The sequence below is a fragment of the Prosopis cineraria genome, unplaced genomic scaffold (assembly GCF_029017545.1).
Source record: "Prosopis cineraria cultivar Desert tree isolate PC_DT_omini unplaced genomic scaffold, ASM2901754v1 PC258, whole genome shotgun sequence".
In the NCBI taxonomy this organism is placed as follows: Eukaryota; Viridiplantae; Streptophyta; class Magnoliopsida; order Fabales; family Fabaceae; genus Prosopis; species Prosopis cineraria.
The window spans coordinates 1-58565 of record NW_026555585.1 but is presented as its reverse complement, the minus strand read 5'-3'; the positions used below and the strand labels follow the sequence as shown (position 1 = coordinate 58565).

At 34.8% G+C, this 58565-nt stretch overlaps 1 protein-coding gene, 1 long non-coding RNA gene and 1 pseudogene across 2 annotated transcripts; 2 read left to right on the top strand and 1 right to left on the bottom strand.

The window, feature by feature from the left end:
* Window positions 1-7220: 7220 nt before the first annotated feature.
* Window positions 7221-10972, top strand: LOC129296108 (myrcene synthase, chloroplastic-like; annotated as a pseudogene).
* A 12247-nt stretch (window positions 10973-23219) lies between these two features.
* Window positions 23220-37457, bottom strand: LOC129296109 (uncharacterized). The gene is made up of 3 exons (XR_008589694.1): window positions 37366-37457; window positions 25248-25563; window positions 23220-23589 (listed from the first exon to the last, which is right to left on the bottom strand). It is a non-coding gene; the product is annotated as an uncharacterized LOC129296109 (long non-coding RNA).
* A 670-nt stretch (window positions 37458-38127) lies between these two features.
* Window positions 38128-46151, top strand: LOC129296107 (uncharacterized). Its single transcript, XM_054934706.1, has 4 exons — window positions 38128-38214; window positions 40673-40736; window positions 42269-44308; window positions 46126-46151. Exons 3-4 carry the CDS (start codon window positions 42433-42435, stop codon window positions 46149-46151), a joined length of 1902 nt encoding a protein of 633 aa, XP_054790681.1. The 5' UTR covers window positions 38128-38214; window positions 40673-40736; window positions 42269-42432.
* Window positions 46152-58565: the final 12414 nt, after the last annotated feature.

The window sequence follows — 58565 nt, the reverse complement described above, 5'->3', positions numbered from 1 at the left end:
TTTCCCTCACTAATTAGTGAGGGATTTAGCGATGAACTGAATTCCTCGCTAATCCCTCGCTAAATATGTTTATATTTAAAAATAATTATGTCATATCACCCCCATGTGTGATGTCAACTTGTGACATGTCATTAACAACCTCATGCTTTGTCAACCACCATGTCACCTACCATCTCATGCCCTATCACCCACTACATGTGCGATAACTCATGACACATCATTGTCTACCTTGCGCCATGTCACTTGTTCTTTACCATATCATATATTCATCATGTTTATGCCAAAGCCAAAGTTTGAACCCTTGACCTCATACCTTTCAAGCTTTATGCTTTCCTTCTTTACCAGTTGAACTGAAAGGCACCTGCAAGCATTATATGATAAATTAAAAAAAATATTATATAATATATATATATTATTTAACTACATAAATATATCAAATAATATATTATAAAAATACACACATATACATATTAAATTTTATTTTCAATTATTAATATGTTAAAAATATTTATATTTTATTTAAATTATTCTTTATATTATATTTTTAATAAAATATTATTTTATTAATGAAAATCAACTTAAAATAAATAAAATATTAAATAATTTTATTATGGATATTTTAGTTAATTTTTAAATTTAATTATTATTTTTAAATGAAATAATTAAATATATAATTAAAAGTCATTATCAAAAGATAATTTTTTTTGTAGTAATTAGGTAGGGATAGAATCCCTCACTAATTATCTTATTTTAAAAAAGGATTGACAGTTTCTCATTATTTTCCTTGCTAATTCTCTTATTTTAGAGAGGGATTGACAGTCCATTGCTAATTTCCTCGCTAATTTTAAATCAAGCTATGAAATCAACATCCCTCACTAAATTCCTTGCTAACTTGATATTTTAGAGAAGAATAGATGATCCCTCACTACATTTCCTCGCTAATTTACATTTTTCTAGTAGTGTATTAACTTTTTCAAAATAGAACACTTTTAAAATTTATAGAAAAATTGATTTAATATTTTTACGCGGAAAAAGCAGAAAAAAACTTGATTTAATACAATGTTTAAAATTTATTAATTTTTTATGAAAATTATTTAGAAAACATAATCTAATTATATGAATTTTGAGTAATACAAATTATGTAACCAAAGTTATGTAATATTTCATAAAAACATATAAGTTTTAATTTTATTTTTCAAAAGAAAAAATCCAAGGATTTTAACCTTGAGGGTAAAACAAAAAAAAACTATAGGGACTAAATTGAGGGAAATTAGAAGGACCGGTAGGTTAATTCTCGCTTTGAAAACCAAGATTTTCATGAAATATGGTACTAATTTTCATTATCTTAAATTCTTCTTCTCAGAGTGAAAAGGAGACGGTGATGCCCCAAAATCAATAGAGTATGTTACATGAATGAAACTGAAAATTCTGAAGCTCAAGCACGTAGGCACTTAAATTTATTGATATATGAAACTTTGGAAGAAGATGAATACAAGCAATTCTTCACACCCAAAGAGTTTCATTGACATTGCTATGATCCTCTCAGGGATGTCACTTTGCATGTACCAGCATGGAGATGGTCATACCTTCCAAGATCTTGATACTAAAAATCATGTAATAATATAATGTCATTACTTTTCCAACTACTATCATCAGAGTGGGTATATGAATTTGCGATCACCATTGCCTTTTATAGGAAGAAAATCTGAAGTAGAACGTTGGACACCATTATCACAATTAACTCACCGGTTTTCCAAAAATAATACCCTCATTTTGGGAAAAATTACAAATGGGGCATGTAAATTCTGCAACTGTGCACCCCCTACTTTTTATATTTTGCATCCTCTAAAATAAATAAAAAATATTTGAGCTCAAAAAATTATTAGATATATAATATTTTAATGATTTAAATTATATATGAAGAGCATATTTACAATAAAGGTCCCTATCAACATGTTCAATATAATTTCTTTTTAAAATGAAAATGATGATTTATCTATTTATGTTATTACAAATTTAGTCCTAACATAAGTATTATTTAAAAATATTAATTTTTTATTAAATTATTTTGCAGCTTCTAGCTCTGGGTCCTGACTTTGCCACTGGTACTGCATTTAACTCGCACAGAGAGAATCGGCTATTTTTAACATTCTCCTTGTGTTGGCTTGTTTATGCATGAGTCACTTTTCCTCCAAGCTCTTCTACTAGTCCAAGACCTCTCATTATTTAGACACTTGGAGCTTCTCTCACTTGGTCAGCGTAGGACTTTCTTTTGACACAAGACAGAACTAGAACAATAATTAGATACGTGAAATCAACAATCAACACTTCCATTTGGTAGAGACTTTCAGCCATATTTACACTTAATTTTTCATTGATTCTTTGCATATGTATTTGGTGACTAATAACCTTATAGCTTTCTTTGATGTAACCTTTCTCGCCCTTTTGTGTGTGGTGGTGAAACCTCCAACTCAGCTTTGGTACCACCGGTCATGCATTTAGCGGTAACTATTCTCAAATTGACTTTAATTTCAATCCTATTTGTAACATCGTTACCAAAGGTAACCTTGACACTAAATCCTCTTCTCTAAATCTAATGATACTTGTTGATTTAAGTGTCAGAGAGCTGGGCATATCTCTATGTCAATACAAGAAGACTATGATTTCTCGAGTAAGGTAGGGATATAAAAGTAAGAGCTTGAATGAATGTGATGATGATGACATCCCACCATTGGAAGATTGTTTTGATGAGATGTTATAATGGCACCTGAGCACTGTGAGCTGCGAGTGGCAAGGCGTGCTCTAAATCTGCAACTAAAAGATCATTACTGCACAAAGAAGGGAAAAAAAAAAAAAAAGAAAGAAATTTTTTACACTGATTCCATAACTGATGTAAAAAGAGAGAGTGTAGCCAGGTTTTTGAACCAATGTGAAAAGCCATCTTTTAACCTCAGTTGAAAAACCAATGTAAAAGCCCATTCAAGAGTTGACAAGTAAAAGGAAGCTAGGGAAGCATTTTCTACACCAGTTGTCCCAAAAACCAGTGGAAAAAGTTACACTTCCTATACCAATTAGTGTTAAAACTAGTGTAAAATTAATGAATTGAATTGAAGCATAATTAATTGCTTTATGTTAGGTAATAATAAAATGAATCGTAGTTACATAAAATGTTAAAAGAATAAGTGATGAACATGAAAAAAAGGTTGAATTTTAGAATCTTAAGTTCTTGAAAGTTTTAATGAATAATTTGAAGTGTTTCAACATATATTTTAACAATAAGATTGTTTAATTTTTTTTATATAATAAGATTGTTTAATTTTAATCACAACAATATGAATTTCATATTAAATAGATATACTTCGTCCACCTACCCTAGCCTCACCTAACAGAAAAAACACCTGAGATTGTGGATGGATCGCGTACTTGAGATAAGCAATCAAGTGGGACCATTGCAACACCTTCGCATTGTCATGTCTCATAAACTTAATATATCTCAAAGGAGATCGCGGCCTCCATTTTATGGTGTGGGGAGACCTAAGGAGCGATACAATGTTACCATGATAGTTAAGGCTAATATCTCTAATTAATCATTATCACAGTAGAATATGTTTAATCATGGTTACAAGAGAAAAGATAGCTCTTTAAAAACGGGATCTCATTCAAAACAAGAAGATCAGAGTGATCAAACAAATGAAAGCAAAAACAAGTAATCTCATTAATGATTATTAGCCAATAACACTGGGACACAATAATCACTTCTATGACCTAGGTATTTTACCACGCTTGACCTCCCATAGCCACAATTCAGCATAACCAATTTTGGGAGTCAATAGCATGTCAAACCATAAACTACACAGGTGGATAACAACATTCAAGTCCACATAAAAATATCACCTACCATATTACTAGCTATATCACCAGTCTCACAAAGTTAAGAGTAACAAAAATGGCTAGACATCCTACAACAATCAACAATATCTCCACACATTAATAAATTCACAATAATATCACTAACCCCAATAATAACACTACCCAAACACAATAATGAATCTAACAATAAAACCACATCATCCATATGATCATTCACTATATATGTTCTAATTCAGAAGCTTTTTGTGAAGCTTTGGTTTGCTAGGGCTTGAATTTTTGTGAAGATTGGGCTAGGATTTAAATATTGGAAGAGATTTTAGCTTCATACTAAGTTTTCCTTCTCCACTTCTTTTCCTCTTGTTCAATGTTTGTGCTGATAGATTTTCTCAATGGGTTTATAAACATTTTGTAGCTAAACCCTTAATTCTAGAATTATTTTGAATCCTTGCATGGATTAAATACTCATTTACCCTTTATGTTTGTGATTAATAATGTGATTATGTTGATTTAATTTTACTTTATGCTTAATGCTTCCAGTTAATTGATCACCAATTAGATTGTTGGATTCACTTAATTGATATTTGAGAGAATTAAGTTAAGTGTAGAATTTAAGTTAGATTGTGTGAAAACTTGAAGTTTGCAAGTTGAATGGTTGGTTGTGTTAATGAGGTAGAAGTGCATTCATTAGCCTCACATAGTCAAATGATTTGCAAAGAAAAGTAATGTTTAATTAGTTAATTAAGATAATAAGAGATTAATCAAACTAAACACTTATTTTGAGACTTGAGAGAGCACTTGTGAGTAATTTAGTATCCTTGATTAGAATAATTCATCATTAAAAGGAAAATATATTGGGGGTTGAATGAGCATTATTGAAGTACAAAGGGCATAAATAATCTTAGGTCAAATTATCTTCAAAAAGTCCCAAATCAATTTCTTTTCAATGTTTTCATATTTTTTTTCACACATTTAATTTATATTTTAAATGCCAATCATACTTTGGATTTTCTTAACTTAATTAAATTTGCAATATTTTTTATTTGACCAAATTTTTAATACAAATATCTAGGAAAATAATACTTTGCTTATTTTGTATTACCGTACACTTGCAAAGTGCAACAATATACTAGGCAGTCCATAGCCTCATCCAACTCACACAGAACTCCCAAAGTTGTACCCACCCACAAATGCTCTTACCTAACAATTTAGATATATGACATAAAATAGCTACATACTTTGAAAACTTTGTAAACTACACTACTAAATTTGCATATACACCTCATAAACAGTAAGTACCGCTAAAAAGAAATAGAATTAACGTCGCCTACCTACATCAGTTGGGCTAAAACCGATGTAGAATAAAAAGGCCGTGACACATACTTAGATAATTTGAACTTTAATTAAGGATTATACGTTTTTTTAGTAGAAAACCAACATACACAGTTGAACTTTAATGTATGTCGGCTACCCATAAAATCTAATGTAGATATTCACTTAAGCCACCCACGTCGTTTAGCTCCAAAATGACATGGATAACACTTTCTTTGTCGGTTTTGGCGAAAACCAATGTAGAAAGTTTGTCTTTTTCATTTTCTCACCCGTTGGCTCGCTCATTTTACTGTTGAAAACACAATATGTGCCCCAATAGCCCCCATTTTTCTCCATTCCCAGCATCAAAATTTATTGGGCAAGTGGGTTTTCTTCCACTTTCCTTTTTTTGGCCCCATCATTGTCGTACTTTGTGGTCTCCATCACTGTTTTCCTCTTGAACATCTCCAGTAAGGTATGATATTCGTCTTCTCTCTTCTTCTTCTTCATTCATGCTCTCTTATCGTTTTATTGCCCCTATTAAAATGTGCTTCCTATTCATTTTCTAATAGTTTAGTTGTTAATTATGCATTTGATTAAAAAAAAATGTTCTGTTACATTGACATAGAATGAATATTTGAAATTTTTGGGCCGTCAATTAGTTTATTGTTGTTGAAATGATTATAATATTGGTTGTTGGCTATTATATTCTGTGTTTAATGTTGTCAAAATTTTGTGAAGTCTCGATTTTAAGTAGAGATTCTGCCAATTAAAAAAATAGTGAAAAATATTGATTTAGGTCGTGCTTCTTTAATTTAAACTTTTTTAGTTACTTAGATTTTTTTAATGACTTCTGTTTTTATTACTTAAAGTTGTTTGAAATTTTGGAATTTAATAAGGCAGCACTTTGATTTTTTTAACCTTCACAGAAATTGAATTGAAGTATAATTGATTGCTTCATGTTACGAAATAATAAATTAAAATGGATAATAGTTAGATAAAATACTAAAAGAACAAGTGAGGAATATGAGAATGAGATTGAGTTTTTAGAATCTTAACTTCTTGAAAGTCTTAATAAATAATTTGAAGTGTTTCTGCATATATTTTAACAATGTGACTGTTAATTTTAATCACAATTTGAATTTAATAGTAAATAGATATACTACGTCCACCTACCATAGCCTCACCTAACAGACAAAACACCTGAAGGTTCACCCATTCAAACATGCATGTTTTCCCTCCCCCTTCGTCAAGAATAACCCCCCAGGTGTTCCTGGCGGGGCAGAAAGTGGACTCTCTCAAGCCCATATACTCAAGTGGGGGTTTGCTATAATAAGCCTTCCCCATATCTTCCCAATGATCGAATTCCAAAGGGTTTGATATATCGCACACCCTTGGGATTCGATCCTATAACTTCTCCTACTTAACAAAGAAGTGGGCAACATTTGTACCACTAAGTTGATTAGCTAATGGAGGGGATTTTTGCTCCTCAAGAAATGAAGTGGCAACATTTGTATCACTGAGCTAATCAGTTAATGGAGGGGGATTTTTGCTCCTCAAGAAATGGTTTAGGGGAAAAAATGCCACATTTATTAATACAGGATGCCCAGTTTTTCTCAAAGAAACATATAAAGACAAAAATGCACTTTAACTCTCTTTCATTACAATTATCAATTATCATATACAATCATGTCATTGATATATAAATAAAATTTTGTTTAGATTTTGTTTCATAACAAAATGCCAAAAAAAAATCTTGTGAAAATGTCGGTAAGCAGAAATCAATAATTAGTTGCTTCGATTATTGGGTTTAATTGTGCTTAACATGATGTGCACAAAATCACAACCACAAATATCCATACAATAATCCATTAATTCAAGAGAACCTATGTGTGGTTTTTTAACAAGGATAGATATCAAGCTAATGCCCACCATTATCAAAACACACCCCCCAATATATGTTCCTATATATAAAAGTCCCAATTTGGTTCCAAAAAGCACAGATAGCCCTATAAACAAACTAGAACTCAAGCATTACCCTCATGGCTCTCCCCCTACTTGCTTTGCTTCCAAATGGTACTGTCTTCAAGAGCAAAACTCTTTCTTCAAAGCAAAAAAATCTCTTTCAACAATCATGAGCTCTTCTGTTCCTTGTACTATCCAATGTAAGCTTCGGCTGTTACTAAGTCAGATCAAACAATGTTCTCGTCGATCTATAAGTTACTTCAAACCTTCCATATGGCATTCTGAGTATATCCATCATTAAGAAGTGATTTTGTGGTATGGTATATATTTTTCAACTTTAATTGCATATCATGTTTATTTGCTTTTCTAGGTACCATATTTGAAGACTCAATTATTATAATTAATGATAAAATTTGAAATAATTGCAGGAAGAATCACATAGAGAAGAAACCAATCGACTGAAGGGAAAAGTCAGAGAGGTTCTCTTAAAATTGATGCATCCTGTGGATCAACTAGAACTCATTGATGCCTTGCAAAGACTAGGCGTGGCTGCTCATTTTAGCCATGAAATAAGGAACATAATTGAAAAGGTTTACAGCAATACAGACGCATCAGAGAGGAACAAAGATTTATATGCCACGGCTCTTGAATTCAGACTCTTAGACAACATGGTTATAATATCTCATCAGGTATTTATTTGATTGTCAAATTATTAAGTTGGCTTATTAAAAAAAGGGGTAAAAGAGAATTGGCCCCCAAACTATATATCCATAGAAGCATTTGAGACCCTGAATTTATTTTTTTTATAATATTTCCCTTCAACTTTTAACCATTAGTTGATAAGAAAATGACAGAAAATGATTTCAAAAATTACAAAAAAAAGGGTTGTAATTTTTTGGGTCCTTGTCTTTAATTAACTTTAATTTCTGGGTCATTTTATACAATTTTTTATGTTCTTTTCTGTTATTTTCTAGTTACCTAATGGTCAAAGTTAATTTTTGTCAATGATATGGGTTAGAACATTGCTCCATTTTCAAAATTTGAAGAGAAATATTATACAAAGAAAAGTTTAGAATCTCATATGCTTCTGGACCAATAATTTAGGGGACAATTGCTCATTCACTCTCTTCTAACAATAAAACAATATGTCAACATTTTATGGTTTTGATTGCAGATGTGTTTAACGAGTTTCTAGATAACAAGGGCAATTTCCATTCTGACCTTTCGATTGATATCAAGGGGATGCTCTCATTGTATGAAGCTTCATTTTACTCATGGAAGGTGAAACATATTGGACGCAGCCAAGGATTTCAGCTCAAAATGTCTTAAAGAATTTGTGATGGACAAAAACAACGTGGACAATGAAATATCACTCTTAGTTAATCATGCCCTAGAGCTTCCACTGCATTGGAGGATAACGAGATTGGAAAACCATTGGTTCATAAATGTTTATGAAAGAAGACCAAATATGATCCCTACTTTGCTCAAGCTTGCTAAATTGGATTTCAACATGGTACAAGCCATCCACCAATTAGATTTGAAACATGCATCAAGGTGAAACTTATCCTGCATATTAATTCTAATATTTCTACAGAGCTTGTGAATTTTTTTTAGCTAATCTTATCCTATCATATTTATTTTTTTAAAAAAATTATTTTGTGCAATTCAACCTAACAAGATTGTGCCTTTTAACAAATTTTCTTAAGATATGAGTCCTGGAACATCATTGTATTAGAGACCCTAAACTTATTTTTAGTTTAATTATCCCCTTCAACTTTTTAAAAACAGTACAATGTTGTCCCTACTATTATTAAAAGTTAAATTTAACTATTAGCTGACTAGAAAATTACAAACAAGAACCTCAAAAATTAAAAAAAAAAACCAAAAAGATTTTCTTAGTTCTTTTCTATAATTTTTTGTCAATTAACAATCAAAATTATATTTGTTAAGGTAGGGGTGACATTATGCCATTTTGAAAAGTTAAAAAAAAATTGCACCAAAAACAAGTTTAAAGATCCATACACTTCTAGACCTTTAGTTTAAGGGTTGTATTTATCATTTAGCCCTGAATGAAACCACGTAGTAACTTCCCCCACACAACTTAGTCATAGAACAAATAAATGCCCAAATCAAACCCGATAATATAATGCCAGCATATATATATATATATATATATAAAAGATAACATATATATATAGACACATATAAAAGCTAAACGTAATATGTACATGTTTGGGATTTCTTATGTAAAGATGGTGGGAAAGAATTGGATTCCGAGAAAGGCTGAGTTTCGCGAGGGATAGGTTGGTGGAAAACTTCTTTTGGACCATAGGTTTTTGCTCATGAACCACAGCTTGGATATTTTCGAAGAGTGATGACGAAGATTAATGCACTCATAACAACAATCGATGATGTTTATGATGTTTATGGCACTTTGGAAGAGCTGAGACGTTTCACAGAAGTGGTTGACAGGTCAGCAATTTGTGTTTAATTATAGTAATTAATTGTTCTCTAATTATTCTAATATAAACATTTTTGTACCTTTTCTACTACAGATGGGATATAAATGCTATGGATAATCTTCCAGACTACATGAAAATATGCTTCCTTGGACTCTATAACACGGTCAATGAAGTTGCTTTTGACTTCCTTAAAGAGAATGAGCGCAACATTATTCCACATTTTAAGAAAGGGGTATGCATTGATGTAGTTTTAGTTAGTTTTTGAGTTTTTTAATTAATAATAATGGATTAAATAGTAATTTGACCCCTAAACTATATGTCCAAGAGCATTTAGGACTCTAGTTTATTTTTTGTGTAATGTTGTCTGTTAACAAAAATTAACTTCAACTATTAGTTGATTAGAAAATAACAGAAAAGGATATCAAAAATTATGAAAATGGATTGAGAAAATTTTCGTGGTCCATTTTTATAATTCTTAGTTTTTTTTATAATTTTCTTGGTCCATTGCCAGCATTTTTTTGTTAGCTAATAGTCAAAATTAACTTTTGTTAATGATAAGAGTTGCACTACATATTATTTTTCAAAGGTTGAGAGGGAATATTATAGAAAAACTCGAACCTATAGTTTATGAGACAAATTATCTTTTAACCTTATATTAAAACCTTTAACCTGATCCATGTGTCTTTTATTCTATGGACTAATTGTGGGACTTAATTTTTTTTTTTCAGTGGGCTGATCTTTGTAAATCCTATCTGGTTGAGGCAAAATGGAAGTATAGTGGGTATCAACCAAGCTTTGATGAGTACCTAGAAAATGCAAGGGTTTCAATAAGTGGATCAATCCTACTTGTTCATGCATATTTTTCACTTCCTAATTCAAAAAATAAAGATGACATGGTTTGCTTAGAAGAATATGCTAAAATTATTCATTCTTCCTCAATTATTTCACGCCTTGTCGATGACTTGGAAATCTAAGGTATCATAACAATATACATCCAATTATTTAATTAAGCATTAATTAATTCATGAAATATAAGTTCATTACTTTTTTTTTTTTATAATCTTTCACTTTTTTTTCAGCGTGAAAAGGAGACTGGGGATATTCCTAAATCAATTGAGTGTTATATGAATGAAACTGGATCTTCTGAAGCAGATGCTCGTAAGTATATAAATTCCATTATTTTTGAAACTTGGAAGAAGATGAATAAGGAAGCCAGCAATTCTTCTTATTCGAATAGTTTCATTCAAGTTGCCATGAACTTTGGAAGAATGCCGTTGTGCATGTACCAGCATGGAGATGGCCATACTATTCAAGATCCAGAAACCATGAGTCGTATAATTTCTTTACTTTTCCAGCCTGTCATGTGAATTTAATTTATGGTTAAGAGCTTTTTTTCCCCCCATAAATTGTTTCATGAGAAGCATCAGGTATTTTAAACTATTTATTGAAGCAATTTTAACTTTTAAGTTTCAAAACTGTTACAACATTGTCCCTTCACTAATGAACGTTGACCTTGACCAGTAAACTTCAGCTTAAATTTAGGTTAAGGAGCATTTTGCCTTAAGTATTCATAGAAGAGTAATTGACATCTAAAGTTCAATAATATGGAGCAGTTAACATTCCTACATTGTTGTTATTGACATATGTCAAAATCAAGTTTAAGGTGTCATATGGCTTGTCAACTAGACATTTATCATTAAAAAAAAATAGAATGTACAATGATCAACTATACGTAACAGTGTTGTCACATGACATATTTGTTTATATTATCATAAGTATATATAGGTATTCATCAATCAATCTCACAGCTAGCCAAGATACTACATATTAGTGAACAAGTTTTTATATTTTTCACCCCTTCTACATTACTATAAAAAACACTTTTTACACCACCTTTTTACACCGGTTTAAAAGTAACCGGTGTAAAAAGTGTGAGTGGTAGCATTTTTGTAAATAAAATGACTATATATGACACTTTCTACACCAGTTCCACATATAACCAGTGTAAAAAGTATTTTTGACACCGGTTTCACATACAACTAGTGTAGAAAGTAATTAAAATTTTATTTCTTAAAAAAAGAAGTTTAGTTTCTAGACCTGGTGGAACTCACCCAGTGTAGAAAGTGCTTTCAATTTTTTTTATAAAATAAATAAAAAAATTTAGAAAAATTTTCTACACCAGGTGGAGTTTATCTGGTGTAGAAATTAACTAAAATTTTTTTATAAAATAAATAAATAATTAATTTTTTTACACCAAGTGGAGTTTCCTCGGTGTAAAAAGTGTTTGAAAATTTTTTGAAAATTTAGCTTCTACACCTCTTTGAGGTTATTAAAGTGCCTGAAATTTTTTTATAACATAAATAAAAGAAATTAAATTTTTTTCTACACCATGTAGAGAATATATGATGTAAAAAGTATTTGAAATTTTTTTCCCAAACAATCAGTTTTTATAGTCTTAGTTTTTTTTAAAAAAAATAAAAATATTTCAATTTCAAACAATTTCTTCAACCCTTCCTCTTCCTCAGTGTAGCTCTCCCTCATCCCTCAGCTCTCCCTTTTCCCTCTCACTACAAGCATAACCCTCCCTCCCCCACAGCTCCCCTCACCGCACCCCATAACCCACACATCGGCCCCACTTTCCTCATTTCCAACCTCACCTCAAAACCCCACCACCTTTCTTGTTCGCTTTCCTAAAATCCCCCCTAACCCACGCACCTCGTTCCCTTTTCCAAAATCACCCCACCCCACCCCACCCCACCCCCACACCCCTCCAATTGCCCAACCCCACACCCCCAGCGTCCTACCTCAAGTCCTTAACCCCCGATCTAAAACAAAACAAAACAAAAATCTTAACCCCGTAACTTTATTTATTTATTTATTTTTAAAAAATTAGATTTGTGCTTGGGTGTTTTCTCTGAAAGATTTTTTATCAAGCCTCATTAAAAGTAAGCTTTCTAACTTTTTATCTTCATCTATTTTCTTCATTTATCTATATTTAAATTATTTTTTGTTTGAAATGGCTGCTGAAAATTTTAGGTTATACATAATTCTTGTACATTAGTTCATTAAAATTGTTGTTGCTGTCACCAGATCATTACTCCCCCCTCTAATGTTGTTTCCTTGTTTTTAGCTGATTGTAATAATCCCACCCTCACTTAATCTGGCTGGGCCTCTTTTTTATCCAAAAAAAAATTGTTGCTGCTGTTAAAATCACTACATTATACGCTTTATGTGATTATTTAAGTAAAATAAAATTTGGGAGGTTCAATTTTTAGAGGAGACTCTGCCAAAATATTTTTAAATTTCATTTTGCATTTATTTGTCAATTTTTCATTGTGAAAATATTGAATTGGTAGTGTTATTTTATTATTGATATAATGTGAAAACTATTGGTGGGTGTTGTTCATTTTTAAAAATTATTTTTTAATTGTACAAATATCATATCTTTAAAAGTTAATAACTAGTTCAAATTGAATAACCAATTTTTTAATATAGTTTTTGAAATATAAAATTTTCTTCATATATTTTGTTGCCAAGCTCAATAAAATTTTAAGTTAAATTAGATAGATTGATAGTGATAGATAGATAAATGATTTGTATTTGGGCATATAAACCTTTAAGTTAACCCAAGTAGATTTTCCAAGGTCTAAAATGGGGGGCCTAATGTGGCATTTTCTAGCAGGCTGAGCTATTAGCCAATAATTCTAAAAAGAATTTGTGTGTCTAAATAGCTCATTCTAATTGAAAGTTTAAAATGGACCTACTTTTTTATTGGTACATTTAACCCCCCCAAATATAAATAGATTTATTAAGATGATATTTTCATTGAGAGGTTAAAAAAAATTAATGTGTTCATTTTTGTGCTTGTGAAATAATGTCATCATAAATAGTGTCCACATCTTGTTGAGTTGCCTTCTCACGTTAAGGGGAGATTCCATAAATTGGAAGATGAGATAAATGTATATGCCCCTTTATAAATGACTTGTGCCTCCCATAAATGCCATTCATATTATTATTATTATTGTTTGCTATTTATGATGTCATTTTTTCATTCTATTTTATAGTTAAATCACATCCCAGTGTACTTGTTTATATAGATGAAGGGCATAGTGCCAACCAATTCTTTAAGCAACCACAAAAGATTTCTTATCATAATTAAATCCATGCCCATGTCATGCTTGTGAATCAAAATGAGCTAACTAGATTGTGTAATAGGGACCAATTTTTCTTTGAAAACATGCATTAAAATCATTAACTTCATATTCTCAAATCATCAATTTTACCTTAGTTAACTAGATTGTGTAATAAGGACCAGTTTTTTAATGTATCAAGAGCTCCTAGCTGAGGTGAAAGTGATGATTTGAGAATATGAAATTAACGAAATTGTGCGAAGTGGATATGAATCTCAAGCAATCAGAGTGAAAATTTTTGTTATGTAGAAATGAAAGCTACCAAGAAAACTTTTAAAGGCCTTTATTTTTAATGCAATATGCTATATTCAACACTATTCTAATCAAACTGAAAAAAATTAGTGAATTGGCCATATATTAAACTAATTTATTTGATTGAACAAACAGAGCAATAAGAAGAATAAGACAAGAGCTGCATAATTGGTAAAATAAACTAATAAATATACTAGTGAACTTAGCATTGAATTGACCAATGATCATTTCTTATGTTTATTAAAAGTAGAGTTGTTTTATTTTGTGATAAGGATTTATATATTTTACAATCTCTCTACTCAATTAATTATTTGTCATAGGTTTGTTGTTGTTACTTTTTATGTTTTTAAATTTAAATGTTGTGATTGTCAATATAAAATTATGGAAAGGTCCAACTATTAGGGGATAGTCTATCAAATTTTTGTGCTATTCCTTAATGTGAATTTTTTTTCATACCTTCCCTCTTAGGCAATTTATAAATGATGAATCATAATTGGATAAATGCTAAAAAATTGAGTGATGAATATGATAATGGGGTGAATGAGTTTTTAGAATTTGCTCAAATAAATTCTCCTAAAAGTATTACACATCATTGCCCTTGCGTAAATTGTCTAAATCTGAGGCGACTAAGTGCTCCATAAATAAAGGAGAATCTTATTTGTGATGGGATCTGCAAGAGTTACACTCATTGGATATACCATGGTGAAGTGTTAGGAAAGTCAAATGCATCCCAACAAGAGAAAGTGAATGAAGTTCATGATGATGTGGATATGAGTAATCATATAGAGCACCTGATTTGTGACATTGGAGTAGAGACATTTGAACAATCACATGTGATTGAAGCATTGTATAGTGATGCAGAGAAGCCTCTATATCAGGGGTGCCTGAAATATACATTATTGTTAGCAGTGGTTATATTGGTCCACTTTAAAGCACAAAGTGGATTGACTGACAAGAATTTCACTGACTTGCTTCAGTTGTTGAAGGATGTGCTTCCAGAAGGTAATAAACTATTGGATCATAATTATGATGTAAAAAATATTATGTCTAATAGGCATGGAGTACGAGAAGATACATGCTTGCCCCAATGATTACATATTATACAAAAGAGAGTTTGAAGGAGAGGACAAATGTCCTAAATGTGCGGCACCACGATACAATAAGAAGGGGTCTCCGACAAAGGTATTAAGGTATCTTCCCATTATAATAAGGTTTAAGTACTTGTTTGCTAATGCAAAGGATGCGAAGAACTTGAGGTGGCATACGGATGAAAGGATCTTTGATAATAAGCTTCATCATTCAGCTGATTCTCTACAATGGAAGAAGATTGATAAATTATTCTTGATTTTGGCAATGAACCAAGAAACCTCAGGCTTGGACTTTCAATTGATAGAATGAATCCCTATGCTAGTCTCAACAATACATATAGTTCATGGCCTGTGCTCTTAGTGATTTACAACCTATCCCCTCATTTTTGTATGAAATGCAAGTATATGATGTTATCTATATTAATTTCAAGCCCAAAACAGTCGAGAAATGACATTGATATTTGCCTAGCACCTTTGATTGAAGACCTGAAAAAGTTGTGGGAGGTAGGAGTAGAAGTGTATGATACAAATCGAAAGAAACTTTTTAAAATGCATGCAATGCTCTTTTACACCATAAATAACTTTCCTGCATATGAAAACTTATCTGCATATAGTATTAATGGACATAAAGCATGTCCTATTTGTGAAGAAGCCACGTGTCATTATCAACTTCAACATAGGAGGAAGACAGTTTATATAGGCCATTGAAGATTTCTTGAACAGAATCACCCTTATTGTAGATTAAAAAAGCTTTCATTGGCCAACAGGAGTATGGAAATTCTCTAAAGGCATTGACTGGAGACTAAGTATATCAACGGATGAAAGATATTAATGTTCTCTTTAGTAAAACTCAAAAGAGTACAAGAGGAAAAAATATATGGAAAAAGAGGTCTATCTTCTTTAATCTTCCATATTGGCACAATCTTAATATGAGACACTGTATTGATGTCATACATGTGGAGAAAAATGTGTGTGATAGCATTACTGGAACTCTTCTTAACATACAAGGCAAGACTAAGGATGGTGTTAATGTAAGATTAGATTTAGTTGAATTAGGAATACTTTATGCATTACACCCAAGGTCAGAAGGTAAACAAACTTATTGTCTCCCAACCTCTCATACATTATTGAGGAATGGAAAAAAAAGGAGTTTTTGTGAATGTTTGAATGGTGTGAAAGTGCCTCAAGGGTATTCTTCAAATGTTAGAAGACTTATTTCAATGAAAGATTTGAAATTAATAAGCTTAAAGTCCTATAACTATCATACCTTAATGCAACAACTTCTACCACTTGCAATTCGAGGCATAATGAAAGATGATATGAGACAAACTATAACTAGATTGTGCTTCTTTTTTAATGCTATATATGTAGCAAAGTCATTGACCCTAAAAAATTAGATGAATTGGAAAAAGAGGCATACATTATCTTGTCCCAACTAGAGATGCAATTTGTTCTTTTTTTTTTTGATATCATAGTACATCTTATTGTTCATTTAGTGAGAGAGATAAGGTTGTGTGATCCTGTTTACTTACATTAGATGTTCCCATTTGAGAGATACATGAAAATCTTAAAAGGATATGTGAAGAATCCAAGTTGACCTGAAGCATTGATTGTTAAAAAATATGTTATTGAAGAAGCTATAAAGTTTTGTTCATACTACTTGCCAAAAGCAGAAGCCATTGGGCTTCTTAAATCTCATCATGAAGGGAGGCTTTTCGATAAGGCTACATGTGGGATAAATGTAGGAAGCATGGGTCATGATGAAGTGCTACAAGCACATTTGTATATCTTGAATAATATTGATGAAGTTCAAAATTACATACTTGAGCATAAAGAAATTGTAAGGGCAAAATATGGTCGATTGAGTGAACAAAGGTTATTAGTCAAGCATAACAAGACTTTCTTAGTATGGTTCAAAAGAAAGGCAGAGCATGATGGTAATGTGTCTAAGACAATTAAGTGGATTTTACATGAGCCTAATTTTGATGTCATATGTTGGAGTGGATATGATATTAATGGTTTTTCCTTCTATACAAAGTTCCTTGATGATAAGAGTACTGTGTAAAATAGTAGGGTCATGATGGTAACTGAATCTATGCACTTTACAAGTTCAAAAGATCAAAAAGCCTAAGTTGGCAACCATTCCTTATTATGGGATCATTAAAGAGATTTGGGAGGTTGACTTTACTAAGTTTAAAGTGCTTATTTTCAAATGCAAATGGATTGAAAATAGTAATGTTGTTCAAGCAGATAAGTTAGGATTTACACTGGTTAATCTTAACAAATTAAGTTATGGGGAGGAGCCCTTTATTATGGCATGCCATGCGAAATAAGTTTTTTATGTCACTGATCCTGCAAGTAAAGATTTGTTCATGGTTTTACAAGGCAAAAAAGCAATTGATGGTGATAAAAGTCAAGAAGTAAAATTGGATATTTCTGAGACTCCTTTCTCAGTAAGGCTACTTAAATTAAATGAAGAAGATTAAGTTGATAATGTGCATGCCACAAGACATGATCATCATGAGGGGATATGGGAGGATGTTCCTATATAAATCTATTGCAAAAGTTAGTTATTTTTTGAGTTATTATTATAATTGTTTATGTTCAATTTATGTACACTTACATTATTTATTGACTTCATTATGTAGGAATATGGCTCAGGATCCTGCCCAATCCATATAAGATCCTACCCAATCCATACAAGATCCTTCCCAGTGCACACAAGATGATCAATCTATTCACAACAATCCTAGCAACAAGAGTCAATCTTCAAAGAAGGGTAGATGTGGCACACGAATGAAGGGGTTGACCTTGCGCAGGAGTAATGAGCAGAGGGTGCCTATTTAGTTTAAGGGAAATTGGAGAGCAACTGGACCTAATAAAAGCAAGTATAATAGTTATCTGGCTCTCCTTCCATGTAGCATGCCAAGCATCACTATAAAGGATTAGTATGATGTACCTGAAACGGTGAAGGAGCAGATATGGGACAGTATATCAGTATGTACATTACAATAAACTTATTGACTTATGAAACTTTTTAAATTATATTGTGCATATCACTAATGCATTAGGATTACAACTTATATTTAATGTTCCTCCTAGTGCTGCACTGAGAAGGACTGTAATTCAATATTATGAGGGACGCTAGAAGCAGTTCAAAACTAGTCTAGCCAATAGATATATTCATGTTAAGTTAAAAGAGGGGGAGACTCCTCCTAATCCTCTTACTGATTACCCGTTCCTTAATGAGGAGACTTAAAGGGAATTCTATAGAATGCAAACAACTCCAGAAGCTCTAGTTAGTCTATTGTTTTTTAGTATTCACTATAGTTCTTTTGAATTGTACAAGAATGCCAATTGTTATTGTTTTTATCAACAGGAAAGAAGGGAAAAGGCACAAGAGCTAGCTAAGAAGAATGATTGTCCACACACATTGTCTCGTAGGGGTTATGACAAGCGAGAGGAAGAGATGATGAAAGAAAAGAAGAGAAAGCTTGAAGAACTAGCTCAGTCCGATCCTTCTATCATTACAAGGCCACTTTTTCCCATCTTTCGTGAAGATAAATGGAGGGATGCACATCAATCATGCAAAAAGCAAGGAGCCTACACAAGTGAAAAGGCACGTATAGTTGCCGAGAAGATTGTAAGTAATTTTAAATTTTATTTTCATAAATTATAGTATAAATTATTTTAATTATTAATCATGTTTATTATTTGTATGTTATAAGATTCTCTTAAAGAACAACAAGCCCAAGGCACCTTCATTCCAGAAGGAAGGAATGATATACTCATTGTTACTACTAGAAAAGGGGAGCATCCACGGCGTGCTAGAGGACTTGGATGGGGAGTGGGCATTAGGGACTACTTTGGAGCGCCTTCACATATCCCACCTGGAATGTACACCAAAAATGTGGTGCAAGACTTGCTGGAGTAGATAAAAGCTACATTTCATGTAAAAATCACAGCACTAAAAGAGGAGATGATGACTATGATGAGCTCTTTATGACAAAACATTAGCACTCAAGCAACCCAAGAATCTCCTACATGTGGCCAAAGTACAAAAGGGAGTTGTGTTGTGCCAAATGTATCAAACAATTCTGAAATCGAAGCGAATAAGCCTTGTAAATTATATTAAGGATCCTCATTGGTGATTGGTAACATATGGTAGACTTTACAATTTAGGGCCAACCATCCACCACCAACCAATAAAAGATGATCAAGTGAGAGTCACAATTGAAGAATCGAAAGATGATGGTGCCTTTTCCCATTCCCTACCGACGAGGTCAAAACTGTGGGTGAAGCCCTCAAAAATTTTGTTTTATGGCCAAAAAAGCTCATTAATCTTTTTAATGTTGATGAGGTATAACAAATTCTTATTATTCTTATTTGTTACTTGTATTTTTATTAATTCTTATACTATTTTAAACTATTTTTTTATTATTTAGCATAGTGGTCTATCAAAAGATGTTGCTATGGCCACCACATCCTAAAAGTCACATGCCTCCTTTACAACATTTATCTTTACTAGCATATGTTGAAAACTTTAATAATTTGACATTGCCGATTGATCCAATAGTTTTAGGTAAGGAAAAGTTGAATGTCTATATTGAAAGGGAAGATTTAGTGCGATTATTGATGAGATAGAGTTACCTGTCAAATGATGCATGTGTTTCTCATGTAAGTATTTTTTATTAATATCTAATTATTAATTTCAACTCTTGATATTGATATGATAATTGATTGTTACAGGTATCTTTATCACCTTTGCACCTCATTGGGCAAAAGCCATAAATTTGGCTTTGTTTGCCCCCAACATATCCAAAATGTTGGGAATGATGATGAAATCAAAGCTGAGTATCTTCGGATAAGATTGAGTGAAGGCAATTAGGAATGCTACTTGGCACCACATGTTGACTTGTAAGAAACAATTTTAAATTATTGATTTATAAGCTTTTCTTGTTGTTGGATAATCAATTCATTTTATATTTTATAGGGATCATTGGCAATTGATCATTCTTTGTCCGAAGTTGAACCATATTTTGTTTTTGTACTCTACCCATAGCAAGCCAGGAAAGGAGATAAAAAAAACAATGAACACATAAGTTACTTTTGTTTTTGTAATGTTTACATTACTATCAAACCATATAAGATAATAACTCCTATTGTATATTTTTTTTTAACTAGAGCGATGATGACTTATCAAACCATGAAAGAAGAAAGAAACCATTCCAATTGAAGGAACCTGCATGGATAATGCCGAAGGTAGTTTTGATTTATCAAGTTGAACGAACCTATTATCATATATAAGACTAATTATATGTTCTTCCATACAGAATCAAAGGCAACCCAAGCTCAGTGTTGAATGCAATTACTACATGATGTCACACTTGATCAATATCATCACTCTTAGGACTACTAAGTTTTCTAAAGAGGTAATCATGTTTTTACCCATTATTTTTTATATATATACTTACATGTAACCAATTATGATTTTTTGGTTTTGAATACAGATGTTTGACAATACTGATCCTTTATCGTTCGATGAAATAAAGGAGATTTGCACTTGTTGGGCGGAAGGATTTTTAAAACTCACAAACTTGTGAGTTCAAGAGTTATCATGTTTTAGATTCAATTAATGGTTTGTTGATATGGAACAATTTGTAATTTAATTGTTACTGGTTTGTTTGAAATGGCTTTTACATACATAAATATTATAGGGGATTAAATTATAAATATATGATGTTTTGTTACAATTGTAGATTATCTTGTACTAGTGATTTTCATGTTTATAGGGAGGTTGGGAAAGAAAATGAATGGAATATTAAAAAAAAATACTTTCTACACCGGTTGTTGCATTAACCAGTGTAGAAAGTGATACTTTCTACACCAGTTGTTGCAACAATTGATGTAGAAAGTATCACTTTCCACATCGATTTTTCATGCAACTAGTGTAGAAAGAGAAATTTCTACACCGATTGTTGGTGTAAGCAATATAAAAAGTGTAACTTTCTACACCGATTTTCATGTAACCGGTGTAGAAAGTTCCCCTCACAGCTTTTTTTTTAGGGTTCTCATCTCTTAAATGACTTAATGGTGTTTTAAGCGGTGTAAAAACAAACATTTTTACACTAGTTCAATAACCGGTGTAGAAAGTCAAGACATTTTACACTGGTTGTGGAACTGGTGTAAAAAGCCTTTTTTAATCGGTGTAAAAGGCCTTTTTTTATAGTAGTGTCTTTCTCATATTTTGCACCCCCATGTCTTGATATTTTAAATTTTAATCTTATTTGAGTCTTAAATGACAATGAACTAATTATTCAAGGACCCAAAACATGCATGAAACTATCATAGAGAAAATTTATAAGGCATGAATTATTAATTTATTTTTAATCATTAAATTAATTTTTCAATTATTAATATATATTTAAATAAATTTACCTCTTCTAACCTACGATTCTAACTTTGCCACTAAGACACACACACACATACACACACACACACATATCATCTACAGCGGCAATACCATCAATTTAAAGTTAGTGGGTTGGAAAATGTTTTTTTTTTTTTTTGTTTTTGTTTTATCACGATGAATGACATCCACTTCATCCTCATTTTCTTAACCAAAACTTATATGGAAATAACATCAAGTCATGGTATATATATATATATATATAAATGGTGACAATGATTGGTAATTTGGGTTGATAGATTTTTTTTTACTATTAAATACCTAGTTAGCAAAACATGTAATACCTTAAACACGATGTCTCTAGTTTCGTTGAGAAAAAAGTAGCAATAACAATTGCTCCACCTTAAAGTGCTAGTCACTATTTTATGAATACTTTAGTAATAAAAATAATTTATTTCAACCTAAAGTTAAATTATAGTTAATGACTAGTGTTAATGTCCATTAGACATTAGCTGAGGGGTAATATTACAATGAGCTATTTTAATGCTTGAGAGCCAATATTTGCAACAAATAGTTTCTCGTGAAATTGTTGGGTTTAATCCTTTAATTCAACCCAATAAATCCTTTTTGCTTAAGAATACGTATAAGAGCTTGTCAAAGAAGTTCAATTACTTTAACTTTTTTAAAATATATTAATATTCTAAAGATAAAAGATAAAAATATGTGTGACCAGTGGATAATTTTTAGGAAACAATATATATCACCTTAATATTTATGTTTTTGTAAATAATTAGTAAGATTTCTAGAAGAGAGAATAAGAATGGAAGGATCTTATGATGACACTACTACCAAGAAAGAAAAAAAATCTATGGGAGCATTTATTATTCGACCTATAGAAGGGTTACCAAGATTCTTCATATGTAGCTGCTTTCAAGTAGGTATGAGAATGCTTTAGGTGTGTTTGGTTCGAGGGAAAGGGAGAGGAGGTGATGGAGGAGATGTAATATTCTCCTTCTTCTAATCCCATAATTACTCCAACTCTCAAGTAAATAGGAAATAGGATTATAATGATTAACATAATACCAAGTTTCATAGTTAACAAAATGTAGATACTAATTTTACAAAACTAAAATCATTTTCAAAGTCATACAATTAGATAAATAAGAGTTTCATAAATATGCAGAAGCATGGCATTATTATATAAATGAGTGCATTTATTTAAGAATTTGAAATAAGAAAATTTCTGAAAAATTTTGAGGTGTGCGCCATGGCTCATGGAACATGCGCCACAGCATGTTTGCCTTTATGACACACACCGTGGTTCATAGTACCATGCATCGCGGCACAATTGCACGAATTTTGATAATAAATTCTACTGTTAACTTGACAGCATTAGGGGTAACTTCTAACATGCCCCAAATCTTTGTCTAACGTTCGATTGACACTAACTAGGTATCTACAGAAAGCTCTTTCTAAGCTATAATTAATGGTATTGGTTATAGACTCAAATTCTTTCTAAATTAAAAATTGGACACACTTTTCAAAACTTATACTTTTTGAACAATTTTCACAAAATCAAATATCCAAACCATTTGCCAAAATACCAATAGCCATGGACACCAATTTGATCACATACAAATTATTAAGACTAACTCATGCAATGCACCATATCACATGAAATACTCACAGATCAAATTTCACTACTCAATCCCTTAATCTCAAAAGCATACAAGGGAGAGTTTACCACAATTTTCATCAAGTCACTTTATAATTATCTCATAATATGCTCTGCTCTTACTTGCATTAGTATGTTGGCCCTATCACAAATAACATATATCATCAACTCACTCCCTAGGGCCTAAAATACACTTACAATTTACAATTTACATAATGCAAGTAAGGATTAAATGAGAATTACTAATTGACAATTGAAATTGACATACACATACACATATAAATACTCAAAATAAAGAGGCCTACTATAATAGGATCGCAGTCCTAAGCCTTTGGATGTTATCCTCTGTCCACACTTCTTGAGCTATTTCCTATCATATTGAAGATAATGGAGTGAGTACAAACACTCAGTAACCAAGGCTCGACTGACCTATACTAATGCATGTTAATTAGTTTAAAATGCAAGTGGCATATAAATAATTCTTCAGACCAGGTAAAACATTTAAGAATATACATCCACATTTTCAAGTAGCAAATTGGGAAAATAATGCTTATAAAAATTTCCATATTAAGAGAGTTGGTCATACAAGTCATTGACAGGTAATCAGAAGTAATTAAGACTCACTCACGATTATCATTATCAGGGTCACAATGCAGATAACCATGTGCCCTTACTCACTACATGCATAACCACACCTCCCTTATTTGTGAACGATAATATAATGGGATAGTCTATATTCCATGACTTCCCTAACCTAAACACTTGTGAGGGGATTAGCTAGCTAAGGCACACCTAACTCACTTATAGAATATGTTTTCCCCCTTTTCTCACACTATAGGGTGTCATACACCTTAAACTAGCTTTCTCGTTGAACCAGTGGACAGCTAACTAAGTTTGAGTTTCTCATTAAACGAATGGGACAGTCCCTCATTGAACAAGTGGGACAATATAGATATAATCAATCTGGACAAACCATCATATAGATGGGGCCTTACCACGTGGATTTTATCATCTACTCCTCTTTCTAGGCGAACTCTCGCCTCTCAAGATCATGCAATGCATATTCATCCCATAATTTACACTTTATACAATTCATAAAACTTCACATTATCCATTTGATTAAACTTCATCATTACACAAATCATTAGACTTCTTAAACACATTTTCATGGAACTTCAAATCAAATAAGTCATTGAACTCTAATTTCACAATCACTGTACCTCACACTTTCAAAGTCATTAAACTCCACTAGTTTAAACGTCATTGAACTTCTTATAAAAAAAGATTCATGTTACTTCTCAAATCACAAATTCATTGAAATCCTAATAAACACAATATGAAAATCCACCGATATTATTCTTAAAGAATTTCACATCACAAGGCATAAAACTCACAAAATCAATTTAGTGGATTTTCTAACAAATCAAGCCATACTTGCATTTCATTTTAATTTACACATTTCAATCAATTATAAATCCATAAACTAATAAACACACAAAAGCATAAGATAGAATTTCCCCTATTACCTCAAACCTTTGAGAGGTCAAAGGTTTCACCCCCTCAATTACTCCTAAAACTTTCAAGAAGCTTAAATGGTGTCAAAGGTAGTTACTCTATAAGCATTTACCATGAAAAACATCAATATCCATATTTAAGCTATTTTTCACTAACACTTCAACATTTCTTAATACTCAAGATTTATTCTTGACTCATGTAAAAGTACCCATAAGGCTTCTTAGCTTCCTTTAACCCTCATTAATAATATTAAGCTCTTAAATGGTCATTAATGAAACCACATTATTCCCAACTACCATATTTATGAGAATTTTGAATATTTAATGTCCTCCAACTAACAATTATCATAAATACCAAATTTACTTAGCTTAATCAACTCCCATTAACTTTATTTAAGTAAATGGGTTTGGACTCATAGCCTCTATGGATCGAAAATCACCATTATCAATCAACCCTAACTTTTACCATCAAGAAAATGGAAGAAGAGATAAATATTTAAGTAAGGAAGCTTACCTTTAGTGTTTATGAGTTTTAAATTACTCTTATAAGTCAGTTTCTTCAAGCCCAAGCTTAGCTCTTTCGTCTCTCTCAATTCCCTTCGTTTTTCTCCTCTCTTTTGCTTCAGTTTTGCAACTTAATACAGTAAAAATCTGACCATATGTCATGGGTGAATGCACAATGAGTCAAGGTGCATGGCACAGAGAGCCTCTCCCAAGCGTGTGTGTTGTCACACATGCACTACGGTATGTGGCATAGAATCACTTTCTTCATAAATTCTTTCTCTTACATTCTTGGGTAACTTGATTCTCCTTTGGACCAGCATTTAAAGCTGAAATAGAAACCAAATACACCCGTTAGACCTCTCTAGCCACACACCTGACCAATACACTTAATTAGTCTATTTAAGCTTAATTAATTTGATTTAAAATTGAGGATGTTATAGGGGAGGGTTTTAATATTACCTTGTTTGGTTTTATTATAGGGGAGGGGAGGAGTTTTTAATAATCCTTTAGTTGATTTAGGAGGAAAGGTAATAACCAATTTACTATTATATCCATATACATTAGTTTAAATTTTTTTTTAATTGTTCCTTGTAGAAAATAATTTTACACCTCAATTTAAATTGCATGATTTTTTAAAAATTCACTCTCATCTCATCACATTATCAACATGTGAATAAAAAAAATTAAACCAATAATTATAATGATAATAATTTTTTATAAAAATAAATAACTCCCATAAATATATAATAAAATATGAAGAACTATAATTTTTTTAAAAAATTAATGAGATCAGTTGAGGATTGGGAGTGCCTGTAATTGATAATTGAGTAGGTGACCATTTCATAGCAAGTGCTATATTTATTTTTATTAAATGTTTTGTAGCAATGGTTCATTTATTTTTAAAAATTAGCATGTGACAATCCACATAAAGTGTTGTTTAATTTAAATGTTGTATGGAAAAGCTGACTTCTAGGGATAATTTGCAAGTGATTATGCTATTTTTACATGCAAGTTGTTTATGATTCTAGACCAATTTGGGTTAAACCTTCATAATCTCCAAGTATTTAAAAGTAATGGCAATTACAAGTGAAATATTTCCGACTTCTAAGTCAAAATTAGTAACTTAACAGTCTTTTTATGTAGTTTACATGTTAAACTGTTGGATTTGAACACATGGTTTGTGCATATGAAAATAGTTTTCTTTACTATTTTTCACCTTATAAACCTCTTGGAACAAGAAGTCAACTTAAAGCATTTATAAGTGAGATCTCTAAGTTACAAGTCCAAATATGGGATTTACAAGTTATCTTCTGTACCTAAAATGTGATATAGTTTGATCTGAACATAGGATTTATGCTGGTGAAAACAAGGATAAGGGAAGAGGAAAGCAAAAGGTAGTAAGAAAACATGGAAAATGACAAACCAAAGAGGAAGAAGGCTTATTGACATTGTTTATACCTTATGTTGTTACTAGTGTTCTGGATTTATGATTCCCTACTTTTGTAATTGTTCTAGATATGGTATTTAATTAGTTTTTTTTAAGACTATTTTGACAAATATAGAGATTAAAACAACTCCATCACATATTTGTATTTGTATTTTCATATTCGTTCCCTTTTTTTTGTTGTGCATAATTGAGAGTTCCCCTTCGTTCATCTTCCTCCACCTTCGTGTTCATCATCAGTGACCATGGGCATGTCAGAATCTTCTTCCTCCTTTGTCTGTGCCACTGCCGTGGGTGTGACACACTCTTTTTCTCCCTTTCTTGTCATGTTTCGTCCTTCTCTTCTTTTTGCTTGTTCCATTGACACTTCAGTGACAGTGAGTGCATAGAGCTTCAATCCTTCTTTCTTTACATCGTTGGAATCTTCCTCACTTGATCTTGATGCTGCTGTGCAGGTGTGGTGTGTGAGCTTGTTTCGCACTTCTTCCTCTTGCACAATCTTGTGTCCGAGTATGCTATAAACTCTCTTTCTTTGCTGCTATGTTCTTGTGTGTTAGTAGCATGTTTGGTTTCCCATGTCTAGTCTATTTGTTTTGGTGCATGAAGGATTTAGGTTGTGTCGTATTGGATTTAAATTTATAAAGATGTTTGGAAGCTGGGGTCTGAGAATTTAAGAGTAAGAAGTGTGATGATTTTTTTTTGGGTATTCATTGGTGCATTCATTGTTGCACATAAGGTGTTTGATATGAAGTTTTAGTGTAAATTTATTGGATTTACATGTTATAATTAGCAGGTGAAGTTTGTCCCTTTTGTAACTTCAAGGAACTATAATTAAGAGTTAAAAATAAGGAAATTTAGTTGTGTTTGTATAAAAAAACTGAATGCAAGCTTTTGAGAGTGAGGAGAGAGAGAGAGAGAGAGAGAAGGGGGAGAGAGCGATGGAAACATAAGTTTAAGTATGATTATGGCATTAGTTGAAAAGTATTTATATAACTAGCGATAGAATTGGAGATAAGCCTTGAGAAACACCAATTTTAAGCTATTATATTAACCTTTGCGTAGAAAAAATCAACCTAATTAACAACAACAACTAAAATAAATAAATAACTAGTGCAAAATCAATCTCCCTCACAAATTAAACTTAAATAGAATGTGAAGATAGTGGAACTAATTACCTCCTACTTCAATTTAAAAGTAATTAAACTAAGAATCAATCAGCTTGGTATTGTTGTAGATAATTTCAAATATTTAGACAATTTTTTTTTATATGGACAACTTATGACTCACTTGTAATGACCCAAAAAAAATTTCTCCTAATTTATATTTTCTTTAAATTAGTTTTATCGAAAATGGAGAGGGGTAAGTTAATAGAACTTATGCTAATAGCTTATTTGAAGGTCCAAAGTTTTAATTTTAATATTTTAGTAATAAATTAATTTTATTTAGTTTAAAATTATGGAAAAATTACCAAAGTACCCATGTCTATTATGTTATTAGAAGAAATTTTGGGCTCTCTCTTGTAATTGTTGCAATTTCATAAAGTTTAGAATTATGTTCTCTCTTAGTCAGATACGCATGCACCGCGTCTTTTTTTTTCTTCTCCTTTAAAAGATCCAAAACCATCACCTCTGCTCTTCTTCAATTCTAGCATGTCCATGACATTCTCCATCCTTCCTCTTCAGTCTTCAAGGTTGCCGATGTAGGTGTTCAGATCATCAGAGTTTGCTGCTGCAAGAAATCTATTCAAGTCGATCTACTTGCTCTTTGTTTAGGTTTCACCATCGGTTCCTTCTTCTCCCTCCTTCAGCATCATCTAGGTGATGATGAGTAGAGCTCATCCTTCTTCCCCTCCGTTGGTCTGCTGCTGTTACGAGTACTATTATGGGTTTGAGATCTTCTTCCTCCTTTGCTCGTCTTTGACCATGTGATGGCTTCCCTTGTTTCTTCTTGGTTTGATGTCACCACTGTGTTCAAGTGTGGGTAGCTATGGCTATGTCAGTTTGATCCTCTATTTTTGCTTAGTTAATTTCCTCACCCTGCTGCTAACTTTGCTGATTGAGATGGGTGTTTGGGGTCTTATTTTTCTCATTGAATATGTGAGTGTGTTATATGGCTAAGTTGTGGCTTATTTTTTCTTGTTGCTATGCATAAATAGGAGGAGTAATAGGACCTAAACAAGCTGAAAATTTAGTTCTAGGAGTGTGATTTTTGGTAGATAAATGCACTTGTGCTTATGTTAAAGAAGAGGAATAAGATTTAATTTTCTTTAAGGTCCAATTGAATTTTTTTTCCTGTTAAGGAATTAGAATTGGGTTGGTTGATTGAGTTCAATATCAATTTTGTGATTTGTATGAGATGAAATTTAAAGGTAAGAGGTTTGGTGTTAGTTTAAGAATTAATGGATGATAAGTGTTCAATGAAATGCCTCTAGGAGAGTTTTGCTTGAATATCTTAGATTTATAAAATTTTATTAGTTATTGTGACAAATACATTAGTTTAAGTGTTATTGATCCATAAATTTAGCTCGTAGGTTACAAATTAAAGGAATTTGATTATTATAAATTTGTATGTAACTTTAAATTCTTGGGGATAGAATGGTTATTAATAAAGTGTTGGATAAAATATGGTAGGTTAGAAAATTCTAATTGTATGGTTGAAAACAATGTACTGAAGAGAAAATGTTATATCACGTAAACAGGTTGATATGGCTAAATCATTAAGGTGGAAATTAGTGACATAAATGATATTGCTTAAACATTATTATCTATAAATCTAAATTGGACTTTTGCAAAGGAGTTCGTTAAAGGAATTATTGAGATCTTAACTAAGTTCTAAAATTATTGAGAATTATAAGGTTGAAGAGTGTATAAGGTATATTATCAATTTAGAAGTCATACTTGGATGTTTGGAAATGGTTGGTCAAGAAAATTAAAGGTTATATATTTATTCAATGGTTTGGAATGTCATACATTAGATGTCGTGTAAAAAGCCTAAGGAAAAACTTTTATGTTGTTGTTAAAATTTCAAAGTTTTTTTTTATAAATTTTGTTGAATGGATTCTCTTAAAAGAGACTTATTGATTCAAAAGTAAAGTGCATTAAAATCTTATTATACTTTATATTGTAAGGAAGGTAGCTCGATTGGAGTTGTAAAAATGAATTTTGAGCTTTGAAGATATTACAAGTAAGTGAATAGCATCCCAACTAATATTTTAATAAAATTTTCTTTATTAAAATATTACATTTTTATGCAAATTTTTTTTACAACAACAATGTGATTATTAGATATTTTGTTAATTAAATTACTTTATTTCATGAAATTATTTTACTAGAATTGATTATTTTAGTTAATCAGTAAATACAAGTTTGGATTCTAATTATGAAATTTCATTCTAAAAATTATTGAATTGCTACGAAAAAAATGATTCATGCAAATTTGATATTAAAAATAAAAAATTTATTTTGAAAGTGATGATTTTCTCACATGTTTGAAAATAAATTTAAAAGAGACTTATTACAAAGCACTAGTTGCTAATGTCAGTTCCGTTAACCCTTAGTGTGTCATGGTCAATGACTAGCTAGTTTGATTTTCATGAACTTTGTTCTCATATTTGTTATTCGTGGGCCTCGTACTCGTGTTGGCTTTCGTGGCTTCAAGTTGCGTTTGGTTAGCATTACCCTCATGGACTATGTGTCCACATTTGTTTCATAGCTCAAACTGCGTTTGGTTACTTACCCTTATGAACTGTGTGTCCATGTTTGTTTTTGTGACATAAGCTACGTTTGATTATTTACCCTCACGGACTGTGTGTCCACATTTATTAATTGTTCTGGTAAGTCCCTATAATCATGAATCTAATCATTTGATAATTTTATATTCCATTAGTTTTTATTTAGTAATTTGTTTATAAATATTTATTTTATTTATGTGCTTTCTTGAAATCAAGTGATATTATCATTTGCTATGATAGTTCAATGATTTGAAATTTTATTTAAAATTTTATAGAGCCATTTTATTATGAAATTTATTAAATTTTTACAAAAATTTTGTCTCTTTAACTTACATAGCTATTTCAAACTTTCCATTTTATTTATGTTCTATTATTTATTGTTAAAATGTTATTCACTGAAAAATTATTTTTGGTCTCATATATCTTTGCTAACATTGATCTTGCCAATCCTTGAGCATTTATAGATAGGTGGAGGATTGATTGAAATTTTTCTTTTAATGTAATTATAAATGTTTATGTATCTTATTTTATTTTATTTTTTGAATCCACATAAGCTATAACTAGGACTTTTATTTTTATATATATGCTGTCTGTCGCCTAGAAGGAGCTAAACGCTTGATTTATTTGATATTTTGATTGCATCAATGTATTGTAAAAATTTTGAGAGATCTTATTTACAGGGAAGGTTTTGTCAAAATTTTTATGAACATGTTGAAACTTTATTATAATTGTTAGTGTCAAAAAGTATTATAATTTCTATATAAATTTGATCTAATTTTAGAAATGGAATGACTTTACCATTTAAGGCTTATGGGAATGTGTGAAATAGTTCACATCTCATGCCGGTCACTCTCAAATTTTGGGGTGTGACATCACTAAATATTTTTCTATCTTTACCATATTTATTAAATAAAGGCATCATGGATAATGAGTGGATGTCTGTCAATCGTTTATCTAAAGAATATTGGGATTGAGTGGCAGACTTCGTTAAATTTGCAATAAATAATGTAAAAGATCGTGACTAAATTATTTACCCTTGTTTAAGCTATGGTAATGTGAAGTCAGTTTCTCTTGAAACATGTGAACTCCACTTGTTTAAGTATGAAATTGATTACAGTTACAAATGTTGGGTAAAGCATGGAGAGATACCTGATTATGTGAACAATAAAAGCTAAGGGCATGTGAAAAGTTGTTCATTATCACTAGACTCCAACACAAGTGTATATGAGACCAACCACTATCTCGAAGAATTAGCCAATGAGATGGAAGGGAAACTCGAGAATTTTCTAGAGAAGTTGGAAAGGTTGAAAACTGATGCGGAGACACCATTGTACAAAAGGTGTATTGAGTTCACTCTATTGTTTACTGTGCTGAAATTATACAACTTGAAAGTTACAAGTGGGTGGAGTGATATGAGCTTCTCAAGCTTGCTTTCTTTAATGAAACTAATGCTATCAAAGAATAATAAGCTCCCAAGCCGGCTATATGATGTCAAAAAGGTATTACGCACAATTGGCCTGAGTTATAAGAAGATACATACTTGCGATAACGATTGCATATAGTTTAGGAATGAAGATGAAAAGCTAAGCCATTATCTTAAGTGTAAGGCATCATGCTATAAGCAGAATGGGAAGAGTGTAGAGAAGGCAATGTGATATTTTTCTATTATTCTAAGATTTAGGCGCTTGTATAGCATATGCGAAGAGACAAATAATTTAACATGGCATGCAAGTAGGAAGATTAAAGATGACAAGGTTTGCCATCTAACTGATTCTCCTAAATGAACAAGGTTCGATCATAAGTACCTTGAGTTTAAAAAAGAAGATAGGAACTTATACCTCGCATTATCTACTGATAGGATGAACCCACATGGGATGCTAAGTAGTACTTACAGTACATGGCCTATGATGATGGTTATTTATAACCTTCCGGCCTAGCTTTGCATGAAGTGAAAGTATATCATATTATCATTGCTAATCTCGAGACCTAAGCAACCCGGGAATGACATAGATGTTTTGGAACCACTACTTAAAGACTTGAAGCTATTGTGGGAGATGGGTGTGGAGATATATGATGCCCACAAAGAAGAGATATTTAATTTGAAGCTATGCTTTTCAATATAATCAATGACTTTTCAATATATGGAAATCTATCAGGTTATAGCATCAAAGGACAATTTGGATACTTTATTTATAAGAAGACACATTCTGTGAGGTTGCAACATGTTATGAAGAATGTGTACCTTAGACATCACAGATGGTTGACATCATAGATAGTTATCAAGGTATACATATTTAATTATCATTAATTATGTTAGTAACATAATTATAAGTCATGTTATGTCATTGATTAGTTTTTTTTATCCATTGTGTGATTGTAATGCCCAAAACAACATGACAAAGCCAAGGATTGTGGGTATGCTGTCATGAAGTTTATGAAGTATATAATCCAACATCCTCCTGCAAGAACTCTTTCAGACAATGTATGTATATTGTTAATATTATAATCATTATATTATTTTTATTAATTAACATGAATTTAATTTGTTGTTGTTTTTGCATTGATTAGTACTACGAGGACACTTACTGTGACATATATACTAAGGCTTAAATGAAAGAAGTCCTTGAAGAGTTAGCACGCAGTATTTTTCAAACATGGTTTAGCTATAACAACCAGTAATAGTGAAGAAATACATCATATAAGTATATATTTAAAGTTGACATAGATATAGGTATACTTTACTAACTTTTTGGGATTTAGAGCTTTATTTTGGCCATTAATTGTTTTAAGTTACAAACAACATCAAATTTTATATAATTTGTGTAAGAATTCATAATGTAAATTTCATGTATAGAATTATTGTTAGATGTTGAAATTTTGTTTTGGGTGCTGGAATTGTATTTTATAAATGTTCAATGCAAGAGGGCTAATAAAAACGTAAAAAGAATAGGAAAAAAAATTGATCACAATATTATACAGTTATTTTGGAAAACCATTTAATATTGTGTCACATTCCAAAACTAAGGGTATGGCTGTAATAGTCACACCCCCCCGAGCCCACTGCTGCGAGTGGTGGACTGGGCCGTAACCACCTCGCGGCAACCCAGCCGGCTTTCCTCCTGATAGTTCAGGAGTTATTCCCCGCACCCACTGCGCTAAGGGAGCCTTCTCAGGTTCGATCCTCCAACCTCTCCTACATAGCGAAGTTGAGGCTGAACCTGGTACCATTGAGTCAGAGAATGTAACATCCTAAAAATTTTAAGACTCAAATTTATTTTAAAAATAAAATAAAATATCTATAATTAAATTAAAATTTAGAATAATTTAATAGAGGCTCAAAGTTTGAATTTTACTAAGCAAAAGTTTAGTTTTATTTGATTTTTAACTATGGAAAAAATTACCAAAGTTGACTCGGGCTTTTGTGCAATAATAAAAAATGTTGGGTCCTTTCTTGTAATTTGCCCCAAAATGTTTTAGCATCAATTTTAAACAGCAAAACAGACTAGAAACGTAGAGAAAATGAGCAAGGAAAGAAACGCACAAACGGGAGAGAGAGAGAGAGGAAAAAGAGAAGAGAAAGGGAGGGAATTAGGCTTGGATCTAGGAGTCTTTGCGACCGTTGCGAGCTCGGCTAAATGATAGGTAAACTCCCTACTTCAATCCTCTTCCCTTTCTCTTGATTTTCTTCAATTTTTGGAAGAGGAGATTTTTAGATTTTGATCCTAAAGGCTTTATTCTTGTAAGCTTTTGTTTCTTTGGATCCTAGGGAGCATGTTTTGAGTTTCTATATAGTGATATAATATTTTGAGTGAATAATTGGATGAAAAGAGGTGTTTTGGGCACAAAATAAACCTTGAGAAATTGGGTTCTTCCTCCTCAATGATTTAAGCCTATTGATTTAGTTATAATTTTGCTATTTGAGCCCAATAAGATTTAAATTAAGGTTTGGTTTTCATTATAAGGGCTAATGGTGAAAGTTGGTGGCACTAAGTAAAGGTTTTTAATTGATTAAAAAATTATATAAATTGAAAATTAGCCTAGTGATGGCTAATAAATGGTTTTGGTGATTAAGTGATACTATGTGAATGGTTGGTTTAATATATGGACCATTAGGGTGGATTATGACTCATTGACCTAAATTGTGTGGTATGAGTTATAGTCTTCATTAATACTATTTGTCATGATAAGTGATGTGGATCACTTATATGTTGTAGAAAATTGTTGGTGGAACTTATTGAGAAGTAAGGAACAAGCTGAGCCCTATTTTGTACAAGGGGAACCCTTTTGGTACCAAAGGGTTGAGGTAACAGGGGAATTTATATTTCTTATTACTTTGTTTTAGCTATTTTTGAATAAATATTACTAGTTATCATGCATTACATGTTTTAAAAGAATAAATGTGCTTTATAAGGGGTTATGGGGTACTACTTTGATTATAGTGCAAATATGTTTTCTAATTGTTTAATAACAATGTTTTTATGGAAATGAGATTTATAAATATTATACTACTTTAGAGTGTTGAATGGTCAATACTCAGGAAAGGTAGACAAGAGTAAAAGGCATGATCTCGGTGGGAGTTCACCAATGAGAAGGTGTGGATTTTTGATATTCTATGGCACACTGTCAGTACTCAGTGTTGTCTTACGTATTGTGGGCTCAGTGCACTAAAGTGGTTAGTGTATTGAGTGTTCGACACCTCTCAGTGGGGGAGGGAATCCGACATATGAAGTGTGAGGTTGAGTGCCTAGGCCAAGGTAGCCCTCACATGGAGAGTAAGTCGGGCTGGCTCTGGGAGGGAGTTAGCTTTGACTGCTCAGGATTCACGTCGAAGGGGCATAGGCGGTTCGGTGGATTAGATCATGCCTTAGATTATGTTTTATGCCTGTGGAGGTACAAGTAGGTATAAGATTTACCTGCAAGTTAAAGAGTGCTAGGAGGCATTCTGTTGGTCATGAAAGGCCATACCGGCCTAGGTCATGCATTCATGCATTTTAAATGGCTAAATTATATACTATGTTGAATTTATTATTCGTTTATTTGATTATGGCTTACTTTGTAATAATCAATGTAGATTTCACTGTTACTGAGACTGTGGTTGTCTCACCCCTTTCTTTTCAATATTCTAGGTCCAGGCGAAGGATCCAGTGGTGGACGGGGAAAGAAACAAAGCTAGGGGTTTGCTTGTGATTTGTAAAGAACTGCAACCCCTTTCTTTTGAGCAAATATATTGTAATGTATTTAAGATTAGGGTGCCAGTAGGATATGATTATGTATATGTGTGTGAATATGTGTGGATTGTGTGCTTGTGTATGAATTTTTGTCTGTTTGCAGACTTGTGGCTAGGAAACTTGGTTATGGTGTGTAGTTTTGATGGATTTAATTAGTAGACCAAGTTTCTATTATAATCAGATATTTATTTTGATATATATGTGATTTTATAAGCAAATGCAAAGTGGTTGCATTGTAAATGGTGTCCTATGGGCAAACATACACCTTGGATAGAGAGAGTGGATGCGTGGGCCCCACAAGGAGCTCTGAGCCAAGTGAAAATGTTTAGCATATGTATTTATATAAATACATGGTATTTAGATTGATTTGTGACCACTCTTGTATGATTTGTGCATTTTGGGGGTTTAGGGTCCATTTTGGGAAATGGCACCCGGGTGGTCAAATTTTGATATATGGGATTTTTCCATCATTTGAATATTCTATCAGGTGTTTTTAGTCTTATTTGATGTGTCCAAAGTGTTCCCACAGGTTTGTGACCATTAGGATGAGATTTGGACAATTTTGAAAATGGTTTTTACCAAAAAACTGCACTTTTGCATCCGGGTGTCCAAATCTTAATCCGACCGTTGGATTTCTCTAAAATTTGGGTCACAAGTAAAACCTTTTATAAGCTTCGTGTGGGATTTAGAATCACATCGATCGGATATCGAACGGAGAAACGATGCACTCCGGAATTTGGTCTGGAGGTGCTATCATGACAGCATTAAATTGCTGTCATGATAGCTACAGTGTTGATGTTATAACCTGCATAAAATTCAATCCGTCCGTTGGATCTTTTCAAAATTTAGTATACTAATAGTATTCTTTAAAAGTGACATGTGGGCTTTGGAATCACTCCGATCGGAGGTCGGATGATGAAGTGGTGCACTCCGGAAGTTGGTCCGGAAGTGCTGTCATGACAGCTTTTTAGCTATCATGACAGCAAAAGTAACCAAATTTATAACATGTCCAATTTTTAATCTGACTGTTGGATGTTTTTGAAATTTGGTATACTTATAGTACCCTTTGAAGGTGACGTGTGAGCTTTAAAATCACTTCGATCGGAGGTCGGATGGCGGAACGGCGCCTCCCAGAAGTTGACCTGGGAGGGCTGTTATGACAGCAATTTAAATGCTGTCATGACAGCATCTTTTTATTTCACTTTCATCTAGCTTGCTTCCGCGTGCTATGGGTAGAACCTATAAATTTTTTTCAAAGGCTTTAAATGTTTACTTTGCAATTGTATATTTGTTTAGTGATTTAAATGATTTGTTTCCTAAGTTGGTTTTAGGATTAATTCCTTAACCACACTTAGTTTATTTGAATTGTGTGATTTTTGGATAACACTCGGGGCAAGTGTTACAATGGCCATCATGGAATATGAGGAAAATTCATATTCCATAAGCCTTAATAACTAGAAATTATGTTAAAATATTAATATATGTAAGTTATATATAATAATAAAGTTTGTAAAGTCTTAAATATTTTATAAAAATTTTGACAAAATTTCCCCTATAACTCAAACCTCTTAAAATTTTCACAACAATAATAGCACCTATCAACCAGACCAACAAAGAGACTAGCTCCTTTCTAGCAATTTACATAATAACAAAATAAGATTAGGAGCTAACTATGGTATATGTGAAATACTAAGTTATGATTACAAAATACAATACATAATTTTACCAAAACAATAATCGCAATATGACTTCTCTTTCCCAAAAAGGCAAATGGCCTCTTAATGATCCGCTGAAGGCGTAGAGTTAGCTACACTATCTAAAACCAAAGAAATTACTGGTCAATAGCGTTCCAATTATATATATGTATATAAATATATAAAGACCTTAATGAATAAATTTAATTTAAAAATTTTGAAATAATGAACCATTAACTAAAACGAATAATAATAAACAATACATTTTCTCAATGATACAATCATGAATTTGAACAATGTTAATAGGACAAAACAATTTATCAAAATTTATAATGTTCATAAAATATAAAAATTTCAAGCAATAGTATGACTAGGTAGAATGCTTTTAAAAAAATAATATAAAAATAATGAATTTTAAGTTTAGATTTAGGAGGGCTTTATGAGAACAAATAGCAAGCGTGGTGTAACATCCTAAAAATTTTAAAACTCAAATTTATTTAAAAAAATAAATAAAAATAAAATAAAATATCTATAATTAAATTAAAATTTAGAATAATTTGATAGAGGTCCAGAGTTTGAATTTTACTAAGCAAAAGTTTAGTTTTATTTGATTTTTAACTATAGGAAAAATTACCAAAGTTGACCCGGGCTTTTGTGCAATAATAAAAAATGTTGGGCCATTTCTTGTAATTTTCCCCAAACTTTTAAATCAGCTTTTATAAGATGAAAAACCAGACCAGAACGCAGAAAAGAAAACAAGGAAAGAAAGGAAACACGTGAGAGAGAGAGAGAGAGAGAGAGGAAGAAGAAAGGAGAAAGAGAGGGAGTTAGGCTCGGATCTAGGAGTCTTTGTGACCGTTGCGAGCTCGGCTACACGATAGGTAAACTCCCTACTTCAATCCTCTTCTCTTTCTCTTGATTTTCTTCAATTTTTAGAAGAGGAGATTTTTGGATTTTGATTCCAAAGGCTTTATTCTTGTAAGCTTTTGTTTCTTTGGATCCTAGGGAGCATGTTTTGAGTTTCTATATAGTGATCTAATATTTTGAGTGGATAATTAGATGAAAAGAGGTGTTTTGGACACAAAATAAATCCTGAGAAATTGGGTTTTTGCTCTTCAATGGTTTAAGCTTATTGATTTAGTTATAATTTTGCTATTTGAACCCAATAAGATTTAAATTAAGGTTTGGTTTTCATTATAAGGGCTAATGGTGAAAGTTGGTGACACTAAGTGAAGGTTTTTAATTGATAAAAAATTATATAAATTGAAAATTAGCCTAGTAATGGCTAATAAATGGTTTTGGTGGTTAAGTGATACTATGTGAATGGTTGGTTTAATATATGGACCATTAGGGTGGATTATGACTCATTGACCTAAGTTGTGTGGTATAAGTTATAGTCTTCATTAATACTATTTGTCATGATAAGTGATGTGGATCACTTATATGTTGTAGAAAATTGTTGGTGGAACTTATTGAGAAGTAAGGAACAAGCCGAGCCCTATTTTGTACAAGGGGAACCCTTTTAGTACCAAAGGGTTGAGGTAACAGGGGAATTTATATTTCTTATTACTTTGTTTTAGCTATTTTTGAATAAATATTACTAGTTATCATGCATTACATGTTTTAAAAGAATAAATGTGCTTTATAAGGGGTTATGGGGTACTACTTTGATTATAGTGCAAATATGTTTTCTAATTGTTTAATAACAATGTTTTTATGGAAATGAGATTTATAAATATTATACTACTTTAGAGTGTTGAATGGTCAATACTCAGGAAAGGTAGACAAGAGTAAAAGGCATGATCTCGGTGGGAGTTCACCAATGAGAAGGTGTGGATTTTTGATATTCTATGGCACACTGTCAGTCTAAGAAGCACCGATACGGGTACGAGTGTCGGGTACGATACGATACGATACGCGGACACGGCTATTTTTTAAAATTTTAGGATACGGGTACGGCTATATAAATAATTAAATATTAAATATTTGAATGTTTAAAAATACAATTTCAAGATGTCTAATGCCATCATAAAATATAATACAACAAATAGCTAAGTACTTAAATACTATCAAGTGGCAAAAAATAATTATCAACTTAAAATAATTCTAATAAAAATTTTAACATAAAGAGAGTCAATAAAAATTAAAAATAAATCAATGTTTAACTCAATAAAATAATCCATCAAAATAAAAAAAATTTAATAATTCAGTATTAAATTTAAAAAACTGATTAGTTGTTCTGCCTCTCTCGGTTCAGCAGTGAAGAACTGAGCAATAAATATTCATTGTCCAGCAATGCAATAATCCCAATAAATATCCATCAGGCAGCAGCACAACATTGAACAATAAAAAAGTGAAAAGCAGAAGAGATAGAGATGAGGTCAAAGACGCTGAGGCAGAGCTCAGATTGAAGCTGAATGAATTATCAAGATTGAAGCTGAAGACTGAAGACTGAAGAATGATGAGGTCGAAGACGTGAGAGTGAGGCAGCGTGCGAAGTGAGAAGTGAAAACGCGTCTGACTCAGAGCGATACAGCGGTCGACACAGGCAATGAGCGACAGAGTGGAAAACACGAGAAGGGGGTCGATTGGAGCTGAAAATCTTAGGGCATCGGGTTTCTGGAGTTGGGACTGAGTAAAAAGAGGTGAAAAATGCAGAGTTTTGCGTCAGCCCGCGTCCGACCCGCGTCAACCCGTCTCGACCCGCATCTGCCCGCGTCCGCCAGAAACTGGGAAAAGGGACGCGCCGTTCCCCCGTCCTGAACGCGTGTCCGTGTCGGATACGTATCCGATACGGACACGCCGGCCATTTTCGCGTATCGGTGCTTCTGAGCTGTCAGTACTCAGTGTTGTCTTACGTATTGTGGGCTCAGTGCACTAAAGTGGTTAGTGTATTGAGTGTTCGACACCTCTCAGTGGGGGAGGGAATCCGACATATGAAGTGTGAGGTTGAGTGCCTAGGCCAAGGTAGCCCTCACATGGAGAGTAAGTCGGGCTGGCTCTGGGAGGGAGTTAGCTTTGACTGCTCAGGATTCACGTCGAAGGGGCATAGGCGGTTCGGTGGATTAGATCATGCCTTAGATTATGTTTTGTGCCTGTGGAGGTACAAGTAGGTATAAGGTTTACCTGCGAGTTAAAGAGTGCTAGGGGGCATTCTGTTGGTCATGAAAGGCCATACCGGCCTCGGTCATGCATTCATGCATTTTAAATGGCTAAATTATATACTATGTTGAATTTATTATTCATTTATTTGATTATGGCTTACTTTGTAATAATCAATATAGATTTCACTGTTACTGAGACTGTGGTTGTCTCACCCCTTTCTTTTCAATATTCTAGGTCCAGGCGAAGGATCCAGTGGTGGACGGGGAAAAGAGCAAAGCTAGGGGTTTGCTTGTGATTTGTAAAGAACTGCAACCCCTTTCTTTTGAGCAAATATATTGTAATGTATTTAAGATTAGGGTGCCAGTAGGATATGATTATGTGTGTGTGTGTGTGAATATGTGTGGATTGTGTGCTTGTGTATGAATTTTTGTCTGTTTGCAGACTTGTGGCTAGGAAACTTGGTTATGGTGTGTGGTTTTGATGGATTTACTTAGTAGACCAAGTTTCTATTACAAGCAGATCTTTATTTTGATATATATGTGATTTTATAAGCAAATGCAAAGTGGTTGCATTGCAAATGGTGTGCTATGGGAAAACATACAGCTTGGATAGAGAGAGTGGGTGCGTGGGCCCCACAAGGAGCTCTGAGCCAAGTGAAGATGTTTAGCATATGTATTTATATAAATACATGGTATTTGGATTGATTTGTGACCACTCTTGTATGATTTGTACATTTTGGGGGTTTAGGGTCCATTTTAGGAAATGGCACCCGGGTGGTCAAATTTTGATGTATGGGGGTTTTCCATCATTTGAATGTTCTATCAAGTGTTTTTAATCTTATTTGACGTGTCCAAAGTATTTCCACAGGTTTGTGACCATTAGGATGGGATTTGGACAATTTTGAAAATGGTTTTTACCAAAAAGCTGCACTTTTACATCCGGGTGTCCAAATCTTAATCCGACCGTTGGATTTCTCTAAAATTTGGGTCACAAGTAAAACCTTTTATAAGCTTCGTGTGGGCTTTGGAATCACGTCGATCGGATATCGGACGGAGAAATGACGCACTCCGAAATTTGGTCTGGAGGTGCTGTCATGACAGCATTAAATTGCTGTCATGACAGCTACAGTGTTGATTTTGTAACCTGCACAAAATTCAATCCGTCCGTTGGATCTTTTCAAAATTTAGTATGCTAATAGTATTCTTTAAAAGAGATATGTGGGCTTTGGAATCACTCCGATCGGAGGTCAGATGATGAAATGGTGCACTCCGGAAGTTGGTCCGGAAGTGCTGTCATGACAGCTTTTTAGCTGTCATGACAGCAAAAATAGTCAATCTTTTAACATGTCTAATTTTTAATCCGACCGTTGGATCTTTTTGAAATTTGGTACACTTATAGTACCCTTTGAATGTGACGTGTGAGCTTTAAAATCACTTCAATCGGAGGTCAAATGACGGAACACCGCCTCCTGGAAGTTGGCCCAGGAGGGCTGTCATGACAGCAATAAATTACTGTCATGACAGCATCTTTTTATTCCATTTTCGTCTAACTTGCTTCCGTGCGCTATAGGTAGAACCTATAATTATTTTTAAGGTTTTAAATGATTTATTTCTTAAGTTGGTTAGAGGATCAACTCCTTAACCACACTTAGTTTGTTTGAATTATGTGATTTTTGGATAACACTCAAGGCTAGTGTTACATTTGGTATCAGTTTTAGGTTTATGATTCCTTTTTCCTACTTGGCACCTTAAATACATTACTTTTATGCTCTTTCCCTTCTACCACTAACCTGGACTAATATTGTTTTTCTTTCTTGGCTTGTTCCTTTAGGAGGGGAGAAAGGTCCGTACGCTTGCGGCCGTACACCTTTCAGTTCTAATATGGCTTGAAGGGGAAGGGGTAGATCGAGGAATGAGGAACGACCACCACCTCTACCTCCTCCGCCTCCGCCTCCACCTCCACCTCCACCACCACCACAGGGGACGGATGCAGTCATGGCTAGGCTGCTTGAAGTTATGGTAGATATACAGCAAAATCTTAGAAGTCATACTGTTTCAAATCAGCATGTTGACCTAAGTGCTGGGCAGGGATCTTCTAGTACTATAGGAGCTCATGCACCAGTTGCTAATAATCGAGAGGATGACATATCCGAACCTTGGAAGGAATTCTCTCGTTCTAATCCGACCACATATGATGGTAGTATGCTTGATGGGAAAGCTGATGAGTGGTTGGATCGGATGGAGCAGTTATTTACTGTTGTGAGGTGTACATCTGAGCAGAGGGTTATCTTGGCTACGATGCAGCTTGTTGGTGAAGCCAAGCATTGGTGGGATTCTGTTAAGCCCACAGATGGAAGATCTATGTCTTGGGATGAATTTAAAGAAAGATTTTATGATTTTCACTTTCCGCCAGCTTTCAGAGATGAGAAAGAGGCAGAGTTTCATGCATTTCAGCAGGGGGACTTAGACGAGGAGACTTTTATAAGAAAATTCAATCAGCTGTCTAAGTTCTCAACATATCTAAAGGCTTCTAATGATAGCAAGTGGAAAGCAAAGAGGTTATTAGAAAAGATGAGGCCAGAATACCGCCAGCAGCTATCTTTGTTAGGCGAGGCGACATATGATGAGATGTGCAATCGTCTGAGGATTGCCGCTCGTCGAGGCCAAGACACAGAGAGTAGCCGGAGTAGGGATACACGAGGTCGATTTTCTTTTGGGTTAGCTCCTACTGGTGGTGTATCTAAGAGAATGGGTTTTAGCTCTGGTTCTTCTTCTAGTGGCTCCTTTAGAATCGGGTCTTCTTCTGCTTCTGGTAATCGAAATTTAAATAGGGGTTCAACATTTCAAGGTAATCGGGGTGGTAATATGAGATCTGGGAGTTCTCGTTTCTCTGGGAATGCTCCAGCACGTTCTTCACAAACCAGTCAAGCCCCAATTCTAAGCACAGCGAGGTCACCTTGCAATAGATGTGGTAGGGTTCATTTTGGTCGCTGTTTTGCTTGCTACAAGTGTGGAAAGTTAGGCCATTTGATCCGTGACTGCCCTGATTTACATGAGAGCTCGGACCGGAGGAACGTGATTCCTGGTAGAGTGTATACAGTATCTCAGGAGGAGGCTAGGAAGTCATCGAATCTAATCACTGGTATGGTTTCTATCTGTGGCCTCGATTTAGAAGCTTTGTTTGATTGTGGTGCGACTCATTCTTTTATTTCTGCCGAGCGCTTAGATAGAATGGCTATGCCTGTTGACCAGTTGCCCCATGATATAGAAGTTTCCTCTACTTCTGGTTTGGTTGGTCGATCCAGTGTGGTGTGTAGGACTAAGATGACTTTTAATGGGCGATCGACTTGGGTGAATATGATCAAATTACCTATGCAAGGGATTGATTTAATTATTGGTATGGATTGGTTGACAGCTTATGGTGCTGTCTTAGATTGTGTGACTAAGACAGTGACTTTGGTAGAAGTACCGGAGGTGATCAAAGAATACCCTGGTCATTCTTGTTTTCTTTCTTCTTTACAAGTTGAAAGGTTGATTGAGCAGGGATGTGAGGCTTACGTGGTAGTGCTCGCTACCCAAGGGTCTGAGACAGGTATAGTGGATGAAATTGAGGTTGTTAGGGAGTTCCCAGAGGTGTTTTCTGAGGATGTATCAGGATTACCTCCAGAACGTGAGGTTGAATTCTCAATTGACCTGGTACCGGGGACTCAGCCAATTTCAAAGGCTCCCTATAGAATGGCTCCTTCAGAGTTAGCTGAGTTGAAGAAGCAACTTGAGGAGCTGTTAGATAAGGGATTTATTAGACCTAGTGTTTCTCCTTGGGGATCTCCTGTCTTATTTGTGAAGAAGAAGGATGGTAGTTTAAGATTGTGTATCGATTACAGGCAGTTGAATAAGGTTACGGTGAAGAACAAGTACCCACTGCCTCGCATCGATGATCTCTTAGATCAGTTGGTTGGTGCCACGATTTTCTCTAAGATTGATTTACGTTCAGGGTACCATCAGCTGAGGGTTAGTGAGAAGGATGTGGCAAAGACTGCTTTCAGGACTCGATATGGTCATTATGAGTTTTTGGTTATGCCATTCGGGCTGACTAATGCGCCTGCGGTTTTCATGGACTATATGAACCGCATTTTTCGACCTTTCTTGGATCAGTTTGTGGTAGTTTTTATTGACGATATACTGATCTACTCTAAAGATGAGGAGCAGCATGCCAGACACTTGAGGACTGTCCTAAGGTTTCTGCGAGATCATAAGCTATATGCCAAGCTCAGTAAGTGCGAGTTTTGGATGAGAGAGGTTAGGTTCTTGGGACATATCGTGTCGGCAAATGGTATTGCAGTTGATCCATATAAAGTTGAAGCAGTCATGCAATGGGAGAGACCAAAATCGATAACTGAGATCCGTAGTTTTCTGGGATTAGCAGGTTACTACCGGCGTTTTATCAAAGGTTTCTCTCAGATTTCTATGCCTTTGACTAGACTCACAAGGAAGGATAGGCCATTTATCTGGGATGATAAGTGCGAGACAGCTTTTCTTGAGTTGAAAGAAAGGTTAACAACAGCTCCAGTGTTGGTGATTTCGGATCCTCAAAAGCCCTATGATGTGTATACTGATGCCTCTCATAAGGGTCTTGGTTGTGTTCTAATGCAAGATGAGAGAGCAGTGGCATATGCATCTAGACAACTTAGACCGCATGAGGAGAATTATCCAACACATGATCTCGAGTTGGCTGCGGTGGTCTTTGCGTTAAAGATCTGGCGTCATTATCTTTATGGAACAGAGTTCAGGGTCATGAGCGACCATAAAAGTCTCAAGTACCTGGTGGATCAAAAAGAGCTGAATATGAGACAGAGACGTTGGATGGAGTTTCTAAAAGATTATAATTTTGAATTTAAGTATCATCCGGGAAAGCAAATGTGGTAGCAGATGCTCTTAGTCGCAAGACCTTACATGTAGCCTATTTAATGGTTCGGGAGCATAGATTGATGGAATCTTTGGTTGAAACTTTTTGGGTATGACTAAGTTCTCTTTGAATGGTCTTAATACTATGGTTATTTCTAATGAATTTTGGAAAGAGATACGAGATGCTCAGCTTCAAGATCCGATTTTGTCAAAAATAAGTCAAGACATCGAGAATGGTGAGATAATGGACTATTGGTTTAGTGATGATGGGTATGTGGTTTTCAAGGATAGGGTGTGTATTCCTAACAATGAGTCTATTCGGAAGAAATTGTTGGATGAGGCACATCGAAGTAGCTACACCCTTCATCCCGGTGCTACTAAGATGTATCATGACATGCAGCGTCATTGGTGGTGGCCAGGCATGAAAAAGGATGTCACAGAGTATGTTAGTAAGTGTTTGACCTGTCAGAAGGTCAAAATAGAGCACCAAAAGCCATCGGGGTTATTACAGCCTTTGGAGATTCCTAAATGGAAATGGGAGAGTATTTCAATGGATTTTGTGTCTGGTTTGCCGAGGACCCAGGCTAGTTTTGACTCTATCTGGGTAATTGTAGATCGTTTGACTAAGTCAGCACATTTCTTACCGGTCAAGACCACCTATACGGTTGATAGGTATGCTGAGATCTACATTAAGGAGATTGTGCGACTACATGGGGTACCGAGGGATATTGTTTCAGACCGTGATCCTCGGTTTACATCGAATTTATGGCAAGCTATGCAAAGGCTATGGGCACAGATCTGAAGTTTAGTACGTCTTATCATCCACAAACGGATGGACAAACTGAGCGGACGATCCAGACATTAGAGGATATGTTGAGGTCGTGTGCCCTAGAGCTTCAGGGAAGCTGGGATAAGCATTTACCTCTGGCAGAGTTTGCTTATAATAACAGTTATCATGCCAGTATTCAAATGGCTCCTTATGAAGCATTGTATGGAAGACGATGCAGATCGCCTCTTTGTTGGTATGAGTTGAGTGAGAGGACAATGATGGGACCGGATGTGGTAGATGAGACCACAGAGAAAATCAAATTGATCCAACAAAAACTTCTTACAGCACAGAGTAGACAGAAAAGTTATGCAGATAATCGTCGTAAGGACTTGTCTTTTGAGGTTGGGGATCATGTCTTTCTCAAAGTTTCCCCATTGACGGGCGTTGGACGCTCAATTCGGGCTAAAAAGTTATCTCCTCGATATATGGGTCCTTTTGAGGTTTTGAAGAAAGTTGGGCCGGTGGCTTATCAGTTGGCATTACCGCCTCAGTTAGCGGGTCTACACAACGTGTTTCATGTGTCACAATTGAAGAAGTACCAGCCAGACCCGTCGCATGTGATAAAACCTGAGGAGGTTGAAATTCAAGAGAATTTAACCTACCGGACTGAACCAGATCGTATTGTGGATGCTAAGGATAAGCAACTTAGAAATAAGACAATCCGGTTGGTAAAAGTGATTTGGAAAGGGACAGCTCCGGGAGATGCAACCTGGGAGACTGAGGATCAAATGAGGAAGGAATATCCACAGTTGTTTCCCTAGGTATGTTTATCTCTTTGGTTCATGTATTAGCTTGGATTTTGGGGACAAAATCCTTTTTAAAGGAGGGGAGAATGTAACATCCTAAAAATTTTAAGACTCAAATTTATTTAAAAAAATAAATAAAAATAAAATAAAATATCTATAATTAAATTAAAATTTAGAATAATTTGATAGAGGTCCAGAGTTTGAATTTTACTAAGCAAAAGTTTAGTTTTATTTGATTTTTAACTATGGGAAAAATTACCAAAGTTGACCCGGGCTTTTGTGCAATAATAAAAAATGTTGGGCCATTTCTTGTAATTTTCCCCAAACTTTTAAATCAGCTTTTATAAGATGAAAAACCAGACCAGAACGCAGAAAAGAAAACAAGGAAAGAAAGGAAACACGTGAGAGAGAGAGAGAGAGAGAGAGGAAGAAGAAAGAGAAAGGGAGGGAGTTAGGCTTGGATCTAGGAGTCTTTGCGACCGTTGCGAGCTCGGCTACACGATAGGTAAACTCCCTACTTCAATCCTCTTCTCTTTCTCTTGATTTTCTTCAATTTTTGGAAGAGGAAATTTTTGGATTTTGATCCCAAAGGCTTTATTCTTGTAAGCTTTTGTTTCTTTGGATCCTAGGGAGCATGTTTTGAGTTTCTATATAGTGATCTAATATTTTGAGTGGATAATTGGATGAAAAGAGGTGTTTTGGGCACAAAATAAACCTGAGAAATTGGGTTTTTGCTCTTCAATGGTTTAAGCTTATTGATTTAGTTATAATTTTGCTATTTGAGCCCAATAAGATTTAAATTAAGGTTTGGTTTTCATTATAAGGGCTAATGGTGAAAGTTGGTGACACTAAGTGAAGGTTTTTAATTGATAAAAAATTATATAAATTGAAAATTAGCCTAGTGATGGCTAATAAATGGTTTTGGTGGTTAAGTGATACTATGTGAATGGTTGGTTTAATATATGGACCATTAGGGTGGATTATGACTCATTGACCTAAGTTGTGTGGTATAAGTTATAGTCTTCATTAATACTATTTGTCATGATAAGTGATGTGGATCACTTATATGTTGTAGAAAATTGTTGGTGGAACTTATTGAGAAGTAAGGAACAAGCCGAGCCCTATTTTGTACAAGGGGAACCCTTTTAGTACCAAAGGGTTGAGGTAACAGGGGAATTTATATTTCTTATTACTTTGTTTTAGCTATTTTTGAATAAATATTACTAGTTATCATGCATTACATGTTTTAAAAGATTAAATGTGCTTTATAAGGGGTTATGGGGTACTACTTTGATTATAGTGCAAATATGTTTTCTAATTGTTTAATAACAATGTTTTTATGGAAATGAGATTTATAAATATTATACTACTTTAGAGTGTTGAATGGTCAATACTCAGGAAAGGTAGACAAGAGTAAAAGGCATGATCTCGGTGGGAGTTCACCAATGAGAAGGTGTGGATTTTTGATATTCTATGGCACACTGTCAGTACTCAGTGTTGTCTTACGTATTGTGGGCTCAGTGCACTAAAGTGGTTAGTGTATTGAGTGTTCGACACCTCTCAGTGGGGGAGGGAATCCGACATATGAAGTGTGAGGTTGAGTGCCTAGGCCAAGGTAGCCCTCACATGGAGAGTAAGTCGGGCTGGCTCTGGGAGGGAGTTAGCTTTGACTGCTCAGGATTCACGTCGAAGGGGCATAGGCGGTTCGGTGGATTAGATCATGCCTTAGATTATGTTTTGTGCCTGTGGAGGTACAAGTAGGTATAAGGTTTACCTGCGAGTTAAAGAGTGCCAGGGGGCATTCTGTTGGTCATGAAAGGCCATACCGGCCTAGGTCATGCATTCATGCATTTTAAATGGCTAAATTATATACTATGTTGAATTTATTATTCATTTATTTGATTATGGCTTACTTTGTAATAATCAATATAGATTTCACTGTTACTGAGACTGTGGTTGTCTCACCCCTTTCTTTTCAATATTCTAGGTCCAGGCGAAGGATCCAGTGGTGGACGGGGAAAAGAGCAAAGCTAGGGGTTTGCTTGTGATTTGTAAAGAACTGCAACCCCTTTCTTTTGAGCAAATATATTGTAATGTATTTAAGATTAGGGTGCCAGTAGGATATGATTATGTGTGTGTGTGTGAATATGTGTGGATTGTGTGCTTGTGTATGAATTTTTGTCTGTTTGCAGACTTGTGGCTAGGAAACTTGGTTATGGTGTGTGGTTTTGATGGATTTACTTAGTAGACCAAGTTTCTATTACAAGCAGATCTTTATTTTGATATATATGTGATTTTATAAGCAAATGCAAAGTGGTTGCATTGCAAATGGTGTGCTATGGGAAAACATACAGCTTGGATAGAGAGAGTGGGTGCGTGGGCCCCACAAGGAGCTCTGAGCCAAGTGAAAATGTTTAGCATATGTATTTATATAAATACATGGTATTTGGATTGATTTGTGACCACTCTTGTATGATTTGTGCATTTTGGGGGTTTAGGGTCCATTTTAGGAAATGGCACCCGGGTGGTCAAATTTTGATGTATGGGGGTTTTCCATCATTTGAATGTTCTATCAAGTGTTTTTAATCTTATTTGACGTGTCCAAAGTGTTTCCACAGGTTTGTGACCATTAGGATGGGATTTGGACAATTTTGAAAATGGTTTTTACCAAAAAGCTGCACTTTTGCATCCGGGTGTCCAAATCTTAATCCGACCGTTGGATTTCTCTAAAATTTGGGTCACAAGTAAAACCTTTTATAAGCTTCGTGTGGGCTTTGGAATCACGTCGATCGGATATCGGACGGAGAAACGACGCACTCCGGAATTTGGTCTGGAGGTGCTGTCATGACAGCATTAAATTGCTGTCATGACAGCTACAGTGTTGATTTTGTAACCTGCACAAAATTCAATCCGTCCGTTGGATCTTTTCAAAATTTAGTATGCTAATAGTATTCTTTAAAAGTGACATGTGGGCTTTGGAATCACTCCGATCGGAGGTCAGATGATGAAATGGTGCACTCCGGAAGTTGGTCCGGAAGTGCTGTCATGACAGCTTTTTAGCTGTCATGACAGCAAAAATAGTCAATCTTTTAACATGTCTAATTTTTAATCCGACCGTTGGATCTTTTTGAAATTTGGTACACTTATAGTACCCTTTGAATGTGACGTGTGAGCTTTAAAATCACTTCAATCGGAGGTCGAATGACGGAACACCGCCTCCTGGAAGTTGGCCCAGGAGGGCTGTCATGACAGCAATAAATTACTGTCATGACAGCATCTTTTTATTCCATTTTCGTCTAACTTGCTTCCGTGCGCTATAGGTAGAACCTATAATTATTTTTAAGGTTTTAAATGATTTATTTCTTAAGTTGGTTAGAGGATCAACTCCTTAACCACACTTAGTTTGTTTGAATTATGTGATTTTTGGATAACACTCAAGGCAAGTGTTACATTTGGTATCAGTTTTAGGTTTATGATTCCTTTTTCCTACTTGGCACCTTAAATACATTACTTTTATGCTCTTTCCCTTCTACCACTAACCTGGACTAATATTGTTTTTCTTTCTCTGGCTTGTTCCTTTAGGAGGGGAGAAAGGTCCGTACGCTTGTGGCCGTACACCTTTCAGTTCTAATATGGCTCGAAGGGGAAGGGGTAGATCGAGGAATGAGGAACGACCACCACCTCTACCTCCTCCGCCTCCGCCTCCGCCTCCACCTCCACCACCACCACAGGGGACAGATGCAGTCATGGCTAGGCTGCTTGAAGTTATGGTGGATATACAGCAAAATCTTAGAAGTCATACTGTTCCAGATCAGCATGTTGACCTAAGTGCTGGGCAGGGATCTTCTAGTACTATGGGAGCTCATGCACCAGTTGTTAATAATCGAGAGGATGACATATCTGAACCTTGGAAGGAATTCTCTCGCTCTAATCCGACTACATATGATGGTAGTATGCTTGATGGGAAAGCTGAGGAGTGGTTGGATCGGATGGAGCAGTTATTTACTGTTGTGAGGTGTACATCTGAGCAGAGGTTATCTTGGCTACGATGCAGCTTGTTGGTGAAGCCAAGCATTGGTGGGATTCTGTTAAGCCCACAGATGGAAGATCTATGTCTTGGGATGAATTTAAAGAAAGATTTTATGATTTTCACTTTCCGCCAGCTTTCAGAGATGAGAAAGAGGCAGAGTTTCATGCATTTCAGCAGGGGGACTTAGACGAGGAGACTTTTATAAGAAAATTCAATCAGCTGTCTAAGTTCTCAACATATCTGAAGGCTTCTAATGATAGCAAGTGGAAAGCAAAGAGGTTATTAGAAAAGATGAGGCCAGAATACCGCCAGCAGCTATCTTTGTTAGGCGAGGCGACATATGATGAGATGTGCAATCGTCTGAGGATTGCCGCTCGTCGAGGCCGAGACACAGAGAGTAGCCGGAGTAGGGATACACGAGGTCGATTTTCTTTTGGGTTAGCTCCTACTGGTGGTGTATCCAAGAGAATGGGTTTTAGCTCTGGTTCTTCTTCTAGTGGCTCCTTTAGAATCGGGTCTTCTTCTGCTTCTGGTAATCGAAATTTAAATAGGGGTTCAAGATTTCAAGGTAATCGGGGTGGTAATATGAGATCTGGGGGTTCTCGTTTCTCTGGGAATGCTCCAGCACGTTCTTCACAAACCAGTCAAGCCCCAATTCTAAGCACAGCGAGGTCACCTTGCAATAGATGTGGTAGGGTTCATTTTGGTCGCTGTTTTGCTTGCTACAAGTGTGGAAAGTTAGGCCATTTGATCCGTGACTGCCCTGATTTACATGAGAGCTCGGACCGGAGGAACGTGATTCCTGGTAGAGTGTATACAGTATCTCAGGAGGAGGCTAGGAAGTCATCGAATCTAATCACTGGTATGGTTTCTATCTGTGGCCTCGATTTAGAAGCTTTGTTTGATTGTGGTGCGACGCATTCTTTTATTTCTGCCGAGCGCTTAGATAGAATGGCTATGCCTGTTGACCAGTTGCCCCATGATATAGAAGTTTCCTCTACTTCTGGTTTGGTTGGTCGATCCAGTGTGGTGTGTAGGACTAAGATGACTTTTAATGGGCGATCGACTTGGGTGAATATGATCAAATTACCTATGCAAGGGATTGATTTAATTATTGGTATGGATTGGTTGACAGCTTATGGTGCTGTCTTAGATTGTGTGACTAAGACAGTGACTTTGGTAGAAGTACCGGAGGTGATCAAAGAATACCCTGGTCATTCTTGTTTTCTTTCTTCTTTACAAGTTGAAAGGTTGATTGAGCAGGGATGTGAGGCTTACGTGGTAGTGCTCGCTACCCAAGGGTCTGAGACAGGTATAGTGGATGAAATTGAGGTTGTTAGGGAGTTCCCAGAGGTGTTTTCTGAGGATGTATCAGGATTACCTCCAGAACGTGAGGTTGAATTCTCAATTGACCTGGTACCGGGGACTCAGCCAATTTCAAAGGCTCCCTATAGAATGGCTCCTTCAGAGTTAGCTGAGTTGAAGAAGCAACTTGAGGAGCTGTTAGATAAGGGATTTATTAGACCTAGTGTTTCTCCTTGGGGATCTCCTGTCTTATTTGTGAAGAAGAAGGATGGTAGTTTAAGATTGTGTATCGATTACAGGCAGTTGAATAAGGTTACGGTGAAGAACAAGTACCCACTGCCTCGCATCGATGATCTCTTAGATCAGTTGGTTGGTGCCACGATTTTCTCTAAGATTGATTTACGTTCAGGGTACCATCAGCTGAGGTTAGTGAGAAGGATGTGGCAAAGACTGCTTTCAGGACTCGATATGGTCATTATGAGTTTTTGGTTATGCCATTCGGGCTGACTAATGCGCCTGCGGTTTTCATGGACTATATGAACCGCATTTTTCGACCTTTCTTGGATCAGTTTGTGGTAGTTTTTATTGACGATATACTGATCTACTCTAAAGATGAGGAGCAGCATGCCAGACACTTGAGGACTGTCCTAAGGTTTCTGCGAGATCATAAGCTATATGCCAAGCTCAGTAAGTGCGAGTTTTGGATGAGAGAGGTTAGGTTCTTGGGACATATCGTGTCGGCAAATGGTATTGCAGTTGATCCATATAAAGTTGAAGCAGTCATGCAATGGGAGAGACCAAAATCGATAACTGAGATCCGTAGTTTTCTGGGATTAGCAGGTTACTACCGGCGTTTTATCAAAGGTTTCTCTCAGATTTCTATGCCTTTGACTAGACTCACAAGGAAGGATAGGCCATTTATCTGGGATGATAAGTGCGAGACAGCTTTTCTTGAGTTGAAAGAAAGGTTAACAACAGCTCCAGTGTTGGTGATTTCGGATCCTCAAAAGCCCTATGATGTGTATACTGATGCCTCTCATAAGGGTCTTGGTTGTGTTCTAATGCAAGATGAGAGAGCAGTGGCATATGCATCTAGACAACTTAGACCGCATGAGGAGAATTATCCAACACATGATCTCGAGTTGGCTGCGGTGGTCTTTGCGTTAAAGATCTGGCGTCATTATCTTTATGGAACAGAGTTCAGGGTCATGAGCGACCATAAAAGTCTCAAGTACCTGGTGGATCAAAAAGAGCTGAATATGAGACAGAGACGTTGGATGGAGTTTCTTAAAGATTATAATTTTGAATTTAAGTATCATCCGGGAAAAGCAAATGTGGTAGCAGATGCTCTTAGTCGCAAGACCTTACATGTAGCCTATTTAATGGTTCAGGAGCATAGATTGATGGAATCTTTGGTTGAAACTTCTTTGGGTATGACTAAGTTCTCTTTGAATGGTCTTAATACTATGGTTATTTCTAATGAATTTTGGAAAGAGATACGAGATGCTCAGCTTCAAGATCCGATTTTGTCAAAAATAAGTCAAGACATCGAGAATGGTGAGATAATGGACTATTGGTTTAGTGATGATGGGTATGTGGTTTTCAAGGATAGGGTGTGTATTCCTAACAATGAGTCTATTCGGAAGAAATTGTTGGATGAGGCACATCGAAGTAGCTACACCCTTCATCCCGGTGCTACTAAGATGTATCATGACATGCAGCGTCATTGGTGGTGGCCAGGCATGAAAAAGGATGTCACAGAGTATGTTAGTAAGTGTTTGACCTGTCAGAAGGTCAAAATAGAGCACCAAAAGCCATCGGGGTTATTACAGCCTTTGGAGATTCCTAAATGGAAATGGGAGAGTATTTCAATGGATTTTGTGTCTGGTTTGCCGAGGACCCAGGCTAGTTTTGACTCTATCTGGGTAATTGTAGATCGTTTGACTAAGTCAGCACATTTCTTACCGGTCAAGACCACCTATACGGTTGATAGGTATGCTGAGATCTACATTAAGGAGATTGTGCGACTACATGGGGTACCGAGGGATATTGTTTCAGACCGTGATCCTCGATTTACATCAAATTTATGGCAAGCTATGCAAAAGGCTATGGGCACAGATCTGAAGTTTAGTACGTCTTATCATCCACAAACGGATGGACAAACTGAGCGGACGATCCAGACATTAGAGGATATGTTGAGGTCGTGTGCCCTAGAGCTTCAGGGAAGCTGGGATAAGCATTTACCTCTGGCAGAGTTTGCTTATAATAACAGTTATCATGCCAGTATTCAAATGGCTCCTTATGAAGCATTGTATGGAAGACGATGCAGATCGCCTCTTTGTTGGTATGAGTTGAGTGAGAGGACAATGATGGGACCGGATGTGGTAGATGAGACCACAGAGAAAATCAAATTGATCCAACAAAAACTTCTTACAGCACAGAGTAGACAGAAAAGTTATGCAGATAATCGTCGTAAGGACTTGTCTTTTGAGGTTGGGGATCATGTCTTTCTCAAAGTTTCCCCATTGACGGGCGTTGGACGCTCAATTCGGGCTAAAAAGTTATCTCCTCGATATATGGGTCCTTTTGAGGTTTTGAAGAAAGTTGGGCCGGTGGCTTATCAGTTGGCATTACCGCCTCAGTTAGCGGGTCTACACAACGTGTTTCATGTGTCACAATTGAAGAAGTACCAGCCAGACCCGTCGCATGTGATAAAACCTGAGGAGGTTGAAATTCAAGAGAATTTAACCTACCGGACTGAACCAGATCGTATTGTGGATGCTAAGGATAAGCAACTAGAAATAAGACAATCCGGTTGGTAAAAGTGATTTGGAAAGGGACAGCTCCGGGAGATGCAACCTGGGAGACTGAGGATCAAATGAGGAAGGAATATCCACAGTTGTTTCCCTAGGTATGTTTATCTCTTTGGTTCATGTATTAGCTTGGATTTTGGGGACAAAATCCTTTTTAAAGGAGGGGAGAATGTAACATCCTAAAAATTTTAAGACTCAAATTTATTTAAAAAAATAAATAAAAATAAAATAAAATATCTATAATTAAATTAAAATTTAGAATAATTTGATAGAGGTCCAGAGTTTGAATTTTACTAAGCAAAAGTTTAGTTTTATTTGATTTTTAACTATGGGAAAAATTACCAAAGTTGACCCGGGCTTTTGTGCAATAATAAAAAATGTTGGGCCTTTCTTGTAATTTTCCCCAAACTTTTAAATCAGCTTTTATAAGAGAAAAACCAGACCAGAACGCAGAAAAGAAAAAGGAAAGAAAGGAAACACGTGAGAGAGAGAGAGAGAGAGAGGAAGAAGAAAGAGAAAGAGAGGGAGTTAGGCTCGGATCTAGGAGTCTTTGCGACCGTTGCGAGCTCGGCTACACGATAGGTAAACTCCCTACTTCAATCCTCTTCTCTTTCTCTTGATTTTCTTCAATTTTTGGAAGAGGAGATTTTTGGATTTTGATTCCAAAGGCTTTATTCTTGTAAGCTTTTGTTTCTTTGGATCCTAGGGAGCATGTTTTGAGTTTCTATATAGTGATCTAATATTTTGAGTGGATAATTGGATGAAAGAGGTGTTTTGGCACAAAATAAACCTGAGAAATTGGGTTTTTGCTCTTCAATGGTTTAAGCTTATTGATTTAGTTATAATTTTGCTATTTGAGCCCAATAAGATTTAAATTAAGGTTTGGTTTTCATTATAAGGGCTAATGGTGAAAGTTGGTGACACTAAGTGAAGGTTTTTAATTGATAAAAATTATATAAATTGAAAATTAGCCTAGTGATGGCTAATAAATGGTTTTGGTGGTTAAGTGATACTATGTGAATGGTTGGTTTAATATATGGACCATTAGGGTGGATTATGACTCATTGACCTAAGTTGTGTGGTATAAGTTATAGTCTTCATTAATACTATTTGTCATGATAAGTGATGTGGATCACTTATATGTTGTAGAAAATTGTTGGTGGAACTTATTGAGAAGTAAGGAACAAGCCGAGCCCTATTTTGTACAAGGGGAACCCTTTTAGTACCAAAGGGTTGAGGTAACAGGGGAATTTATATTTCTTATTACTTTGTTTTAGCTATTTTTGAATAAATATTACTAGTTATCATGCATTACATGTTTTAAAAGATTAAATGTGCTTTATAAGGGGTTATGGGGTACTACTTTGATTATAGTGCAAATATGTTTTCTAATTGTTTAATAACAATGTTTTTATGGAAATGAGATTTATAAATATTATACTACTTTAGAGTGTTGAATGGTCAATACTCAGGAAAGGTAGACAAGAGTAAAAGGCATGATCTCGGTGGGAGTTCACCAATGAGAAGGTGTGGATTTTTGATATTCTATGGCACACTGTCAGTACTCAGTGTTGTCTTACGTATTGTGGGCTCAGTGCACTAAAGTGGTTAGTGTATTGAGTGTTCGACACCTCTCAGTGGGGGAGGGAATCCGACATATGAAGTGTGAGGTTGAGTGCCTAGGCCAAGGTAGCCCTCACATGGAGAGTAAGTCGGGCTGGCTCTGGGAGGGAGTTAGCTTTGACTGCTCAGGATTCACGTCGAAGGGGCATAGGCGGTTCGGTGGATTAGATCATGCCTTAGATTATGTTTTGTGCCTGTGGAGGTACAAGTAGGTATAAGGTTTACCTGCGAGTTAAAGAGTGCCAGGGGGCATTCTGTTGGTCATGAAAGGCCATACCGGCCTAGGTCATGCATTCATGCATTTTAAATGGCTAAATTATATACTATGTTGAATTTATTATTCATTTATTTGATTATGGCTTACTTTGTAATAATCAATATAGATTTCACTGTTACTGAGACTGTGGTTGTCTCACCCCTTTCTTTTCAATATTCTAGGTCCAGGCGAAGGATCCAGTGGTGGACGGGGAAAGAGCAAAGCTAGGGGTTTGCTTGTGATTTGTAAAGAACTGCAACCCCTTTCTTTTGAGCAAATATATTGTAATGTATTTAAGATTAGGGTGCCAGTAGGATATGATTATGTGTGTGTGTGTGAATATGTGTGGATTGTGTGCTTGTGTATGAATTTTTGTCTGTTTGCAGACTTGTGGCTAGGAAACTTGGTTATGGTGTGTGGTTTTGATGGATTTACTTAGTAGACCAAGTTTCTATTACAAGCAGATCTTTATTTTGATATATATGTGATTTTATAAGCAAATGCAAAGTGGTTGCATTGCAAATGGTGTGCTATGGGAAAACATACAGCTTGGATAGAGAGAGGGGTGCGTGGGCCCCACAAGGAGCTCTGAGCCAAGTGAAAATGTTTAGCATATGTATTTATATAAATACATGGTATTTGGATTGATTTGTGACCACTCTTGTATGATTTGTGCATTTTGGGGGTTTAGGGTCCATTTTGGAAATGGCACCCGGGTGGTCAAATTTTGATGTATGGGGGTTTCCATCATTTGAATGTTCTATCAAGTGTTTTTAATCTTATTGACGTGTCCAAAGTTTTCCACAGGTTTGTGACCATTAGGATGGGATTTGGACAATTTTGAAAATGGTTTTTACAAAAAGCTGCACTTTTGCATCCGGGTGTCCAAATCTTAATCCGACCGTTGGATTTCTCTAAAATTTGGGTCACAAGTAAAACCTTTTATAAGCTTCGTGTGGGCTTTGGAATCACGTCGATCGGATATCGGACGGAGAAACGACGCACTCCTCCGAATTTGGTCTGGAGGTGCTGTCATGACAGCATTAAATTGCTGTCATGACAGCTACAGTGTTGATTTTGTAACCTGCACAAAATTCAATCCGTCCGTTGGATCTTTTCAAAATTTAGTATGCTAATAGTATTCTTTAAAAGTGACATGTGGGCTTTGGAATCACTCCGATCGGAGGTCAGATGATGAAATGGTGCACTCCGGAAGTTGGTCCGGAAGTGCTGTCATGACAAGCAAAAATAGTCAATCTTTTAACATGTCTAATTTTTAAATCCGACCGTTGGATCTTTTTGAAATTTGGTACACTTATAGTACCCTTTGAATGTGACGTGTGAGCTTTAAAATCACTTCAATCGGAGGTCGAATGACGGAACACCGCCTCCTGGAAGTTGGCCCAGGAGGGCTGTCATGACAGCAATAAATTACTGTCATGACAGCATCTTTTTATTCCATTTTCGTCTAACTTGCTTCCGTGCGCTATAGGTAGAACCTATAATTATTTTTAAGGTTTTAAATGATTTATTTCTTAAGTTGGTTAGAGGATCAACTCCTTAACCACACTTAGTTTGTTTGAATTATGTGATTTTTGGATAACACTCAAGGCAAGTGTTA

Excerpts from the sequence above, each read along its gene's own strand:
- LOC129296107 (XM_054934706.1), top strand. The coding sequence starts at position 42,433 with ATGGCTAGGCTGCTTGAAGTTATGGTAGATATACAGCAAAATCTTAGA. Across the intron at positions 44,309-46,125 it reads GGATGGTAGTTTAAGATTGT|GCTATGGGCACAGATCTGAA; the intron begins GTATCGATTACA and ends AGCTATGCAAAG.